The 61,048-nt window shown below is 46.0% G+C and overlaps 2 protein-coding genes and 2 long non-coding RNA genes across 5 annotated transcripts; 2 read left to right on the forward strand and 2 right to left on the reverse strand.

Annotated features, from left to right (window-relative positions):
- Positions 1–6,936: 6,936 nt before the first annotated feature.
- Positions 6,937–31,301, reverse strand: LOC108942126 (protein lin-7 homolog A). Its single transcript, XM_018765260.2, has 6 exons — positions 31,111–31,301; positions 20,079–20,197; positions 15,798–15,869; positions 12,058–12,267; positions 10,830–11,045; positions 6,937–7,486 (listed from the first exon to the last, which is right to left on the reverse strand). The coding sequence occupies exons 1-5, from the start codon at positions 31,145–31,147 to the stop codon at positions 10,830–10,832; spliced, it is 654 nt and encodes a 217-aa protein (XP_018620776.1). The 5' UTR covers positions 31,148–31,301; the 3' UTR covers positions 6,937–7,486.
- Positions 31,302–40,776: 9,475 nt separating this feature from the next.
- On the forward strand, positions 40,777–45,587 carry LOC108942127 (uncharacterized). Its single transcript, XR_001966687.2, has 4 exons — positions 40,777–40,914; positions 41,666–41,786; positions 42,440–42,562; positions 45,200–45,587. It is a non-coding gene; the product is annotated as an uncharacterized LOC108942127 (long non-coding RNA).
- Positions 45,588–48,359: 2,772 nt separating this feature from the next.
- On the forward strand, positions 48,360–51,044 carry LOC108942117 (uncharacterized). The gene is made up of 3 exons (XR_001966685.2): positions 48,360–48,392; positions 49,201–49,325; positions 50,388–51,044. It is a non-coding gene; the product is annotated as an uncharacterized LOC108942117 (long non-coding RNA).
- Positions 51,045–54,107: 3,063 nt separating this feature from the next.
- Positions 54,108–56,118, reverse strand: LOC108942116 (40S ribosomal protein S16-like). Of its 2 annotated transcripts, XM_018765229.1 has the most exons (6): positions 56,053–56,118; positions 55,912–55,963; positions 55,160–55,261; positions 54,821–54,917; positions 54,575–54,622; positions 54,108–54,286 (listed from the first exon to the last, which is right to left on the reverse strand). In XM_018765229.1, the coding sequence occupies exons 2-6, from the start codon at positions 55,957–55,959 to the stop codon at positions 54,141–54,143; spliced, it is 441 nt and encodes a 146-aa protein (XP_018620745.1). In that variant the 5' UTR covers positions 55,960–55,963; positions 56,053–56,118; the 3' UTR covers positions 54,108–54,140. The 2 variants fall into 2 exon arrangements, with proteins under 2 accessions (XP_018620745.1, XP_018620746.1); XM_018765230.2 differs by having other exon boundaries at positions 55,912–56,088.
- Between the last annotated feature and the right edge of the window lie 4,930 nt (positions 56,119–61,048).

Consider the following 61,048-nt stretch of genomic DNA (forward strand, 5'->3'; position numbering starts at 1 on the left):
TTGAGGCCGAAGGCAGTGGCTCTAGCCATGATGCCACCTGCTGTTCCCCAAATGGAATTTGACAAATTTAAATATATTTAACATAATTCAAGATAAGCTCTACAAATAAAGTAGTAAATTACAGTAATATAGTGTTTTTTTCTTTCAGTGCTGATTGTTTTAAAGTATTTTTCTGTGACTTCATTAGATGTCAGCAGGCATGCAGTGATGTTTATGCTGTGCCCTTTCCCATCTCTTTCCCTTGTCGCTCACCGCGGTGTGATGTCTTAGTTCATATTGGTCTCGTTTTCGAACTTGACGACTTCTTCTTGAACTCTAGAGGTTTTTTCAGGAAAATGTAACAAAGAGCCTACAGACTGGCGCTCCACCCAAGATGACCGGTGAGACATTGCAAGGTGTTCAGCATCAGAGAGGGAAGTGAAGTGAAGGAAGTGAATGTTTAACAAGACCCAGCACTCTGTTGAAACAACACAGACAGAATCTCAGTGTAGTTCAAGTTCAAGTTCAGGTTTATCGTCATAGGTACAAGTACCACGTACCGTGTAATCCCCGTTACCGCCTTGTGTCGCTAGCGCCTACCGCAGTGTCATCAGCGTCTTACTGCTGGGGCTTCTCTGTCTCTAAACGCCGCAGTGTGGCGAAGTCATTTTCCGAGGCTGAACCAGAGATGCGATCTATAAATCATTCGCGTGTGTCGTACACGCCACGGAAATCGAGCGCAGAGATCAGACTTGATACGGTACGGGAAAAAAGGTGCTGACGCACTAGGATGTGTTTGTGGTGTTTAAGTAACACTAAGTGAAACATGTTGTCTGGGTGGTAACAAGTGAATACATTTGCTGTAGTGTAGGAGAGGGAACACTTGGTAGTGTAATGCTTAGAGCTGCTGCCTTTAGACCCAAAGGTTGCAGGTTTGAGCCTTACCTCTGGCTTTAGTGCCCTTGAGCAAGGTTCTTACCATAAATTGCTCCAGTAAAATTATCCACCTATATAAATGGGTAAATAATTGTAAATAGCTTAACATTGTAAGTCGCTTTGGAGAAAAGCATCAAATAAATGTAGTGTGTGTATGTATTTTTCTATAAAATATAATTAAGTGTGCCAGGATATACGGTGATGAGCGATGGTTTGTTCTGAAAGAATGAGGAGAACATTCCTTTATAAGGATCTGGTAAAATCTTTCAAATATACACTGAAATCTTGCAAATGACCAACACAATTTATGTTGTGTTTGGTGCCAAGTGCTTCCTTTTTCTTTGTACTCATATTCTTCATATTTTTTCATATTCCCTATGTGTACGGCGCACAACAGCCATCACATTAGAGGCCAGGTGTTTTCTCAGAGGTGGTTAGCACACCCAGGGACTGCCATGACCTTTGAGGGCACTTCCTGAACACCGGGGCAAAATGTTGAAGCTCAGAGTCCCACTTTATTCTGGAAAATGTCGTACAAAAGCTCTACCAATTATTCTTATCACATCACTAAGCCCAAGGAGTATTTGTACTGGGTACATGAGAGGATTAAGCTTGTTTGTCTTGACAATATTCAGACTTTGCTCTAAAAATAGTTTTCAGTAACCTTGAAAATACTGTAGGTGTCTGGTGTATTATTATTATTATTATTATTGTTGTTGTTGTTTACATTTTAATATTTTTCTTTTAATAAATAATAAAATAATACACACACACTGTCTGAAACCACTTGTCCCAAGTGGGGTCGCAGCAGACCGGAGCCTAACCTGGCAACACAGGGCGTAAGGCTGGAGGGGGAGGGGACGCACCCAGGACGGGACGCCAGTCCCTCACAAGGCACGCCAAGCAGGACTCAAGCCCCAGACCTGCTGGAAAGCAGCCACAGGCCACACCCACCCTCCTAATAATAAAAATAATAATAATAATAATAATAATAATACAGGGGTACCGCAGGGTTATTTTTTCATAAGTAACAATGGAAACATTGTTAATTGACACCAAGTATCACAAATTTATCCCAGAACTGCATTTAGTGTTTTTATCAGCCAGAAACCAAAAATAATGTTTAAGAAGCTGTACATTACAGTAGAAGAGTGAGTCAAACACAGTAGCAGTAGGAGGCATCAACAAACCCGTCTTCTAACTTCTATAGTGAACACTGTGAAAGATGTGTACTGGTCTGGTATTTTCTTCAGAAACATATTTTTTTTTTGTCATAAAGGTCAAATAGAAAATATAGAAACATGTTTTTGCTTTCTTTTTCCAATTCAAGTTAGTCTGCATCTGCATCCTTCTACGTGTCCTGCAGTGTATCTGTGGGGTAAAAGTGTTTCGTAGAGATAGCGTAGTGCATGTTTATGGAGCATGTAATAGATCAAGAGAGAAGTGGGTCTGAAACAGATGAGTTTTGCGACTCTTCTTGAATGTTGAGAGGGATTCAGCAGTTCTGAGTGACAGGGGGAGCTCATTCCACCACATGAGAGCCAGAACCAAAAATCTCTGAGATTTTGATTTAGGCCCTGCTGTGCGTGGGACCACCAGGCAGGCAGAGGTGGAGGGGCGAAGCAGTTTGGCTGGGACATAGCAAGCGATCAGGTCTTGTAGGTAATAGTAAAGCCACGCTGATCAGCCACTATGTTGCCGGAGAGCAACTGTGTTCCCTACAGCAGCAGGTGCCCTCTGGCAAAACCTGGACTAGAAAAAGCTATGAAACATCCATAAATCTGTAGCCCTTGGTTTGGCCCAAGTCCAGTAAACCCAAGAACATCTACAGTCCTTTGGATGACCCCCCAGGTTCCCTCTCTTCACCATTTAATTGCACAGCAGAGGCTTTTATAATTGAGAATATTTTTACATGAGCAATTCAAGTTAATGGTCTTTGCTCAAGGGCACCACAGCAAGGCCTCTCCTGGGACTCAAACCAGTCTTGTTCGGGCTGTTAAAGTTCCTTCACCTTTAAGTGACCTGTAACTGTGTCCCCCCAAGGCATCAGTTAGAGCTCTTTCTCAGTCCCAGGGAAGTAGCATCTCACTCTTACCCAGAGGATGTAGCCAGCAGCCTGTCCTTTCAACCACTGTCCCCAGGGTGCATTGCTGAAGGCTCCAATGTGGTCTCCTCAGCTCTGAGCGTGGTCTTCAGCTGTCCATGTGATCAATTTCTTACCATCCCTCATCAACCTTCCCAGGTCATACACTTCACTTGTTGGGGTTATGGTAAGGGGTAGAGTAAGGGACCCACACTTACATATTCTCAGTGCAAACAGGATTTGCAACAGAACTAGTAAGAGCTTCCATAATGAGTGCTTCTCCATGAGATTAATTATTTACATTTATTTAGTAACACTAGGGTTTACTATGTAGCAACACTACATAGTACCCATTGTAAGTCGCTTTAGAGAAAAGCATCTGCTAAGTGAAAAATGTATTTATTTAGCAGACACTTTTCTCCATAGCGACTTCCAATGAACTCTATGTAGTGTTACTAGCCCACACACCTTATTCACCAAGGTGACTTACACTGCTAGTTACACTACTTATAATGGGTCACTCATCCATACATTAGTGGAACACACACACACACTCTTTGTCACTCACACACTATGGGGGAACCTGAACAGCATGTCTTTGTGAGAAAACACACAAACACAGGAAGAATATGCAAACTCCCCACAGACTGAGGTGGGATTGAACCCACATCTTATTGCACCACCCAGGCACTGGGAGACAGCAGCGCTACTCACTGTACCACCATGCTGCCCGTGAGAAGAAAATGATCGGAATTATGAGAGGTCTTGTCCTTCCTGAAAGCAAGCTTTGACACAGAAGGGGCAGTGACCACCCGTGCCATACAGAACATCGAGCGCCTGGAGCACAGTTGCCGTGACAACGAGGAAATCACATCTTCCCACCTTGCTCACATCGGTGCCACTTTGCCAGCAGGCTGTGTAAGTCAGTCAGAGGCTTGTTTGCCCTTTGGATCGCCCCTCCCAGCGAAGGAGGCCGACAGCTCATTGGCACCGCGCTACCAGCAGAACATCAGGTGGTGGCTGAACATCGACCGCGACCCCAAAGTCACCAGCTGCTACTGGGAATCAGTGAGTAACAAAAGGTGCCCGAATAGAACAAGGTTTTTCGTAAAGCATTTGAGCTGCAGTGGAAAATCCATGCTTATTATAGAATTTATCACAGTGTTTATGTACGAATTGTAATTTATATTTGGATTTTGGTGACTGCAAGCTGAAATACAGGTGGTTCTGGGCCTCCGTTCTGCTCCAGCGTCCTCGTCATAAGTCACAAATCCCCTTTTTAGTATATTATTATATCATATTATATATATTATACCATATTATATAAACCAGCAGACTATATAAACAATTAAAATTAATCAGCGCTAGATTGTATAATAGGGCTTTGTCATATTTTTCACTCATTTCACACATTATTCATGTTAAAATAATACATAAAATAATAGAAATTCTGTATGGTATATTTTCATGCCGCACTGTTTTCACTTTCACTTTCATTGCTAAAAACTGTCTTTTGCTTTTTCTTCTCTGCACTAGCAGAACACTAGCAGGGGATCACAGGTGAAAATTTTTGTGAACACGGTTGTCGGGAGACACACTGAGTCAAAGGGACATGTGGTCCCTTACGGCAGGACCATCACTGCAGGTTATCGCACAGCACATGAAGCATTAAGACCAAACGGGACTCTAAAATAGTAGAGTGCGGTTGATGGGATGTCCATCGTGAGCCCAGGTGGTCGCAAGTCACACGAGTCCTAAGTCGAGGAGGGTCTGTACACTGTGCATAGTAGTATGACTGCGTTACACCATTTTACTGCTCACTGAGACTCTCTATGCACATAATGTACTTGATTCACAGAACTGCTTCCAGTTCCAAAGTTTCATACAAAAGGCGGCGACCCGGCAGCCCATCCTTCTCTTTTCGTCAATAATCTCATTCGATGCGAAATGTGGCCGAAAAATAGGCTTCCAAAGAGAATATGACTGAAGGCATGTGGCGCTTAAAGGCATTTCGCTTAATGACTGACCACATATATGACGATGGTTCCATAAGATTATAATGGAGCTGAAAAATTCTTATCAACCAGCGACGTCGTAGCCGTCGTAACATCGTAACGCAGCATGCTACATGTGTGTTCGTGGTGGTGCTGCTGTAAACAAACCTACTGCGTTGCCAGTCGTATAAAAGTATAGTACATACAATTATGTAGAGTACATAATACTTGATAATGAATACCTATGTTACTGGTTTATACATTTCCGATACTGTACTTTGTTATTTTAGAGTGAACGCTTTCTACTTATAAAAAAGTTTACTGTAAAACAGTAAGCTGTGTTACGTCGGCAGCAGCGTCATAAATCATGCGTTGACCACGTCTCTTGACTACATTGAGGCTATACCATCTAGGTTTGTAGAAGTACACTCTGTGATCAAGGCTATACCATCTAGGTGTGTATAAGTACACTCTGTGACCGAGGCTATACCATCTAGGTGTGTATAAGTACACTCTACGATCGAGGCTATACCATCTAGGTGTGTATCAGTACACTCTATGATGTTCGCACAATGACATAGTCGACTAACGACACATTTCTCAGAATGTATCTCCGTCGTTAAGCAACGCATGTTTGTAAATGTCTTCATGCTTTGGAGATCCACCCACTTACTGCGAGTCCTTCTGTTTACCTCACCATTCGTCGGGTGCCACCGCTCAGCTGCACTGTGTCATTCGAGTGTCCGACCTCGTCGATCCTGGCAGACAGCAGGTAGACAGTAGACAAGCTGGGGGTGTAAAGGGCAACTGCAGCGCTCTCGAACCCTGCACCCCGCTGTCATGCCGCAGCTGTCTGTCAGCAGGTGCAGAAATGACACCCTAGCGGCGCTGGACGGGGACGGCGTCGTGCCGGCTCATCGTCCAGGGCTGAAAGGACGCCGGTGGGTGACACCGGTCGAGCCGAACGGAACCGCGGGCCCGTTTCCGATGGCGGCGAGACACAACCGCACGAAAAACAACAGCTGCTGTCATACGCCAACACTCACATTTATTCATACAAATATAATATTTATAACAATTGCATATCACCAGTAGATTCTGTTTCTGTGGTACATGGTACAATGCGGTTCGGTTCACATGGTCAACAAGAACACGGTACGGTCCCTGTACGGGGGGCTGTCAAAATGAGCTATCGAAGCTCTCGAGTATTGAAGACGCCGGTCGTCACGCTGCTTAACATTGTTTGTCTCGCACTCCACCGAAGGTGCGTTTTTAAAAAAGCACACATGTGATGCAGCTCTCCAGGACGGCGTTCCGGTCATGGACAGGTGAGGCCCGCGACTCGCCTACGCCGTCCCTGTTGGCGAGCGCACCGCGAAACTCACGATGGGCCGTCGAGGATTCGCTGGAAACGGGACGACCGTAGCGTTCGAGCCACCGTGAACGTGAACCGTTTACGACACATAGACTAAATACGGTAAATATTCCACTTGACCATCTCATCGTGCTTTATAATAAGTACACCTGAACAGGTCAAGACACGTCTTTCAAACTTTATAAAATATAAATATTCAAAAGTGACAAAATATTACCACAGATTTATCATCCTGTAACAGAGATATACATGATGGTTTTACCCTGAATTCTGCGTTTGCCGTTAAGTGTTCAGTACAGGGTAAAGCTGTGATTTTTATTCGACAGTATCGCTGTTGTCGTCGTTATTATTACTTTACTCAGCTGCGGCGCTTTTCCTTTCGCCGGGACAGCGTTGCACCTCTATCAATAAGTGTAAAAGATACCTGTCAATGTCACACTGCGAAGATGAACTCAACCACTTCAGTCACTGCTGTATTTTTAGCTGTTTTCTTACACGTTCCGGAGCCGCGCGGCCTGTGGTCGTCTTCCCTTCGTGTGGATGTTGCGGGATCCATGCGGAAACTAAACTCGCCCCCGTGTCGTCCGTTGCGTTTTAACAAGGAGACGGTTATTGCTCATTCTTTGTGCTACGATACACTGGCGCGAAAAAAAAAAAAAATGTACGTCGAAATATGGACCGAATGTTCGGAGCCAGAAACCGCCGACCGTTCGCGCAAGACGCGGATTTCGCGGTCGGAATTTTCAGACCTGAGTGAAGGCGAAAAAAAAAAATCCTCTGAAGAACCGAAGAAGACGATCGAGAAACGGAGGAAACCGAAAAAAACGAACGTTGGCCAATGGTGGAATGAAGAGTTGGGATCGACGCGTAGCTCAAATCAGATATTTGTTCAGTGCGGATCTGACTACTGTCTGACCGTGGATGTTGTTCGAGCACCAACGCGTACATTAAAGAACGCACACCATCGGGTTTTTTGTTGGACGACATCGATGATGACAACGGTTCTACACGGGGCCACGTTAGAGAATGGGACTGACTTCTTTCCTGTTTGGTGGTTTCTGCCAAATCGGGGACGGATGTTCGATCAACCACCGGCTCGCGGTCCTCTAGTTTTTCTTCCTGTAAAAGATGAGAGGAGACAGGAGCTGAGGACGACCGCCGGGACGTTTCTCCGGAGAGCTTCCCGCGTGTTCCCCGTGGGCATGGCTTCCACGCTCGAGGCATTTGAGAGGAGCTCTCCGAAAAGCTTCTTGCTACAGCACTTTGTAGCGCTCACAGGTACACTGCTGTGCACGGCGCAGCGAATCCGACTCGGCCCTCTGCGCCACCGCGCTTCCAGCAAAGACCACGCGGGAGACAGAATTAAAACGAACAAGGTTTGGATAACATTTGCATTTATTCATTTGGCTCACACCCCTCTCTATGGTAATTTAGGGTTACGTTTGTTCAGCTGTTCCTTCAAGCACTTTATCATCCCGGTCACACATGGAACGGGAATCTAAATGATCTTCCTAATAGATATTATCTGGATCAGCAGAAATGAAAGCGTAGCTGCGGGTTTGCCTCTTTCATTAACGCGTCGGTTATGTTTCGCTGTTTTGTAACGTGGCTGTAAATTATATGCCCCCTCAGCGCAGCCGCTGCAAACAAACAGCCTTGGCTTGTGCCATTTTGAGGCTCGAACCCACGGCTCCTGTCAATCCCTTCCAAAGGGAGAGCCCCTCCATTGGCAGCTGTCCTGGCATCACCGTCACAGCAGCGACGCCACGGAGCATCTGTGTTGTATTTCGGGATACGGAGCACTGCCCCCCCACCCCCCAGCGGCACGTGTCACTTGGCCCCTGTTGCTGCAGGATGATCCTCATGCAATCCCTGCTAAGAGGCTCCAGCAGAGATACAGCCACAGGAACATGGTCCTCATGCCCCGGACACAAAGGAGGGCTGGTAATTTAGGATATGAATATGAGGACCAGCGAGAACATAAAGTCCTCACTGATGTGCGGTTATTTTAGGCGATTTATGGAGGGGCGAATTAATTTTGCGGTGCTGTTGAGCTATAGCCACTCACGCTGGCGCCTCGCTCTGGGTTCGAATTCGGCTCAGCGTGCGTGGAGTTTGCACGTAGAACCCGGTGCTCACGTGGGTTTCCTCCGGGAGCTCTGGTTTCCTCCCACAGTCCAGAGACGTGTTTCAGGTGAACTGGTGACTCTGAAGTGCCCTTAGTGTGTTTATGATGACATGTATGACACTGACATGTATGAATCCCTACGGGTGTGTCTCGGATAGGACCGCGTTGACCCTGCGCCGGACAAGTGGTTCTGGGCAATAGATGGAATACTGACTTCCACTTTGTTTTTCCACGTTCGGTTGGTGTGGGACAAGGGATACCCTCAGTCCGGTCCTAGTGTATTCAGCTGTTTGCAGTAGAGTTACACCTCCGGTGGAATTTGCTGACCGCCGTGGCCAAGCCTCACGGAGTATAAAAAACGTTCACAAAGGAAATTGAACGGTCGGCTGTATGGAAATGTGTTTGTCCAGAGAGAGAACATACAAACTGTGAACCGCCTCTCGGGCAAGGAAGTGCTGCAGAACAAGTGGGGGAAGCGATTGCTTTCGCCTCCGGTTTTATCACGGCAATTCAGCTCTCGGCTCCGCTATTTGTCCAAACGTAAATAATTCACAGCCCCCTATCATCCGAGCTACTGAAATTACAATGTTTCTCCTAGCGTGAGTGAACCCGTGATCAGAAGTGCAAATTCACCACATTTCCTCACTAAAGCCTGTATTCCTGCAATCTAACTTTTAAAGGAACCTTTTCGGCACATTAACGAATGTAGGAACTTGAATTCTACGGTGACTTTGTACAGTAATTATGGTGCTTACAGTGTCCCCGTGGTTTCGGGTGTCATTCCGAATAGGAATCCTTTCATTAAAGCACTAGTATCAGCCTCCAATTTACAAACCTTTGAGTGGCAAACTTTTCGCTGCTACAAACTTTTTTGAAAACTCTTCACGCTTGCGTACCAGTCAAGTTACGTACCAGTTTTTAGCCATCGGTTAAGGCCACCTTTCCGCCATCCTCCACATCCTCGCACTACCTGCGGCTCACAGGCGCACATCACCTGTGGCCATACGACTTGGTCTTGGTCCACTTGATGTGTTGAGTGAAAAAAAAAAGGGTTGAGGAGCGGCATGTAAGCACCAACACCCTGCTCTAGCTCTGGATCAGGATCCATTATTGGACTTTCTTTTTACAATAAGCTACAGACAGAGTGTGTGTGTGTGTGTGTGTGTGTGTGTGTGTGTGTGTGTTTTAATTACTGCAGCCAAGAAACTCAGAAAGCACCGGCACGTGCACAAGGCATCCCGGCTCACTTGAGGGAGGGGTTGGCTCCCCTTGCCCTCGCAAGCTGCTCAGCAGGAGAGAAACGTGAGGTCCTCCATGTGCTGCTCTGTTCCTGTCCTAAAAACCCTGCCGTTGCCTCCCACCCCACAGAGCTGTCCAATTTGCTATCATTTGCATTTATTGTCACGCGGAACCGAGGGAACCGGGACGGCCGGACCCAAGCGCAGTCGTTCGTCTGGAGTCAAGGGATCGGGCAAGTTCTCTGCGTCGGGGACAGGCGAAGGGTCGGTCGATCGGCAGTCGGAGTCGGAGCGAAGATCCACGGGCGCGGTCAGGGGACGGAGCGAAGGGTCGGTCGAGCAGCGGTCGGCGTCGTAACGAAGATCCGTGGACGTGGTCGGGAAACAAAGCGAAGGGTCGAAAACTGAGAACTAGGGATGCGTCTGAATGGGACGTCACAAAGGAGGGCGGTTGTCTCTCGTGAGATTCCGCAAAGGTATGGGCGCTGAGGAGGGTCTTTTAAAGGGTGAGCAGTTAGTCAGATGCTGGAGTCAGGTGCTGTCGATTGGGTTGCGGGCGTGAACGTGACATTTATTCACTTAGCGGATGCTTTTCTCCAAAGCAACGTGCAACTTAGTGAGCGAAACTGAATTTAGCAAACAGACGGAGAGATGCAGAGACACTGGAAAACCAGCCATGCGGTCCAACGCACCAGTAACTGCTTGGAGGACTGATGCTGAGCCCCTCGCTTGTTCTGCATCACACTTGATTTACTAACTCCTCCGGCGAGAAACCAGCTATCAGCCCCACTGAGGTTCGTAAGTCAGGGACCAGCTGTAATTTCAGCAGTCAGCGTAGTAGCTCCAGCTGCTGCCTTTGGTCCAGGTTCAGAGCCCATCTCCTGCTGTAGCACCACAGAGCCAGTTACTTGCCCCAGTAAAAATTACCCAGGTGTATAAATGGATAAATGTACCTTAACACTGTGAGTCACTTTGGAGAAAAGCTGAAGAACGAATGTAAAGTTTTAAATCGTTCAGCAGAGAACGTAGTCTGTGCGCCCCGAGATGTTTTGATCTGCGGAGACCGGGCCGAGGAGAACGACGGGAAAGGCCTCACCTACGACGTGTGGTTGTGCTGAGCAGCCGGATTCTGCTGCTGCTGCTGCTGCAGGAGCAGCTGCTGTTGCTGGCGGCGGCGTGCCGTGCGCAGCTTCTCAAAGCGGGCCTCCATCTCCTCCAGGACCTTGGGCGTGTAGCGAACCACCAGCTTCACGCTGTCCTTGGCTGCCTTCAGCAGCTCCACCGCTCGCTCGTGGTGCTCGCCCTCGACGCTCTGGAGCAGAACGAGACGCGTCCGTGAACGTCGCGAGCAAACCTGCTCGACGTCCACAGTCGTTGGGAACTTCACAGATGTCATATAGAAGTGTGAGAAAGTATTAAACCCACATTTTAGCCGTTTAGATACCGTGGTACCCTTTCTGCTCATATGCTCCGACCTTGACTTTGGTGTCTAAGTGGACTTTAAGCCATAGATTGCACAGGTCAACAAAAAGCGTTCATGCGTGCGTGAATCCAAACGCGTATTTACGGCAGGTGCATCTGATCGTTTGGACGAACCTCACACTGAATGAAAATGAGCCGTCCTTGTGCTTTTTTTGCTCAGTGCGAGAGTTCCGAAAATGTTACCTTGCTTCCTGGGTCCTCTGTCTGTGGATTTGCTCATGGTTTAACAATGGTGATGAAAGTTTAAGAGTACATCAGACATAACTTCAAAGCTGTATCTTAAGCTCATTAAAAAGTTATGTCTTAATGCCTCAGAGGATGGAACTCAGAAGTGTCTCTCCTGTCTCGGCTCTTACTTCCAGCTTTGTAAGTGTAAATGAGGAGATTGAAATGCATTGCTGGAATGGGCTGTCATTCTGTCTGCTAAGTTAGAGATCTATTTTAATAATGTTTACAGCCATGACTATCGCCCTTCAGGCAGGAGCCATGTTTCCATCTGTTAGAGCCTGTTAAACGCACTTCTTTGCTAAGAAGTCTTTGAATTCTGACAGCTGCACACTGACTGGAGGTGTTGGATGTTCTTTTCCTTCAGCAATCTTACTTTGTTGGGGGAAAATGTTCAATAAAAACAAAACAGTAAAACCTTTTAGATGATCAGTAAGTTGATGCCTTAAAGGTAATCGCCTGGTATTGCTGTCTTCTTTTTTTTCCTCCACCAGATGGATTTAGGATGCCCAAGCAGTGCAGCAGCCATGATGCAATCATGCACGATTTCATCGCTATGAATGATGTCATCGTGATGAAATCGTTACGGTGTACAGTACTTGTTGAGGCCGGCCTACCACGCCGTTGACGGACAGCAGCTGGTCTCCCCGCTTTAAGCCACCGTGCCTCTCAGCAACGCCCCCAGGGATGATGCGAGAGATGTAGATGGGTGAGTTCTGCTCCTTGCCGCCCATGACGTTGAAGCCAAGCCCCTCCTCTGTCTTAGGCAGCTCCACCACCCGGGGGTGTGAGTGACCCTCGCTGGCAGCAAAGGCAGCCACTGTGGCCTGCAGATGGGAGCAGTGTTTCAACAGGCTGTGGAGGGACACAGTACCACTCAGGGTACCTGTATGTGTGAGCATGGCTAAAACCGCTGGAGAAATTAGTTTTCTTGTATTCCAACAAGAAGCATTTAGTTGCGGTCATTGCAGCTAAAGGTGGTTTCACCCCATTACTGACTGTGAACTATTTCTAGACGCCTTCTCTTGATGTAAAGCCCTTTTTCTATTATTCCTGGAGATCACAATGGAGAAAAGAGTCTGCTAAATGAACAAATACAAATGTAGACACATACGCCTGCACATTTAATTATCTTCCACACCAAGAAAAAGACTCAAAAGCAAGAGTGTCGTCACTTTTTCTCTCTTCCGCACTGTTCGTACGCTACTAGAACTAACAGAAATATCAGCTCAAATTTAATATTGACTTCTTCACAGCAGCGTAGATCCCTGCATCCTCCGGGACTGAACACTTCCATCCCCTGCTCACAAATGCATCTAAAGCCACCGACGAAGTTGTGTCTAACAGTGTCGACGCACTTCTCTCAACAAGGCAATTTGTACACAGGTCTGAAACCATGACGACCCCATAAACAAACCGGGCGGTAGAAGTATTCGAGCCTTTCCCTATGATGTGTGAAAGCACTTTTTGACCTTGCTGTTGCTTAGATACATGAATTACTTGGCCAGCAGGTGCAGAATGCAGTGGATCAGTAGATCCACGTTGGGCATCTGTTCATCTCCTCCACCATAATATTGCGGACGGGGTACAGTGCACACTCTGAGCTTACTGTCTTGTCCTGTATTTACGGGCAAAAAGCACTCTAGTGACACCATTGACTTTCAGTGAGGAGCTTTAATTGCCTCTCTGAGATCATCACCGGCGTGAGGTGTCAACACAACCCTGTGGTGTAGAGCTGTTAACGTGTTACGCTGTCATATACGTACATAGGGTAGCACTTCATGTTGGTCAACAGCGTGAAGAGAGCCCTTGCTTCTATTGACCTAACATCAAGAGTGCGCTTTCTCACACAGCAGCACACACTCAAGTCTGTTATATGTCACATGAGGTTCAGTTCATCTAGGACTTCTTCTTATGCCTTCCGCCCCTCCCGGGGTGAAGGCCGCCAACAAGGGCTCTCCAGGTTTTCCTAAGAGCTGAGATGTCATGAAGTTTCCTTGTTGGCGTGAGAATTATTTATGTCCTAATATGTCACCAGTGGTAGATGGTGCACTTTCTTTTTAAAGTCGAGTACCCAAGCGGCTCAAGCAGTAAACCCCCATAACTAACTAGTCCAGATGATGCGCAACACGGGTTCTCCGGCACGGGACGGCTGAGAAGACACGTAGGAGAACGTACAAAGCTTGTGGTATTTGTCACGCTCTCGCTCTTTCCCTCCCTCCCTCCCTAACTCTGATGGCGTTGAGGAGCACTGCATGATTCCACCATATTTGATATGCGGAGTGCTGCCTTCCTAGGATTCCCAGGCGCATTTCCATTTGTGCCAACAGAGAACAGGCGGCACGTGGCGTGTTTGCCTGATAGGTCTCGGGGACTAACTGCAGCATTTACAAGCAGTTCTGGCAAATTTCCCAGCGTTGTAAATGCAGTTAAACACGATTTTCATGATAATTGCCAATATGACAAAACCGCTCTTTTTCCATCCTTTTTCCATCCAATAAAGTCAATAGAATTTCTTCCTAGACCTAATTTTGACTCTACAGCTGTCAAAATAGTTGCGCTTCATTGGACAGTCGTGCTGGATGTGGGCCGTAGGGTTTCAAGGTTTTTCACAGTTTCGGGGGGGCTTCTCAGAGCTGCACTGGTGAATTATATTCAGAGTTTACACAGAATATCATCAAATGGGCTTTGTCAGATGTCAGTAATTTACAGACCGGGCTGCTTTCCAGGCCAGCAAATAAAGGCCAGGGGATGTTGTGTATTGTGTCCAAACTATGAATTGAGGGACTGCAGGTGGTTAGAGGCATCACCTTGCAATTGCGGTATGTGTGTCTGAGTCCCACTGCTGCTGTATTACCCTCGATCAAGGAACTTAACCCAAAACTGACGCAGGAAGAATACCTGCAGAATAACTGGGTAAATCATTGTAAAAAGCAAAAAAAAAAACAACCATTTTAAGGTGCCTTGAATAAAGGCATCGGCAATATAATGGTTAATAATAACGATAACTGGATGACAATACGGCCCTTGACGAACCACCGCTGGTCAACATGATTCCCCAGAAGAGGTGGTGATCAAAGGACATATAGCTGAGTTTGGGAAAACCATACGCACTGCATCTAGCTTTCATTTTCAGGCTTGTTATTCTCCGCTTCTTAATGCTCTTGCTTTTACCAACTCAAGTCTTATAATGAGTTTGCTTTAGTGCCATTTATAAACACAACTTATCTGAGAAAATAATGAGCAGACTCACAACACTCTAATCGCAGGTCCTTTAACAGAGAAGCACGTACAGAAAACAATCAGTTATTGTGTCCATTCCACTCCAGCCCGGTAATGACTCCTGAACGAGCTTCTCTTGCCAGGGTTTAAAAGCATCTCCCCATCTCATCTGACACGACACCGATCTGAATCTACCCTCTGGGCTCCTGAGTCAGACGAGGTTGTTCGGTGCCGTTGCTTTTCTAATCCTTTGCAGTGACATTTCGGGATAATCTGATGAAAATCAACGATGAAAACATCTCCTGGAACACAGCTGAGCTGAACGATTGTCTGCCGCGTTGAATACTTGAAAACATAAAGTCATTATGGGTAATAATGTAATCTCAGATGAACTCAACTGAACCGCTCTTTAGCAATATTTGGATGGATTGCGTCACTGATCGCACAGCCGCCTCGCCTATATAAGACCACGAGCGTTCAGAGAGGATTCCTCTTGAGTTTTCACGCCCCCGCATGTCACCGTGGTTGGATCCCTCCCCAGAGGGTGCAGGGGGGCCTTCCGTCTGTCAAGCTGCCGTCATCCCATCACCCCAGCGGACACATCTGCGGTGAGGAGCGATCACCTGTCGCCCGGCTGAGGTACCCACCCCTGCCCTTTCTCCAAGGGATGCTGAGGGGCTCTCTCTCGTCACGTCTCGTCTCTGTCCCTTCCTCAATAGCGCGCATTAAGTGACATTTCAAAGCACGGCGGCGTTTGTTGACACGGTGTCTGCTGGCGAATCGGACGCTCCGTCTTGACATTCAAACACGGAAAATGTTACGGCTTAAAAAAAATCGGTCCTTCCCCGGCAATGTTGGCGATAATCATATTTATGTAATTACATGTTAATTAGATACGCCTGTACCATCTGGCCAGGCTGCTTGTCATTGCGAGTGCTTGGCAGTGACCTGCGGTTCAGGATACTGGGAGGACACGTTGCATTATGGGTCAGAGGTACCATGTAGGTTGGCTACTGGGGAAACACCCGTTACTGAATACACATGCAGAAAAAACACACACACACACACCATCACACAACTCTGCAGGGGCATTAAGAGTGTACGTACCCCCAGGGGCAGCGGAAGGGGTCCCTACCTTGGCCGTGGCACGTGCCTGGTACTCCGGACAGCCGTTTACCGTAATTGTTTCATGCATGTACTGGTACACCTGAGGGCACATGGAGAGAGGTAGAAAGAGTAAAGAAACGCAAAATACTTACACAAGGCTCTTCCATTAGTCACGGTTACTTTAGCGAAAATGCGACCGGGTTGTACGACTGCACCTGCAGCTCAGTGAACGGTAAGGGATGCTCTCATTGTGTGACGACGAGGCTAAGGGAGCGAGGAGCAGCGCGGCAGCGGGGGAATGGGGTGACTCTTAACCTGCGATGACGGCACACGCTTTCCCCTTATCGGGAGGGACCCTGTCACGAGCCGCACTCGACAAACACGCGAACGGAGCGGCTGCACAATCTCCCGGCTGCAGATGCCCGCTCGCAGATTTGTTGACACGGAGCGAGCCGGGTGACTGCGTGCCCAAATGACAGCTGCGAGAACTCATCCGTGTAGCGGAACAGGCAAGCTTTCGGAAACGGACAATACGCGGGACGTCAACATTGCGAAGACTCATTTGGCCTCAACATGCAGGACTTTGCGTTACAAACTGCCAGCTGATGAATATTTAATATTTGTTTGCGTATGAAGGTTTACTCTGATTTCAGATCCTATTTCTTCACACACTGTTCATATAGTACAAATTAAATGTCCAGAGAATTGCTCATATCCCTAGAGGGCAAGGTGGTACCAAGGTGGTACGTGTCAAAGTAACATGCAGATGAATGCCAGGACCCAAAGATTCCCAGCAGAACAGTGGCCAAAGCATCACACTGCCTCTGCCAGCTTGCCTTCTTCCCATAGCACATCCTGCCGCCGTCTCTTCCCCAGGTAAACGACGCACGCGCACCCGGCCACGCGGATGATCCAAAAGAAAACGCGATTCGCCAGACCGGGCCACCTTCTTTCATCGCTCCACGGTCCAGTTCCGATGCTGACGTACCCATCGTAGGCGCTTTCGGTGGTGGACGGGGTCAGCATGGACACTCTGACCGGTCTGCGGCTGTGATGCGCCGTGTTCTGACACTTATCTATCATGGCCAGCATTAAGGTTTTCAGCTATTTGTGCTACATTAGTAGTGTGTGTTTGTGTGTGTGCACTTTCTTTCTTTAACGACATACAAAACCCTTACTGTAATACTGTGACTTTTTGCAAATATATATATATAGAGTGTCAGATTAATAAAATCATACTTATTAAGCTTGCCGGATGAAAAAAAATCCTTAAAAAAATTAAATAAACACACAAATATTTACATATTATAATTTGGTTGATTAAAACAAACGCGGATAACTTCTCGACATGCACAGTACACCGAAGTGGGCAAAAGTGTAAGCTATGTAAGTATCTTAGAAGAAAAGCATCTGCAAATAACCAGTATCTAAAAAGAAAACCTTAAAATGTCAAACGCGAAGACATTTTGGTGGGTATCCTGAGATCCAACAAGCCTGCACTCATGTAAATAAATATTGATTTGATGCTCTATTATTTTCTGCTTTCGGGTGCTTGGAACGACGCTGCCCTGCTTGTGGAAATCCCTGCGGAGGAATAACGAGATGACGCACACCCCCACAAACGCAATGAGTAGGCAGAAATCCAGGTATTGAGGTAAGCGGAAGAGATGGTGATTATTATTTTTATTATTATTATTATTATTATTATAAAGGACAGAGATGACCAGAGATGAACGGACCGGACATCTGGTCAGCAACAGTGATGCTTCTCAGGAGCTGCTGTCTTGCAGAGAAGTGCAGCACTGAGGATGTGTGCGTGGAGCCACGTTGGCGAGCATTTCTCACACAGCTGCTCACGGGCACCTTTGCCTCGCACCCTCGTGACGCCCCCCCCACCACCACCCCACCCCGCAGGTGTGGTGTAGGTTGGGTTTAATTAATGGAGATCCGCTGCGGTTCCCTGGGCTGTTCTGCGTGCGGCCAGCAGGCCGCGGAGCCGCAGTCAAGAGGAGCTGCGGCAGACGGACACGCTCGACTCGCCGACGCGCCCCCGGCAGTGACGGCGCACAGAGCGGCCGGCTGACATTTCTACAGAAGGTTGTCTATCCGGAACAGGCCTCCTCCTGGCCGACTCATTAAAATACCCTTCCTCTGTGGTAAAAATACCACAGTCCTAAATTTTCACGGGTTACTGAAGATGCCCCGCCAGCACCATACAGAGTCACGGCTTTTTCCGTCACACCTAACAGCTGTCTATTTATTAGTGTCGCCTGTTGGTAAGAATTGCCGTCACAGCCCGGCCCAGGGGAGCGCGTGGGGAGCACCTCTTCCACTCGCGCGACAATACGGCCGTTCAGCTCTCCGCCTCGTTCTCGTCGCCGTCGTCGCTCTTCATTTGCGCCTCCGTTCGAGTAACACCATCTCAAGGTGCCCTTGGAGTGACTGTGGTAACATTACAAGGTTCCCTTGTCCAGATAATCGCAACTCTAAGTCTGTGTAGAATATGTTGTGTTTCTGACCGGCGGATGTTCAGCAGCAGCAGGTGCTCCTCACCCTCGACGTCTCTGTCTTTGTCCTTGAAAGACTTCAGATGCCGTGCATTCCTCCGCTGTGCGATCAAATGTTTGGAGCTTTGCTCATTACAAACAAATATTAAACTTGAACATATGGGATACCGGTCTCTCCAATGCTATAAACCAGGGGCATTTGGAAGAATTAGCTTCGCAAATTTTACTGTCCAAAGCAATTTGCATTGCGCCACTTTTTTTTTTATCATTTTGTCTGTTTTGTACAGCTGAATAATCATTGTAACTATCCAGATGCAGTTTGTGAAGATGATGGCGCTGGATTTTCCTGTTCTGCCCCTTATCTACTCGTCCAAGCGGTGATTACAGGCTCCGTGGTAATGAATACCATTAAAATAAGTCTAATGTCTTTGTAAGAGCACGAACTCGCCCTGTGTGATTTTCGCAGCCCCGGCAGTCTGACACGTGCGATTAGATGTTTGCTGAAATCTTTATTCACTGGTTGAGAACTAAGGAGAAGCGGTGGAAGAAGGACAACCGACCCCCCGCCCGAACACAGCCATAGCTACCGCCACCGAGCTCTTCCCACACGCTAAGTTACTCTCGGCACCTAAATGGCTGCGTATATTGATTGGGCGATAATTGCTATGCTTCCAGTCACCCTGCTGAGGACTCAAACGAATCCTTTGTCTGCTTCGGATGCCCTGTGGCAGTGACACGGAGCTGAGGGAACATTTCTCCGCGTGCCGACCGACGATTGCAGGATGGACGGGGCTTCCGCATGCCGTGCGCAACTAAAGCGACATGTGCTTTGAGCGCCTTCCTCAAATACATTAATAGAACGTGCAAATGGTGCAAAGACAAGATGTTCCGTGTTCCACGTGTCTCCGTGTGTCAGGCTACATGTACGAGCGCTCGCTCGGCTCGAGAAAGAGAGAAGAAGGTCTGACACATGGAGCACAGCTGTGATTTTGGCTTTTCGCTTTGGGCTCCGAACAAATCGTACGAGACTCCGCTGTCTGCCGGCCTCTTCTTCTGACACACTCTGCCATCCAGTTCCCTTCTTCACGTATGTTGGGTGCCACGGTGCTGCGCAGAGAGAGCGAGGTGACAGGTGTATAGGAGGTGTAACGACACAACGGAACAACGGGACGGGCCCACGTGGAACAAGAAGGTCAGCGTATCCAAACTCCTCGCCATAACCGTGGGTGAATTTTCCGACTCTTGATGTTTGCTCATCTTCTCAAAGCTCATCGTCTGACTTGTACTGAGAGAGACGACTCGGAGAGGAAAACCATGAGGCCTTAGACAGATAGGCTGGCAGAGTAATACCTGGGTCATAAATAACACTTGTCTGGCGGTTCACCCCAACGAAGCTTCTGCTTCATCTCGGTTTTCATGGCCGACAAGGTGAGCGTTGCATGAGGGAAAGGCTGCGAAACGGCAAAGAGCCCCATACCTGTGATTAAGAAGCTTATTGGTTTTCCTGAGCCCTGCCTTCCACCCGTGCAAAACTAGTGCAGTCAGGACATCGCCACACAAATGCTTCTTCTGGAATCATTGTCTTTATTAACCACTGTTTGACCCCTTTACCCAATGCGACTCGTCATGTTTGGTTTGAATAGTAATCTACTTAAATCGCGTAATTTTTACTGGGCCATTCCAGGGTAAGGGCACTACAGCGAGAGCAGGGATTGGAACCTGGGTCTTTTGACCGCAAGGCAGTAACTGAAACCACGACACCACCTGCTGCCCCCGGTGGCAAGACTGGGTCCGAAACGTACCTCTCTGATGGCAGTACAGAACTCGCTCTGCAGCACCTTCTTCAAGGACTGCAGCTTCTGCACGGGGACATCGCCGGACTCCTGCAGCTTCTCCAGCAGCTCAATGGCTCTGGCCACATCTGGGGAAGAGAAGGAGAGGGGGCCAAAAATCTTACTTTATACCAACAGGAGAGCTGGAAGAACAAACCACAATGGAATGAACGATTAAAGAGGTTACAGTCATGGAGAAGGATTGCAATTATGACACATTTCCGCCAGGTTGAGAAGCCCACGTGCCCAACACATAGCGTACGATACCGATGTATCGAAAGACTGGGCAGAATGACGGTTTTTTGGGTTATCTGCGGGCAAACTCCTTCCCAGAGTGTGACGGCATGAAACAAAACTGCAGCAGAGTCAGGGGCCACCCTGTCCTGTGTGATGGAACGCAGCCCATGTTTGGATGCTCCTGCCCCTCATTAGTGCCACCTGAACCAAGCTGAAGAGGCTAGAAATGAATGTTCCAGCCCCTCGAGAGAGGAAGGGGAAATTACAGCACAAATGGACCCGGCTGAGGTACGAACCTGATCTTCATCTGATCAGCCGCCTGGAAAAAAGGCAGAAGCTAATTATTCCAGAAGTTAATGGCAGTCTGCATCTCCACTCATGTCAACGGTGGGGATGAAATACACATCACCGAGGGATTTCGGAGGGATTAGACGTAGGCTCATATCTGAAGGTCTCCGTGTGAAGAACAAATTGGTATGTTTACCTTTCGCATTTAGAACAGAGTACATCCACTGCAGAAGTGTGAGTGGGAGGAACAGCTGCCTTAGTGCTGACCACCAGACCTGCTCGGCTCGAGTCCAGCCCGGACACGTTCACCGATGCCAATATGGTGAGCGAAAACTGTTTATATAGACACACGGTCAAAAAGATGGGGACTGAAAAAAGGGAATGGGACCCCCTTTGGAAATTCAATTTGTACGACAAAGGTAGAGGCAAAGGAAGTAGCAACCGATCTCAACCCACAATCCCACATGTAATCAACCAACCAACCAACGTCAACAACCGCTTGTCCCAAGAAGGGTCGCGGCAAGCCAAAGCCTTACCCAGCAACGCAGGGTGCAAGGTTGAAGGAGGTGGGGACATACCTAGGACTAGACGCCAGTCCGTCGCAAGGCACCCCAAGCAGGACTCGAACCCCAGACCCACCATGTAGCGGGCACCAGCCAAACCCGCCGCAACATACGTAGTCAACCTCCCATACGTAGAAGATCTGATGTCATTTTTTTGTGGCTCATCTGTGAGAATCACTAACTGCTGTGGTGTCCAGGTGATTTTTAATGTATTCGCCCAAAGGAAGGAGCATCTGTAAATAACAGACAACCAGTGTGACGGTTCACCTCTCAGACACACTCTGCTCATTAATGTCCATTGTTTCTTCTCTCTGCCCTGGTTTGCATCATGAGCTTTTGTTCCTCACCGTCGGCACCGCACAGCCATTCCAGGAGAGACGAAGAGGTTTTTAATTCACATCAGGGATTCTGCTTCATCGCCTGCTCTTTAAAGGAGCTCTTGGCTGTCTGAAAAGTACCGTTTTTAGCATTTTTACTGTGGAAACGCAATGTTAAAACTGGGATTAGCAATCAAACTGCTGAAGGGGTCTGATTCTTTTTGCAGAAAAAAAACAGAAAAAATGTTCTGTACTCAATATAAGGTGGGCGTGGTGGCGCAGCGGGTTTGGCCAGGTCTGGGGTTTGAGTCCCGCTCGCGTGCCTTGCAATGGACTGGTGTCCCTCCCGTCCTGGGTGTGTCCCCTCCCCCTCCAGCTTTGCGCCCTGTGTTGGCGGGTTAGGCTCCAATTCACCGCAACCTCACTTGGGAAAAGCGGTTTCAGCGAGTGTGTGTGTACTCAACATACTTTCTGTAGAGGTGAGACAGTGTTCTGTATTGGGGTATAAAGTGTACAACTTCTCAGTTTGTAGCGATTAAGAGCCCACTGCGTTCTTACTGTAGAGGCGAAACCATGGGGTCGTTGTTCAGCACACCGCTAAAAAACACGTCCGCACTCTGAAATATTCGTATTCAGGCGAAATGTGACCGATTTGAGAACGCTGCATTTCTTCTGTAAAGTGAAGTTTTGAAAACATTATTCAAACAATGCGCAATGTGTGTTAGACTATCTCTCGCATCCACGCCCGCATCACACTCGACAGCACCTGACACCAATCAGTACACGCACCCTTGAAAGACCCTCCTGAGCTCCCGCTCCCTTGCGGAAACTCGCCGAGTCGACCGTCCCGTCGGCGCCGCGTCCTGTTCTTCCTCGTCCCTCGCTTCCTGTCTCCGTCCCCCGGCTTCCGACCCTTCGCCTCGTCCCCAGACCACGTCCACGGATCCTCGCCCTCACTCTGACCGCCGATCGACCGACTCTTCGCCCGGCCCCGACACCGAGAACTCGCTTGATCCCTTGGTTCCCGACGACCGATCCTGCACTTGGGTCCAACCGCCCCCGCGCCTCCATCTCCGTGTGACAGAATCATTCTTCATTTCTGAAAGCTCGGCATTTATATTAAGTATTCCTTCTGCCGCCTTCTGTGATTAATATCATTTTGTGTTATTGTTTTCTGTCGCCGTGTCTCTCATGCTGACACGTACTGGGAATTTCTGGAAGGCCTGGCCGCTGAAACATGAAATGATGATAAAAGTTCCTCAAACATACTCTAGTTAACTTAGCTAAGGTTATGATGCAAGGCTCACTTGTGCATTTTGCTATAAAATACATACAAACGGTAAAAAGGCTTACAAACACAATTACTTAAGTGATTTCTGAGTACTCAAGGGGTGTATTTGCACCCTATCTTAATCATTAGGGTAAATTTAAAGTACTACAGGGGTAACCGATATGCCTGTTTGTGGGCGGCTGTTAGCGTACCGGTTACAGCCTTCGGACCCAAAGGTTCGAAACCCACCTCCAGCTGTGGGCCCGTGAGCAACGTACTTACCCCAAATTGCTCCAGTAAAATTACCCTGCTGTATAACTGGGTAAATAATTCTATGGAGCTTAACACTGTAAGTCACTTTGGAGAAAAGAGTGTAAATGTAGATTTCTTTTCTGTAATGTATCGAATTTTACTGAAATTAATATATGGTTTATATTTACTGGTTTGGAGTACTTTAAAGCTCCCCGTACCTCCCACATGACATCACCCTGGTATCAGACATAAATAAGTAACGGCGGAGGAGAAATCACATGGGGAGTGGAAACATTTCCTGGCCAAGTGATATTCTACCCAGTCGAGGCGTAACGCTAGACCGTGGTTCAGCTCCTTCCCCGTTGTCTCTTGCACACAGCGCTCCGCTCGCCGTGACCAAGGACCCGGGGAACCTCTCGCTGTCATCAAATCCTCGAGCAGCGAAAAGACAAGCAAACGAATCTTTTCGCAGACCGATCAAATATTGATTCGGGCGTTAAAGCACAGCGCCCGGGGGGCACCCCCTTGCCTGGCTGTACACCTGTTGCGCTTATAATCCTCCCCCCGCGGCCTTAAGTCGTTACGTACAGAGCAGAGGGGCCAGATGTGCGCAACATCTGCTCTCCTCTTCATCCCCCGAGTGGCCGAAACAATCCTTGTATATGTCAGTGCCCCCCCCCCCGAGTCCACTTAAACGTATTTGCTGCACTTGGCAGACAGTGTAACGATATTAAATTTTTCTCTTTTTTTTTTTCACTAATGGGATTCAATCAAATAAATGTGTGCTGAAATTAAATATCAAGTGGGGGAAAAAAAAAAACATCATGTGTCTAGACTGTTAACTCTTTACTGTACTGTGTACAAAAAGAACCGCATCACGTCTTCTATGTTATTAACTCACGCTTCTGACCAAAACGACTTATAATGTTATTTTTGTCAGCTAAGTTATTAATAATTATTTACCCCGTGATACAGCTAGGTCGTTTTTACTGCATCGGTTTCGGGTAAGTACCTTGGTCAGTGGTACTACAGCAGGTGCAGAGATTCAAAGGCGGGTCCTTGGACTGCGAGATGACAGCTCGAACCATTACACCACTTGCTGGCTCACACTTTACGGACTCCATATTTTACAGGGGTAACTGCACCATCAGTGACCAAAAACTCACTGACCGGGAGGTTAATGTGCTCCCTTCCCACTTGGGGTGTAAACGCGTATCCTGTTACACCCAATCTGTGCTTGATGCAAGAATTGGAACTGTTAAAAGTTCAGTAGCTGCACCACCACTGAATCCATCTGACCAATCATTTATAATAAGCACAACAATAACACGTGGAACAAATGTTCCGGAATGTTCTAAAGGAAAAGAGCAGCAGCTGAAGCCGCACGGTCTCTGGTAAAGATTCCATTACTCTGTGGCAAATTTTATTGTGGAGAATATAAAAATATAGATTTCACTGCAACACTTTGTGTTTTGGAACTTCAGTAAGTGTGCAGAACATAAAGTCACTAGAGGTAGCCATGCAGATGAAAGATCTACGCACAAACCCACACACACACAGCAGTGAAGTACTGTGAAGCAGTACTCCTTCATAAAGTTATGGGAGGGTCATCTCGATTCTAAGACCTGAGGATTTCCAGATCTGCTGACGTGTCAACAGCCCAGATTTCCATAAAGGCGTGTGGTCCTGCTTCACTTCATATCTCTAATAGGTGTGGAGCCCACAAGGAACAGTTGTTAATGAGAAAAGAAGGTTCACCTGATTGGCCACGTCATGGTTAGAAATAGGAGCCAATAGCATCATTCCCTTCTGGAGAGGCATCATCTCCTTTGGCCCTGCCTGGGGCATAGGCTGCCGACGAGAGCTCTCCAGGCATCCCGGTCCTGAGCCAGTCTCCAGATGTATCCCATCTCCTTCATGTCTGCTTCTACGTCGCGGCGCAAGCTGTTTTTTGGTCAGCCTCGATTTCTCTTCCCTTGTGGGTTCCAGGTGACGCCTTGCCTTGTGATGCTGTAAGCAGGTTTTCAAAGGGTGTGGCCAATCCATCTCCAGCATTTTTGAAGTATTTTGTCCACCACCGGTTGCTGTTTTGTTTGCTGCCAAAGTTCTTTGTTGCTAATGGTTTCGGGCCAGTGAATTCAGAGAATCCTTCTGAGGCAAGCGTTGATGAATGTCTGGATTCTCCTCATGGTTGTGGCAGTGGTTCTCCAGGTTTTCGCTCCATAAAGTAGGACAGGCTTCACGATTGTGTTGAAGATCCTGGTCATGGTGTTGATGTTCATTCAGTTGATCTCCTTACATTCTTCAGTTGGAGGAAAGCTACCCTCGCCTTACCGATCCGTACTCTAATCTCTAATGTCAGCGTCCGCTCCACCTTTCATATCTACAATGCTGCCAAGATATGTGAAGTTCTCCACCTCTTCTAGCGCTCAAGTACACCGAGACTGAGGGAAACAATTCACAAGTTCTAATCAAAATATTTAATAATTCCAACCCCTCGCAAATATCACTTTCAGTATTAGGTCGTTTTTAGGGCCACAATGTTACTGTGTCTGTTTTCTCCTGAAGAACAAGTGAGCTTCTGCGTGTTTGTTTCTTTTGGACACAAGTTTTGTATATCTGCTTCCTTACACATCCTGAATGCATGTTGCAGCCAAGTGGCCAGGAGGAGTTCGGCCATCTCTGCGTCACTATCGGAAGCAAGGAAGGTTTGCAGATATCAACAGCCAGGGAGGTGTCAACAAAACACAGTGTCGCTGTATGGCCACACCGCGGTAATCCTGCTACAGTGGCTCGGATTGCAGGGACAGAACGTCCCCGGTTAGCTCACCAGGGTCATAAATAAGACGGATTTGTATTAATTTGCACCATAGCAATATTCAAGGAAAGTGACTATAAATTAGTAGTGGTCACACACTTAAGAGTCTGATTGCTAGTCCAGTTCTGAGGAGAACATCTGGAGGCAGTATGACTCATTTAGGTACTTAAGCTCAACACTATTACCACTACTCATTTAGCTAATGCTTATGTACGGAAACTTACCACGTTAGGTTTGTATACCAAGGTACCTGCAGTGACTGACCCATTTTTGCAGCTATATATGCTCAATGGAGCCATTTGGAGTAAGCAGCTTTGGTGCTACAGCAGAAGCACAAATTTAAACCTGTAGTTCTGTCTGATTGCCAGGTAATGTCTCTAACCACTATGCCACCTGGTGTCCCAAAGCTGTATTGATGAGTATTTTACTTTGGATAAAAACACTAGCTAAAAAACTGTGAATAATTCAGAAGTGCATTGTGATTCTTGTAGAAGATGGCATATGGGACATAAGCGCTGTCCTTTCAGATTTCTTGGATAAACTGTTTTTCCCGGCATCCAAAATTCAGCCTTATAGAAACCTGTCTGAAAAGCTCGGCTTTATTTGACTTTCACTGTCTCCTGCTACAGTTACATCCAACATCAATTCTTTTAAAGAAGGAATACATCTGAGAAATGCAATCTCAACTCAACATTAATAAGATTCCATGCAGTATCAGTAATTTATTTCAATTGGAATGAATGAAGCAGGGGGGTGCGGTGGCGCAGTGGGTTGGACCGCAGTCCTGCTCTTCGGTGGGTCTGGGGTTCAAGTCCTGCTTGGGGTGCCTTGCGGCAGACTGGCGTCCTGTCCTGGGTGTGTCCCCTTCCCCCTCCGGCCTTACGCCCTGTGTTGCCGGGTAGGCTCCGGTTCCCCGTGACCCCGTAAGGGACGAGCGGTTCTGAAAATGTGTGTGTGTGTGTGTGTGAATGAAGCAGGGGGTGCGGTGGCGCAGTGGGTTGGACCACAGTCCTGCTCTCCGGTGGGTCTGGGGTTCGAGTCCCGCTTGGGGTGCCTTGCGACGGACTGGCGTCCCGTCCTGGGTGTGTCCCCTCCCCCTCTGGCCTTACGCCCTGTGTTACCGGGTAGGCTCCGGTTCCCCGTGACCCCGTATGGGACAAGCGGTTCTGAAGATGTGTGTGTGTGTGTGTGGAATGAATGAATATTGACATGAATATTGTGTTTTGCTGTTTTAGCACTTTGACAAGCTGTTTAAATGACAGCTGGACACACAGATGTTGTGACATTTGTGTGCGTCACCAGGTGGGATGTCAAACACACTTTCTTCTTACATCTCACATCAGTGTAGCTGAAGAAAGCTGCAAGATCACAACTCTGTGAGCTCTCTGTGTGACTCTGAAGCCTTTCTAGGTACGTATGCATTTATTGTGCCGTCCTAAATCAGCTTTGCTTTACTGCCTCAGGAAAAAAAAACGGGTTCCACGTCTTGGTACACGAAACTTTTCAAATGCTTTAAATAAGAACAAGGCTCTGCCCTAAGGAGTTATAATCAGTCACTCTTCCAGTTATTGGCTGCAGGCAGCAGCCTCTTTCTGTTCCTTTTACACTTGGTAGCACACGAGGATATAATACCGTTCGCATCATTTATTAATCACTGAAACCTGTATTGTGGTTTCGGAATGGTGAGAAAGGGCTGCTAAAAGCAGCGATGCGCTCCTTTCTTAGTGAGGATCTAGAACAATAGCAGGAAATGGAAGACACAACAAAGTGTTTCCACTGCTGATCCTGTCCAGCCCCGGGCCTCGAACGGCGCAGCATGTGAAGCTGTGCTCCCTGGTGCCAAAATCCTGCAGTCGTGTATGGTCTGCGCCTGCGAGTTAAAGCTGAGCAGTCTCCGCATGGTGGGCACCTTCTGAATATCTGACACCTATAGTAAATGCACACCTGGCTTGGCACAACTGAGCTTAGTTCTCAGTCAGGTGTCCGATCTGTTGGACAGTCCATATGGAGACATATGATCAGCACTGCAGTTGCAATCTGTAGGGACTTTTTCCAGTGGGATGGTGAGCTTTCAGCTGAGTGAATCGAAAGATGCAGGAATGCTACAACCAGCTGATCCGAACAACGGACTCGCCAGGTTTCACTCTGCGTTGCTGACACACACACACACACACACACACACACACACACAAATATACTCATACACATGCACAGGAGTTGTCTACAGTCAAAATTCATTCTGTAGCCAGGTCCCTGAATTTAGGGGAGCGGGAAACGGCCCCTCGTGAAACAGTAGAGTTGAAAATGAACCGTTAGTGGTCAGTTAACAATCGCGCGCTAACAGCGTGCCGTCAGGCTTTCGTACTTTGAGGATGTGTTTCCCAGTCGGCGACTAAATTAAAGACTCCAGGCGACAGAGAATAGAGAATGGAAAAGTAGAATAAAGAATGCAAAAGTAGCACTGAGAAAAACAGGATTAAAAAGATAAAAGCATCAGATGAAGATGCGCTGAAGTGCTCCAAAATATTTGACATATTCACAGTTAAAGATGCGTGGGACAGAAAGTGAGCACAGTAGAATATTAAGGCAACTTGCATTCACTTCAATAGTTGTGCTTTTGAAAGTTATGGTAGCGCCATCTATGCAACATGCTAGTTTACTGGGTTTGTGGAAAAAACTCATCTTTTATTTTCATGTTAATAAATAGCAGCATGGTGACGCAGCGGGCAACACTGGGGCCTTACAGCTCCTTGGCTTGTTCGGGCATTGGGTTTGAATCCAGATCAGGGTGTGTGGAGTTTCAATGGTTGCAATTTAAGACAAGACCAACAAGGTAGCAGAGAGCAGTGCCTTTCAGAGGAAACGGCTTATGTTTTAATAGGGAACTGTCTGTTTTATGCAAAAATTGCCCAGACAAAATTGTAATGCGAGGTAGTACTCCACATGTAATTTCAGGTTATTATCTTCAGAAATTAAAATGGTTTATAAGTGATTTTTCATTTGTGGTAATTGTTTCCTTTCTATGCATCATTGCTTAATATTCCACATGGAATAGCCAATTTGGTTGGTGTTTGGTGGACAAATACACGTGTTGCAGTGTTTCACCGCTCAGCTGTCAGTACTACTAACGGTCGGACTGCAGCATCTAACTCCCACGTTGAAAGTGAGTCCCACTCCAGCCCTGCGCGTCTGTGTAAATGACAGATCATGTTATTACAGCTTGCCTTTAACCTTAATCCCGTGCACGTATCCAAACCTACACACAAATCACGTAAACCACATAAGTCTGCCTGGAAACAAGTGTTTTTCCAAGAAGAAATCTAGGATAAGGTCACTAATGCTTTCATAACCATGTTATCAAGGGGTGTCTTCCTGTATTCCTCTTCACAAGACAGGATGGAGAAAACATCAAGAGTGGCTCCGTGTTACGTACCATGAAGTAAGTATCGTTGACATATTTATAGATGTTGTTGTATGCATTTATATTGTTTATATTCATGCAGCCTGCTCATATCATAAAACGGCTGTTTCTGTTTTGGAATCTTGCACAATGGTGAGGAAAAGGTGATGACGCTGTCTGCTTGGATGAATTAATGTGTCCCTGTAAATGCAGACTCACTGTACACGGGAAGCACTGATGAATTATTTAGGCACTTAACCTGCACTCATCAAGGCCACTGTACACCTGATGACAATCTCAACAGGCACTGAGGATCCAAGATGGACACCTGCAGCTGGGGTCACGTCACCTGTTTCCACCACTACGTTGTACCGGCATAGGACTGGGATCCACAGGACTGATGAAACTGCTGCTCTGATTCATCTCAAGAGCTTCACTTCCACAGTTTCCTGTCCGCACTTCCACTCGGCCTCCCACAGCTTCACTTTGGCAGCTCCTGCCTCGGCAGCATCAGAGCTCCAACACTATTACACGGACATGCTTCTCCAACCCACTTCAACAGCTTCACATGAACATATTCAAGATTCGCCTTTAACGCAATCCCGTCAACACGTTAACTCCAAAAGCTTCTGGTTCAAGTCCCACGTAAGCAGCTTCACTTAAACAAGTTCGGCCGCGTCGCATCCAAAGCACCGCTTCAGTTTATTCCGCTTAACGTGTTTCCTTTCAACAGCTTCACATTAACAGCTTGTGCCTCGACGCTGTCACAAGTTGGGCAGCTTCATCTCCATAGCTCCATTTCTAAAGTTTCTGCTTTAGCAGCTTTCCCTCCAAAAGTTTGTTTCATCATCCTCAACAGCTTCTGCTCCAAGAGCTTCTCCCTCAGCAGCTTCACATCGCCAGCTTTTGCATGAACAGCTTCACTTCAGCATCTGCTTCACACCCTCTTGGTCGTGAAATCAAACTCAAAGCTGGCGCGCGCGCGCGCGCGCGCTTCAAATAAGAGAGATCATGTCTGCGCTATCACCTTTCCCTATTTATAACACGTCCGCCGCTCCTTCTCGCCTTTATTTATAACTCACTGTCCTGCTATAATTATCCAAACATTTCGTAAAGATATTTACACACATTTTTCGACGCGAAACGACGCCGGCAGGGCTTAGCGGAGGGCAAACACACGTTTAGACATTTATTCAGCGGAGCTGTAGGCGAACATGATGGACACGGCGACACGGACGGACACGGCTCGGCGTGCGGCGTGTGTGTCCCTAAGAGTGGAAACGCAGGGAGAAACAGCTCAAGACACCTAACAGGAGTTGCTGTCGAGCGGTCAAACGAGTGATGTTTTCACGAGCGCTGTGTGTGTGTGTTACTGCGTGTCCTGTCGTCAAAAGTTCCGAATGTCGAGGAAACGCGACTTTAACCGTTTTGGGCACAACAGGCAGCCGCTCTCGTCTCGTCAAAGAAAGTCCGGGCGCACGAATGTGGAGAAACTAAGGCGCGAACGCGTTACATAACTGAGGGGGAAAGGAGGCGGAAAGACGAGCTGCCTCAGAAGTAGTGAAAAAAGCGGGATAGCTCGCTCTTTTTTTCTCGAATTTCTCTCATTTCGTCGCGGCGGGAAGCGCGAGCGGGCGGCTTCGCGCGCTGCGCCCGCTACGGTCCGTTCGCTCCGATCCGACAGCGCGGCAACAACTGCTGCTGCTGGACGCAAACACCGTAGCGGGCTTCGTCCGAACGCGAACCGACACCGTCCGGCCCCGCTCGAGCTCTTTATGTCCCGTTCATTTCACTACGTATTTTACCTCGACGATCACGACGAATACAGTCAGCAACAGTCCGGGTTCGCCGCCCTACCTCGATCCAGGGTGAGCGGCTGGACCACGGTCGCCATGGCTGCTGCTCGCGCTGCTCCTCTGTGTGACGGAGAGATGGAGGGGAGATGATGATGATGATGGTGATGAGGAGGAGGAGGTGGTGGTGGTGGTGGAGGAAGATTATGGAGAGATGAGGTGGAGGGTCCAGCCCTGGAATCCGGCGAGAGCCTCTCAATGGGAGTGGCTTACAGGGACCGGGCACTACTTGGTTGTTATTATTATTATTATTATTATTGTTATTAGTATTATTGTTGTTGTTGTTGTTGTTGTTGTTGTTTTATCTGACACCTTCAGTCTGCAAGCTGTCAGCAGATTATGTAAGCAACTTTAAAATGATTTACTAATACAGCAGGGTGTTCTTGCTGTGTATTTATTTTAGGTACCTTGATCTATTTGAACCAGGAATCTTCAGTCTGCAACATTACAGCTCTGACTAGAACTCAACTTACTGGCCAAAAGGTAAATCTCACATCCAGGAGACACTTGGGTTTGATGACTTAAGTAGAGCAGAGCTGAGATGCAGGAAGGAAGCTCATGGGGGGAGGGAGGGGGGCCTGATGTGGCTAACGCACTTTGTGTATCATTAATTCTTTCTTAGCCAGCGCCTTTGCTGGCGACAAATATTTTGAAAAACAGACTTGATTTACTTGGGGAAGTGGAAGGAGAACGGTAAATACAACACTACCAGCTTCTCCACCATGGCCTGCTGGAAACAGACATGGAGATGCCAGCGTAGATGGTGTGTGGTGTTTTTGTTGGGAACTTTGCAATTATCATGTGTATAAATACTTTCAGTCGAAAGTTTTCTTTCCACACCTGATTCAAAGATTTAAGTATGAAGAGGTTTGAGCTCTGACACAAAATCACACCTTGTTAATGGCTTAGAGATAAAGCCATTCATCCATCGTCCATCAGTCCATCCATCCATTTTCACCTACTGCTCAGCACATTGTCCAACAAAATTTACCTCTCAAAGAAAAGGCTGTAAAACCTGTGTTCTATCACAGTGTTATTGTGTGATGATGGCAGGACAAAGAGTGTCAAGAGCTGGGTTCAGTGGATCAAAGTCCTTCCACCCTGGCTGTGCCGTAGAGGGAAAAACAGCTGCCTTGAAAGCACGGAAAATTCTCAAATATGACCCTGTCTCTTATCGCCAGCATGTCATCTGGTGCACTTTGTGCAGTATTTGCCCAGTTTAAAAAAAAAAAACCTTTGTAGTCTGCGAAAAATGGTTACCAAGACATTTTAAATCTGATTTATTCTGGCCATTTCAAGACAAATGAGTTCTTAATAATCCATCTCCATGCACTTGAACACTTCCTCACAGAAATCAACAGATTAGATTTATTGAACGTAGCCTCTCATTACAAGGGGTCTAAATGGTTTTATGTAGTTTCACACATAGATGCAGTGTGGTATTATTGGAAATTGACTGGACCAAGAGTTCTGCAGGAGTATATCTCTGGGGATGTAATTTTACCTATGAGTGAGATGCTTAATTAGAGGTTTTCTGGTACAATATCCATCAGTGTAAATGGCTGGAGCGTAAAATCGTACGCCATATTAGTTGTCGTGAATGAAGTAATAAATAATGGCAAGGCAGCACAAGGGTTTTCTCTAATGTCATTGTGAGGATTTTACAAACTCGCCATGAAGAGGCATTTTCCACTGCTCTTCAATGGTTCTGAAATGACAGAAGGTGCCAGAACAATTCTCAAACCCATTATATGCATTAAAAAAAACTGAATTTAACTCCATTAAACATTATGCGGAAGTCTTCCATTTGTAGACTGCTGCACAAAATCCAGTGTCTTGACTGAAAACGGCACTGTAGCTATGGTTATAACACGCGTGTGGTGCTCTTAATTCTTCTATTTTTAAACCAAGATACGTTGTGGCTGTATGATGCCAGTTCAGTCAAAAGGATTTCTTTGTGCTGTCCTCTCATCCATTTTTTTCCCTGCATCTTTTGATAGTATGATTTCAGTTTCACACAATTAAGTCTGTGTTTAGTCAGTGTCAAAGATATGATCACACACTGATGGACTGGATCTATATTGGATCTCCTGCATCCAGCATCTGACTGATGTGAGAACTTATCTGAGTGCAAAGAGGGGAATGAAGACTCAGGGGTCCTGTGTTGAGGCCCTGCTGCAATGTTCCACAAACCTTTAGTAAACACAGACAAATTATCAATCTATGGTGCCCAGATGGCCTTTATGTCAATAAATTTGTGTCCGAAAAGATTGATTTTTGAGTCTGCAGCGGGAGGATATTTATGGCTCAAAGAGAGACACTATCCAGGTTTTTGCAGGGTCCTCAAAAGGTGTGAGCTTTTGCATTCCTTTCTGACAGGTAATAGAGCCACCCCATCATGTTTTCTGTGGCTTTAGAGCAGCTCGGGGAGTTGAGTGATGAGCTGTGTTTGCACTTGGCTGCAAGTCATTGTTTGTGACTCATGTTGAAGCTGTCAGCAGACGAGTTGAATCTACAGTGTAAATGATGAGGCCACTCATTCATTTTCATAGTCACATTCGTATGGTTTTGTTTTAAAAACTCCAGTTTCTTCAGTGAAGATGACTTTTTTTTTTGTTGACTTTGTTCCCCGTTTTTTACTTGCTTCCCAACACCTGCAACAGCACTGTTTTCATCATCATGAATCATAAAATTTGAGTAGCTTCTGTATTAATGGCATATAGTAGAAAGTTTGCTTGGCACTAAACTGCTTTTGCTGACATCAATAGAACACCGAGCAGCAGCTACGGCAGAGCAGCCCCATACACATGATTTTATGTGTGTTTCTGTCCAGGGAAATGCATGTAGAGATATTTCAAAGCTCCTAAGATGTTATGGGAGCAGGAAACAGCTCGATGCCTGTAAGCCATATGATTAATATGCTCAGGGGTGCTTGATATTTTGATGCCGTTCGCGAAGGCACAGGTGAGCCAGCGCCTGTCTCATGTACATCCAATGGTCCTCACAAGCAGGTGAGACCAAATAAAAATGAAAAATTGCCAGTGAAACCAGGCCTTTAATATCACTTGGAGAATTATTGCCACGTAGCCCGACATTGCAATTTATGGCTCCTCTCGTGTTTTCATACAAATTAAAGTTACAAATGAAAGTTGCAAAGCAGGTCATGAGCTGGAGGTTTTTACCCCTGTTAGAAATCAGATTTTTTTCGGTAAAAAGTGTGCTTTATTTTGCAATGGCACAAGGCAATAATTTGTGGGAATGGATGCACACAGGCTGAGGGACAGGCACAGTCACTGGTGGTCAACAGAGATGCCTACATGCATTCTAATTCCACAAGCATTCTGGGAGCAGAGGGACTCAAGGCAATGTGGGCAGAATATGGCCTCGCAGGTAAAGGCAAAGTAAGGAGCAGAGTGAAGGATGCTGCCTTTTCCCAGGAAGAAAGTGCTCTGAAGTATTTGTGCTAATAAGGTCCAATTGATTTTTGCTTCCACCTCCAGCATTTAAGTAACTTCTGTTTATTGAATCTCTGGCCTTTTAGAAGGAGACACAGGTTACACACACACACACACACATTTTCAGAACCGCTCGTCCCATACGGGGTCACGGGGAACCGGAGCCTACCCGGCAACACAGGGCGTAAGGCTGGAGGGGGAGGGGACACACCCAGGACGGGACGCCAGTCCACCGCAAGGCACCCCAAGCGGGACTCGAACCCCAGACCCACCGGAGAGCAGGACTGCGGTCCAACCCACTGCGCCACCGCGCCCCCCCCACACAGGTTACAATCATAGACAAACACTTTATTATTATTATTATTATTATTATTATTATTATTATTATTATTAGAATAGAATAGAATAGAATAGAACTTTATTTGCCACTTGTACATGTACACATGGTCCAGGCACATAGGAATTCTTGTGCGATATTATTATTATTATTATTATTATTATTATTATTATTATTATTATTACTGTTTACCACACAGACACATGACTAGCATGTAAAAACTACTTCTGCCACTTCAACTTTTAGTTGCAAAAGACAGCAGGGCTGCAAATGGCTTTATAGTAAAAAAGAACTCCATTATTCTTTATATACTTGCATTCTTCCATTTAGCTCTTTTACTCCAAAGCATCTTACAATACTAAGGTACCTACAGTTGCTTTACATTTATTTACATTTATTCATTTATCTGATGCTTTTCTCCGAAGTGACTTACAACGTTAAGCTACTTACAATTATTTATACATTTATACAGCTGGGTAATTTTACTGGAGCAATTTAGGGTAAGTACCTTTCTCAAGGAGGGGTGTGGTGGCACAGCAGGTTTGGCTTGATCCTGCTTTGTGGTGAGTCTGGAGTTCAAGTCCTGCTTGGGGTGGCTTCTGACAGACTGGTGCCCTGTCCTGGGTCTGTCACCTTGCCCTGTGTTGCTGGGTTAGTCTACAGCTTGCCGTGACCCCACTTGGGTCAAGCAGTTTCAGACAGACCTTTCTCAGGGGTCCTACAGCTAATGGTGGGATTTAAACCTGCAACCTTTACAGAAATCCATTATATTTTGCATGCTGAGTCCTAATAAATTTTAAAGGGAACCCATCTCCCAGGGATGGAATGACAATGGCTATTTTATTGAAGCTTTTTATGTTGACAGCCTACAGAAAAGGCATTAAAATAGGGCAGCTGGTACTGTAGTGGTTTGAGTTGCTGTCTTTGGACCCAAAGGTTTTAGGTTCAATCGTCACTTCCAGTTATAGTACCCTTGAGCAAGATACTTACCCTAAATTGCTCTGCTAAAATTACCCAGCTGTATAAATGGGTAAATATCTGTAAGCCTTAACATTGTTAAGTCACTTTGGAGAAAAGTGTAAATGTGAAATGCAATGGATCAGATAGGTGGGGAAACTGGTCAATTACTTCTAAGTTGAAGTGCTGGTCATGCTTCTTCTTCCTGCCTTGCAAGTGAGCCGTGTGTTCTGAAAGCCGGGTACAGGGGGTCAATGACAACCCCTCGTTTCAGCGACACTGATAGAGTGTGGAACATGCTTGCAGCAGGGGATAGTCTCCTATTAGTGTCCTGTTATTTAGGTGCAAAGGCGTTGGTGAATTCATCCTGTACCACAGGTCAGAAACCCATCTATCATTAGACTATTGACTTGACTTGTCCCCTGTGTTTTATGCTGCATAAATAGAGGGAGAGGATGATGGTAATTTGTTTTCTGGCAAGACAGAGGAAACTTCAGACCCAGAGTTCGCAGGATTAGGCTTCACTAAATGCACTTTCAGGCTGGTCCTTGTAAACATGTCAGTTGGAGATGTTTTCTTGGCCGTAACTATGTGGTTTTATAAAAATACACACGCATCCAGCTTCCCCCTTTCAGCTTGATTAATTCAAACCTTTCGAGGTAATTCGAGGTCATTATGAGAAAGAAGCCTGAAGCATTGCTCTCCAATACATCATAATGAAGTGAATTTTCTTAGAACTGTGGGCTTGTCCCAATTAGCCATAACACAAAGTGAATAATACAATTTTTCTGTCACAGGGACATAAGAGGACTTCAAAAAGCCATCGAGTTGCTGGCTTTTATGTTTTCGAAAGCCAAAAAAATGAAAATTTTTTTCATCCATTCCCATTTTATTACCCCTGAAACAGCCACTACTTTTTTAGCGTTAAGTGATTACAAATACGCTTTTTCTCTCTTTTATTCAGAACTGCACCTTTAGAGTTACTACATTGGTTACACATTGACTTGTGTGTTTGTGCTCATTTACACTGATGTTCTTTCAAATTTGAATGGAACACACATTCCCATAATTTTCTTACCTTCCAAAGGTCAAATATTTCCAAAGAATTGTGCATTAATTAGTAGTTTTTTATTACATTCTAACTAAATGCTTTTTGGGGGGGTGCAGTGGGTTGGACCGGGTCCTGCTCTCCAGTGGGCCTGGGGTTCGAATCCTGCTTGGGGTGCCTTGCAACAGACTGGTGTCCTGTCCTGGGTGCGTCCCCTCCCCCTCCAGCCCTACGCCCTGTGTTGCTGGGTTAGGCTACGGCTCCCCGTGACCCCGAATAGGACAAGTGGTTCAGACAATATGTGTGAATGCTTTTCATGTGCAAGTTTAGTGAATAATTATATCACACACACACATTTTCTGAACCGCTTGTCCCATACAGGGTCGCGGGGAACCAGAGCCTAACCCGGCAACTCAGGGCATAAGGCTGGAGGGGGAGAGGACACACCCAGGACGGGACACCAGTCCGTCGCAAGGCACCCCAAGCGGGACTCGAACCCCAGACCCACTGGAGAGCAGGACCCGGTCCAACCCACTGCGCCAAGAATTATATCCTTATTTAAAATAATCAGCCTTTCTTTTGTAAGAAGAAAAATTATTGTGGGGTGGCACAGCGAGTAGCAATGCTGTCTCACAGCGCCTGGGTGGCGTGAAAGGACATGGATTCGATCCCCATTCAGTCTGTGTCGAATTTACATGCTCCCCCTGTGTCTGTGTAGGTTTCCTCTAGGTGCTCTGGTTTCCTCCCACAGTCCAAAGACATGCTGTTCAGGTTCCCCATAGTGTGGGAGTGACAGAGAGAGTGTGTTCCACTGATGTATGGATGAGTGACCCAGTGTAAGTAGTGTATCTAGCGGTGTAAGTCACCTTGGTGAATAAGGTGTGTGGGCTCATAACACTACACAGAGTTCACTGGAAGTCGCTTTGGAGAAAAGTGTCTTCTAAATATGCTAATGTGAATACTGCAGACTTTATCAATACTTTCCCACTGTACAGGTTTTCCATGTGCTCTCTTTCTCTTGAACAGATTTTACTGTTGAACAAAATCCAAGCTGTGTTACACTTGCAGACCCAATAAATAAATACAATAAAAAAGTCATTACCGAAGTTTGGATATTTCTCTGGGTTTGGCTTTTTCCCAGCACATTGGGTATGGCGCATAATGATCAGAGAAGTGTCGTAATTTATCAGTGTCTGATCGCATCTGCTGCCTGAACGAAAGCTCCTGTGCAGTCAGCACAGCCATCAGAGGGACGCTCTTCCTGCTGTTCTGCTCAAGCACACAGTCCCAATGCAGAGCAATTGTGGCAAGTGGGAAAGTGAGACATTTCCTTCACAGAAGAGGGTCTGGCTTGCACCTGGGACACCAGCCAGGGCTGTTCCTCTCTTCTGCTCCTGTCACCCCTCGCCTCCTGTGAGGCCCAAGAAAGCAATTTGTTTCAGGGTTCGTTTGCTTTCCATTCATCTTGGCCGCCACATCCAGCCTTTTAAAGAATGCTCAGAGTCTGATCGCTCTTTTTTGTTTACCTTTAAATTTGCTCGAGCGCAGAGGCTCGTTCTGTCGTTCAGCTGGGATGGCTCTTCCAGGGGATGCGAGTTGTCCTTTGGCGAATTCTGCCCCGGGCCTTCAACAGAGTCAGGCCATGAAAGTGAGCGGGGGATCGAGAATGGTTCGTTGACTGCCTTTGTGCGCTGGAGGGGCCACCTGATGGGGGGGGTTCCTGGAACCAGTCCGTCTCACTGGTGTATAACACAGTACTACCCCCACGACACACACAACCCAGAGAGTAAACAGCTGTACGTTCCACAGTCACCCAGGACACACAGCTGTAGTAAGTCTAAGAAATGGGACTAGTGACAGAAACCATTACAGCCAAATTGAAAAAAGGTAAGAGCCTTATGGCATGCGAAGGCATGCCAGGTTCGAGGAGCGATGGTAGATGCATTTTCAAAAAATTTAAAAAAATTTCCCGCCACAGTAATCAAATACAAATGAAAGTGCAGCAACACAAATTTAATACAACTGAACACAGAAAAGCAAAGTCTAGAGTTGACTGAAGGTCCACATTTATACAGGGTCTTTCATTGGCTTTGACAGATTTCTGAATTTGCCCTTGGACGTTTCAGCAAAACACTAGAACCTCTGTAGTGTAAGTCATTCTAACGACTGCTACTAATTTCTAAGGGGTTAATGGCTTACAGTTTAAACACATGATGTCATAGAGTCCAAAATCCCCCTCGCTGTTGGCATTTCTGGCGGCAAAACACCACGGACCCTTTCGCGGCAGGCGGCCCACCCTGCTGCTTGTTTGCTGTGATTCAGCCGTTATAAAGGCTGATTGCGGTCTTCACCGATTCTCCGCCGCACAGAATCGCGCCCAACAGCGACAGGGGATCCCCATTAGATGATCCCTCATCACTGGCCGCTCCACAAGCTGGCTGATGGCTCACTTCCCGAAGCCTCTTCCTTTGCCAACAAGGGAGTGCGTAAGTGGCAGGTGTACATTGCTCAGTCAGAGCAGCACTGTCAGAGGACCTCATCAAGTTTATTCAAGTTCAAACTCCTGCCGGAATCCTTTGGCTGTGTACGAATGGCTCTTCTGCGCTGCATAAAACGCCCATCAGGACGGTGAATGATTTTTGGGACTGTCTGGTTATCACTGTGATGCTGTAAATCTGTGTTATATACCTGACACCTGTGACAGAGGCGTTCTGATAAAAGAGGAGAGCTTCTTACCAGATGGGTGCAGCTTTCAAAGAGAACTGAACTGCGAATAATAAAATCGCCCTGTGCCTGGAAGGGTGCAAAATCGGCTTTGTCAATCATATTTAGAGACCTGATGAGGTGAACAGACCATGTGCACCGAGAGGCCGGTCTGTGATGGGATCATAGTGAGAATACAAGGTGGGGAGTGTGACTACTCTGGCTGCTTGGGAACTCGCTTCTGGAAACCACGCTGGGGTCCCCTGGAGCTATGGCAGAAGGGCAGAGAAGACACGGACTCTCCATCAGTTCGGCGCTTGGGAGCCTGAAGTCACCAGGAACACACTATGCTGTGTGCACAGAGCTATCTACCTAAAACATAGGAAAACAGGAAACCATGCATGGGTGTTACTCCTGAGCTGCATTTCATTTATATTAATATTTATATTTACCTGGGGGTGCGGTAGCGCAGCCGGTTTGGTCACGTCCTGCTATCTGGTGGGCCTGGGGTTCAAGTCCTGCTTGGGGTGCCTTGCGATGGACTGGCGTCCCATCCTCGGTGTGTCCCTGCGCCCTGTGTTGCTGGGTTAAGCTCCGGCTCGCCGCGACCCTCTTTGGGACAAATGGTTTCAGACCGTGTGTGTATTCATATTTATTGATTTTTATTAGTGGCAGCTTTAGCACACTTGAAAAAAGTTTGTTATTTAAAACATGGTTTCCATAGGTTTCCTGGCTGCTGATGAGCATACAGTAATTACAGTCCATTTAAAATCAAATCATTTTTCATTGTTTCCATTGTTTTGCAAGAGAGGAAAGGGCGAAAAGAGATACTTCCTGCGTTGTTATGGAAACCGTCAGCAACAGGCTCAGTTCTTTTGTGTTTCTTCTGCATTAGTTAGACTTTCATCTCTGCATGCTTTCAACTCTGGAGTTCTCTTAATACACAATAATGAGGGAAAAATTTATATATGTTTATAGATACATATATCACGAAACCATAAGAACTTTAACCGGCATAAAAGCATGGAAAGCATAAAAATTATCATGTGAAAATACGTTTCTTGTGCACGAAACAAGATTGCAGTCGATAGTAATATGATGCAGTACAGTACATTTCCCTGTCTTGCCTCAGAATAACATATATTTTCATTTCAGGTAGCAGCACATGCTCAGAAGCAGTGTGACCCAGCTGGACCCCTGCGGAGAGCAGATGGTGGACTGCGTTTCTCATCCTTCTGACTGCTCTGATTAAACCTGCAGGAATCCATATGGACTCCTACTTACAGACAGAGGGAAGAACTAAGAAAAGTAAGAAAACATGACCTTGGCAACTGTGTCATGCTGTTGATTTAGTTATTACACTGTTTTATTTTATTTTTTTGTGCTTTCAGGATTAGATGCTGAGAATAATGAACTTCGACGTACTTACATTTACATTTTCAGCAGATGCTTTTCTCCAAAGCGACTTCCAAAGAAGTCTATGTAGTGTTATGAGCCCACACCCCTTATTAACCAAGGTGACTCACACTGCTAGATACACTACTTACACTGGGTCACTCATCCATACATCAGTGGAACACGCTCTCTGTCACTCACACACTATGGGTGAACCTGAACAGCATGTCTTTGGAGTGTGGGAGGAAACCAGAGCACCCAGAGGAGACTCACGCAGACACAGAGAGAACGCACAAACTCCACACAGCCTGTGCAGGGAACGAACCCACATCCTCTCGCACCACCCAGCTGCTGCGAGACAGCGGCGCTACTTGCTGTACAACCCCCGTTAAAGCCTTAATTGCAGTTGTAACTACTGTCTGTACTGATAAGCTGTATGAACAGATAAACATTTCAAACAAGCTGTTTTGCATAAAGTCTGCTGTGCAGTTTTAAATACTGTAATTAACTGAACCTGGTGGTTCAGCATCTGCAACAATGCACAGTATCCTTGAAGGACGTGAATCCCATTGAGGGGGAACTGTTAAATGTTTAACTCATTTATATAATTCAACGTGTATAAATGAGAAAATTACAGTTGTGCTCTGTATTTTTCTTTATTCAGAGTGTTCGGTTGTTGAACATCATCTGCTGCCGGGGATGGTGGAATTCTTCGGACCGAGCCTGAGTGAAGGGTGACTTGTTTTCCCTCTCGTCGCCATGGCATCGCCTCCCCGATCCGCCTGGTAAGCTTATCTCCCATTGCACATTGTGTGCCGCAGCACCGGGACCCTCAGGGCTGGACGACAGAGAGGACCAATCCTGCAGTTGCGCCAGCAGTCTACGCCTAGGCTCGGTTACTGGCCTTGTCCTTGAAACAGATATATATGCAAAAATCCCTCCGTTACAAACTTTTTCTCTGAAATTTTCTTTTAATGGCTCCTTTCTTTTGGCTCCCAAATTTTACGTCCCGAACAAAAAAACAGTACAGCAAAATGTATCCGAAGTGTTTCCAAAAAAACGTGTTAGTCGCCCGTTACCCAAGTGAAGCGGAAGTGCTAAAGCGTACTGTAGTTGACGCTAGTGTTCCATCAGCTGTTTGCTGTTGGTCTCCTGTCTTGTGTTTGCTTTGTTTCCACATTTTTCTGCAGCATCAGTGCAAGAATGACTGCCGAGCCTTCTCCGTCCTCCACCCACCGCAACTCAAAATCAGATGTTCTTCGGTCAAATCAATCAATGCCTTCCACCCATCCTGGGGCATAGGCCGCCAACAAGGGTTCTCCCGGCATCTCTTCAAGAGCTGAGATGTCTTGAGTTTCCTTGTTGGCGTTTCTGTAGCTGGCAAGGTTTTTATGATGGGGGGTAGCTAGCCCTACGCCCAACCCTCCTCCTTTTTCAGATGTTCTTCACTTCAGTAAATATTGCCTCCTGCTGGGGAAAGAGAGTTCACCGGGCCGAGCTTGAGCGAAAGGTGACTTGTTTTGCCTCGCCTCACCATGGCATCGACTTTGTGATCTGCTTGGTAAGTTTATCTCCCATTGCACATTTTGTGCCGCAGCTCTGGGATACTCACAGCTGGAGAACAGAGAGGTCTAATCCTGCGGTCGCGCCGGTAGTTTGCCTCTGCTCGGTTATTACCCCGTCCGTGAAATAGGTGCTGCAGGTGTCACGAACGGTGAGAGTACAGAGGCCATGACAAATGGCTCCTAGGGACAAAGGTTCATCTATTTAATTTCTGTAGAAGAAGAACCCCGATATACATCGTCTGAACTCTTCCATGACCTTTGCTGTTGAAAATTCAATTTGAACCTCCAGAAAATGTGGTCTGCCTTTGGGAAAATACTGAATACTCAGAGAAATGTATTACCTTTGTGAGAGCAACTGTTGGCCAATCTAAGGAATGGAGTTAAAATGTGCTGTGTTAGAGTTTCCCTCTAAGACGAATTGCCTTTGGTGGGTAACAATCCCATTCGATGCCTGGTCACTCGGAGGGCCGAACGGAAGGGCTGGCCAGCAGGGTGTTTGGTTTATCATCGCTTCTGAATCAACAGTGTTGAATCTTGGAGAGTGTTTGGCCCGCGTTCGCACTCTCTAGGTGATCTAATGTGCCTGGCCGTCCTCTTTCACAAACGGCCAGGACCCTGGGTGCGTACAGTGCTCATTTGCGGATAAAATCGGGATCGCTCTTCTCCGGATCGTTTTCACCACTCAGTTTTGCTCATCAGCCTCTCCTTACTATCACACACACCACCTGACTTTTGCTTCATATTCTTCAGTTATTTGCATCCTTTTCTGTCTCGTTTTTCGTTGACCTTTGGTGTTCTGTTGTGTTTTAAGCACCATGAATGTTAATCATTTGGAAAGTTAGGGCCATGGAAAGTTTCCGTTTAGCTGTTGGGACAAATTCTTGGAGCCAGATAGTGGCTTTGCTGTACCGGTTCTGTCATGGTAACACAAGTGCAGCTGCATCCCGTTGGTGTCCTGAGGACCACTTCCTTGAGACGTTTATAAACTGAAAGCATTACATATACTGTAGGTGTCCCTTGATTTACAAACCGAAATTTCCATATAATGGCTCTTAACTTTTCGCTACCCAATTGCTGATTTCCATGACCAAATGACCCCACCGCTAACCATTCCGAAGGTGTCGAATTCTTTCCTCGTGTTAAACTTTCTCCGAAATCATGCTGACCGCACCGTTAAAAGGGAAATGCTGCAGATGCATCTTAAAACGTTCTGATGTCTGGATGCTTTCATGCAAATTTGGTGAAAACGTTCGAGCGCTCTAAAATTTCGGTTTCAATTTTAAATTACAACTTCTTTCTCTTATAATTATTCATGACTTAAAATATACGCAGTACATGGCTAAACTGTTAACCATTTCGCCTGAAGGCAGTAACCGTTAATGGCACTTTAAAAAATATTCCAAAGCATTTCATTAATGCTCAAGAATTTGTAATAGCCTACAGACTTGCTCAAGTAAATTCTCATACATTGATTATTTAGCTGAAAATGTGATGTTGACTTTGTCTGGATGAAAAAAATGGCTTTAAAAAATAATTTTCTTTATGGAACTCATTAGCATATATGACTGACTGCTGGCCCTGTGGGGGACAGAACGCAGAGATTGCTGGAAAGAGAAACCACTGCGGCAAACTGTACTATCATGTATCAGTAATTACACCACAGGACACTTGTTACCATGTGTCTGATAAGCAATCATAATATGGCTGTTAAACTCTCAAAGCCCTGAACAGTTTTTACTTGCAGAAAAGCTAATTCCATCGTTTTACAGTGTGCTAAAATAAATCTGATAAGTGAATGATGATCTGTACCACAGTACAAGGTATTTTGTGTTAAACCTCTGACTCTCGCAGTATCAGCTTTCACCAATACATTGTAATTAATGCCTATTTAACTTTTTTTGTGCTTGTTTTCCTCCTTGCAAAGGATTTCACACCCTGGGCTTGCAGTGTAGTCCACATCATGGGAAATATTACACACATCTTCTCAGTTCAGTGCGAGACACACTGTGTCAGTCTGCAGTGATTAAGGAGTGACTAATCACAGGGTCCCAGTCACTTCATCACCTCTTCGGCTGCTCTCCTTACGTTCATTTTAAAACTAATAAAGTGTTACTCATCTGCTGCAACCCTGCTGAATCTCACTGAGAAGTGAGATCTGTCACACACACACACACACACACACACACACACACACACAGCCAGCTACTGAATGTTATGGAAATGATGACCCCCATCCTGCTGGTTCTTTCACCTGGAACCCACTGATCTAAAATGCAGCGGTTCTTACTTTTCTACGTATGTGCTGCAGGGAGCACGATGGAGAAGTGGGTAGCATAGCGCTGGTGCCTCACAGCTCCCGGGCTGTGGGTTCCAGACATGAGTTCGATTCCAGATCAGCCTCTGTGGAGTCAGCATGTTCTCTCTGTGTTTGCGTGGGTTTCCTCCAGCTTCCTCCCATAGTCCAAAGATGGGTTTAAGTGAATTGGTCACTCTGATAGTGTTTCTGCAGTGTATGTGTGGATCGACCGAGTATGTGTTTGCCCTGCAGTGGACAGGAGTCCCATCAAGGATGTACCCTGACCTCATGCCCCGAGAGCCATTCCTTGATGGATTTTGGGCCTGTTCTCGTGCAGGAGCTGAGAAGATGCAAGGAGGACGGCTCGGCTGCACTACGTACCCGGGTGTGAGTGAGAAGCTGAGTTGCACAGCGAGTGGGAATCAAAGGCCTCTGGTGCATCTCAGAGCTCATCTTGTGCAGCGCTCTGACGCCCAGACGTGGACATCCAGCCTTCAAAGCATACTCATCATAAAGATGCTGAGGCTTCTTCACGCCACTGATGTCTCTTTCAAACTACACAAGGTTCTCAGTTCACTGATGTTTCGGACAAACCAGTGATTTTTTTTTTTTTTAAGAGGAATTGGACTGAACGAGTGTAACGGAATTCCAAGGTAAAGTTCAGAATGATCTTACGATCACTGCATTTCCCCTCCAACTTGATACGGAGACAAAAAAGGAAATCGTAGGTTTTTTTAGCAGGACTGATTATGCCCTTCAGAAATTTTTGACATCAGGTGAGGATCTGGTGCAGGGTTGATAACATCTTCATCATTTCAAAACCGAATTAACCTGAGTGTATCCAGTTATGACTCCTCTGTACCATGTTTCTCATCCAGACACTGATTCATCCTGTTATATTAATTAGAACCCTCTTCTGTCTTGCGCTCTGATTAATTTTGAAATGAAATTCGATATTTTCCTCTTGAAACTCAAACATGTCCTAATGAGGTGCTGCTAACACTGACAGGCGAGCAATAATTAGGAAGTGAAACACTGACAGCCCACATGTTTCGGTGTGCCAAGATCAGATAGGGCTCTGCCTTTACCGGGGTATCTAAGGCCCCACTGTCAGATTCCTCAGGGTCTCCTCCATAGCAGGGAGGACCTAGACGGAACGGTGTAGGTGCTTTTTCATCACAAATACGTCCTGTGCAGATTGATTCCTCTCAAATTGCCCAGTCGACAGTGTGCTGTTTCTATATTCCTGAAGGATGATCAGGTCAAGTGGAATCTTACCATGAATACAGAGCACTTTCTATGCAAAGGGACGCAGAAGTGAGAAACACATTTTTTTATTCTGTTGTGTTTATTGTATTTACTATAATGTGTTTTTTTTTTTTTTTTACTATTGCCGACAGAATTTGATTTTCGATACAACTGAGGGACGTAATAACTCTTTCGCCTGCTTTTTTCAGGGTTTTTTCCCAGTTTGTTTACATTTACATTAATATAAACATTTATTCTTTTAGCAGACGCTTTTCTCCAAAGCAACATACATCTCAACACGAAGAACAACACAAAGAGTGCATCACACCAACAGAATGAGAGATTTGGATGCAGACACATGATTCTAGAGTGCAGTCAATTTGTCGCATACCACGGTATAAACCAGAGTACATCACACCAGTAGCTGCATAAAGGGTTATCCATTTTTCAACAAGTTCTTATTAAAAATGATTAAACACATGTTTATCATGCACTTCTGAGATCAGTGTTTATTAGGGTGGATCTCTTTTATCTGTTTGCCTTAAGAAAGAAACTGTGTTTTCATAATAACTGGCTAGAAATTGTGCTTTGATTGCAATATAGTGACGATGGAATCAGGCTCACACATGACACCATTTATGGCATTAGGCTTTGGAGTAAATATTTAAATGGATGTTCTTGGTTTCAAGTGTAAAGTGTTTTGGTCGATCAAGGTACTTTCGTGGAATCGATAAAGTAAGGGGAAAAAATTTTTTGAGTAGCTCAAAAACGAACGTGTTATTGCAAGCCTCCGGCTAAATACAGTAATTAATAATGATCCGTGGGTGGTATGTTGTCAGATGATTTGATTCGGGTCGCGTTTCACTGTCCAGAGGTCTTTCTGTACATTTCAGGCCAGAGTTACAGCTGAGAAGCTACAGCCCAGGATGAGGGACATACATCACCTTCCTTGCTGAAGACCAAGAGAAGGGTCTTGATGGAAGAGCTTGTGAAGAAGGTCATTCTTCTTGACTACAGCTGTGTGGGTCCCCGCTGTCCTTCTGGTGGCTTTTTGGACCCTTTTTATGTTGCACGCACAGTTTTACTTTCAATCGTTCCTTGTCTCAGCCAGTGCTGTGACCTGGTGCAGTTTCCTGTTACAGCATTTTACCGGTAGGGAGGACTGTTAATGGCTCATTGCCTTTCCCCCGGAGTCAATAAGAAATCAGACGTCCAGGCTGTGGGCTGATGTTATAACTGGTCGCACAGGAGGACCTGCTGGGGCTCGATGTGCTGCGTAAACCAACAGGTCCCCCGGGACTCCATGCTGCTTTTCTAGCGTGCTCCTTCAAGCATTTCCACTGACGCTCAAAATCTATTTTCTTCTACCAGCACGTCGCTATTTTAAACCCGCATCTGTCGGCATCCCACACATCAGCTCACGTGTCTGGGACCACTGGTGCAAGTTATCATTTACCAGTTTCGGTGCGTCGTCACGCTGGGAAACGATAAGCCGGCAGCCAGTCAGGTGTAGTTAAATTTTGGGTTTGGGCAGTAAACGTGCGAAACCCCCCAGGTGCTGGCGTGGGCACCGAAAAGGTTTCCGAAATCACATCTACAGTGACTTCTGTCCTAGGGCTGAGTCATTTTATAGGCATTTTCGGTGTGATAGAAAGTGCTGCTCATCGAGCTCATGTGCCGCATCGCTGTGTAATAACAGTAAACAAGGGAAGAAGACAAAGCGGAGCACAAAATCACTGGAGCAAAACAAAAAGCGGCTTTTTTTGATTTTAGTGATTTTGCTACAAAACTATGGAGACCTTTTCGGAATAAGAGCGGTGTTCCACTAAAAGTCACGTATTGTATTCTCCCTCTTTCTTGAGCTGCACTTTCCCAGGTTGGGGGAGGATTTTATACCGTCCGGACGAGACCAGTTATCCACAGCCTGACCATGAAAACACACAAACGTTTACAGTCCTTCCTCAGCGGCTCACAGCGCCTCCACCTCTGTCCTCTGCGTTCGATGTCCTGATGTCGGCGACAGTGGCCTCATCCAGATGGCCATGATGTGTGGTGCGAAGCGAAATCCCCAGAATTGTCTCATGAGTTGCCAAAGCTGGTACCAAAGACTCTGCATTGACTTCCTATAGCTGCCTGGATCAAATTTAAAACCTTGGTTATTGCCTACAAATGCATCAGTAGAACTGCTCCCAGATATCTGCAAGACCTGATCATCTGCTACACCCCAACCAGACTGCTACGCTCTTCCACATCTGCCCACTTGGTGGTCCCACGCATGAAAGGTAAAGCACGGAGGTTCTCGGTTCTGACTCCCTCGTGGTGGAACGACCTCCCCCTCTCACTCAGAACTGCTGAATCCCTTTCCACATTTAAAAAGGGTCTGAAAACTCACCTCTTCCAGACTCACTTCACCCATGATATCTTAAATTCATATAAGGTGTAAATGTTCATGCTCTATATAATTTAAAGATCATGCCGGGATTAACTCTTACACAGCTACTCCTGTAATGTAATGCAAATGTTTATATATCTCAAAAAAGATTATTAGTAGGAAGGTGATTTGGAATTGTCGATATTCTGACAGTTTTATGCAACTTCTCGTGTGATAAACATTGTTTCATATGGTGGAAAGAAATTAACTGCATTTTAGAATTCCGCATCTGCATCTAAGTTTCTCTTCCTGCTAATGTAATGAACACATTGTATTTTCTATGAGATGTATGTCGTTCTGGAGAAAAAGCACCTGCTAAATGAATACATGTAAAGACGTTTGTTAGTTTTCATCAGTAACTCAGGAGTTTTGAACTTTGGAGCCTTATATTGTGGGAAAGATCTGAGCTCACAGCGAAGCCAGGTGTTCTTCACCTTGAACCGAGAGTGATCGCAGATGAGCCTGAGATGTTTCTTAGCAACAGGTGCATCTCCGAGGAGACAGCGCTCAAGCACACGATCGCGCATGCACACCACACCTGACACCTCGAACCCGTGGTTGTTCAAGGGTCTAGACGTGTTCCGAGGATTAGGGAGGCTTCCCACCTGCACCCCCCCCCCCCCCACCCCGCTGAGTGGAAACCTGTGGCGTTTTTCCAGCAAACCCGTCAGCGTCACGACTCCTCGAGGCCCGAGGAAGAACAGATGGACTTGTTTGTGCGTTGACACTGGTCCTCAGAAGAAGCGTGTCCAAGCCACCGTGCGCCGCACCGACAGCTCGACAGGTTGGACTTCTTCGTCTTTTTCAGCAGAACACAGTAACTTTGTGGCACAACTTTATTAGTGCTGCTCAGACACACGGCATTTTTTATTTTACACATTTTTCTGTGCAACGAAAATTTATTCTCGTTTGTAGTTTATAAAAATTTATGATGAGAATTATGAGAATAAAATTTACACACCTCCCCCAGGAGGTGGCTGGTAGTGTAGCAATTAGAGCTGCTGCCTTTGGATTTGAAGGGTATTGGTTCAAATCCCACCTCCGGCTGTAGTACCGTTGAGCAAGGTGTATGAATTAGTAAATAACTGTAAATCAACTAAATGTACTAATGATTTCTTATCTCTGAAGACACGTGGACATTCTGAGCATTCCACCCTTTATCGCGTCCCTCATGTGAGGTGTCAGCTCACGAGTGAATTTTAAAAGATCATATCTGTACTGTAAAAGTAATCTTATTCTTTGAGTCTGACTGATAGCTGGACAAAGAGGAGTTAAATACAGGATCATCTGGGGAAATACACTTTCTTTAGTTAATGGGATGTCTCTTCACTGGTCCCCTTTAGTTTTATCTGGATTACTTATTTTTTCCTTCTATGTCTGCTTTTTGATTAAAAAACAGTTCACTGATTTCCAGAGGGCAAAGAAAGGCGGCTCATATTTTTCTTGCATATATTTTCTCTTTTTTTTTTAAAAAAAAAAAAAAAAAAAAAACTTTTTAAATCGTTCTTTGTTAATCATTTGATAAATATTTTCCTTGCTTTTGGACTAAAACAAACGCAGTGCCCATGTCATCATTTTAATGAGGGTGTCTGAAGCACAGGGGCTTATTACTCCATGTTTTATTAATCTGCTCTCTAGGCTGTTGCAGTCCCGGAGCTGGCCTAGATTCTCCTCAGCCACGCATGAGTCACGGGAGCTGTGTTGTCTTTGTGTCGTCCCCATCCTCGTCCCCTTCCTCGTCCTCGTCCTCGTTATTTTCGCAATACATCTAACTGCAGTTCTTGAAACCCTTAATTACATTCACAAAATAATTATGGAATATGACTGTACTGAAATGTTTTCGCAGCGATGTACCCCACCATCCTGTCAGAGGTGAACCCTGGAACCCTGCCTAACCGTGCACCTGTGCTTCCGGGATAGGCTCCGGACCTCCGGCACCCCGACCCGAGCAAGCGGTGATTGACACTTAGCGAGCGGGTCAATGTTTACCCACATAGTTGAACACCCTGCGCAGTAACCGTTCGACATCCAGTCTCCCAGTGTTACAGGACGGGTCATATAATATCCTCTCATAATATAGCTGCCTTTATTAATACAGCTCATGTAGACCTCCCTCCATCCCTGCTCAGGTTTTACCTTGGATCAAGGTCAAGACAGCTCGTTCAGTGTCTTCTTCTCTGACGAAGCCTTCGGTAGAACCTGAGCTCCGGTGAGCCAGGTCATTTGCTTCCTGGTCGCGCACACAGGTGGACTCAGAAGGCAAAGAGAGTTTAATCATTAATCACGAAGAGAGATTAAAAAGATGGGCCATTTCCTCTGGGGTCCTGGACCAATTTAAACCCTGCTGGCTGATTCCATAAGTGCTGTACACTGAAATGTGGGTGCCCTGATGAAATATTTCTAAATTGGAGAATGCAGGACAGGTACGGATTGCTGGAGAAGGGCAATTTGTCCCCTGGCGCAGCCGTTGGGATGGCAAAGAGGGGTTTATTGTGGATGGAAAAATCAGCATAATAACGTGGCATCGTTAGGGTGCCGACAACCGAGAGGAGATCTGCGGTCGTATTTTAGCTGACGTTCCATGACGAGCCCAACGGTTGTTTGGTCTCGTGCAGCTTCGATGGTTCTTGTGACAGCCAGGGCTTTAGACGGAGTTCAGTATTAAACCGCTGCCAAGTGCACCTTTTGTCATTATGGCGAGAAAAATGGCGAGAAAAGCAGTCGGCTGTAACTCAACGTGGATTTCTTTGACAGAGGTGCTTCACTGCGAGCGCTATATTTAGTTTTATTTAGGTATTATTCTCCCAGAATGTCAACCCAAAAGGTTGTTGTATTATGGTGTATTACAGTTGGCATGAGTATAAACCTGTTCACTGTCAATTATATACAGCCTCGAGAAAGTCTGTCAATCATTTGGAGGTATCTGGGTTTCAGCGTGAATGGCTTTTAAAATCACGTGATTGTGATATGATCTTCATTTTAGTCATAGCAGTAGATAAAGATGGATTAAATAAGCGGAGCACGGAATGGTGCATTGTTACATCTTTAGTGTGTGTGTAGGGAACGTATTGTAACGACCCGCGTTACTGTTTAAATGTAGATAGTTGCATTATGGGAAATAATGTTAAATGGTGTGTAACCGCTGGGGCCACTTCGGGGGGAAATGGTGGCTTGCCTGTGTCTGCCACTGTGTTGGGAGAGCTTAGGGGTGTTAAGGCAGGCTGGCTGTAAGTGCAGGTCCTAGAGGAAAAGGGGTCTTTGGACCGAGAGCATTATTCCCTTTGTGCTGGTGTTCAAATAAACCCTTCGTTATGAATGTTGCTTCCGCGTCCTTCTTCGCCCCATCCAAACCCACGGCGCTGCGTGCCACAGTATTTCTTAAATATTCAACATAAAGGATGGAAAAAGATGCTTTTACTGAAGGGTTGAGCCTCTTTTAGAAATAATATTCTCAGACATCTGTGGTCTACAGACTTGCTAGGCTGCATGGACCCCATTGCTGTTTCTGGGTTCTGGCCCATGTCATCAAGAAGGCACCATGTGGACATTTAGGGCAAAGTCCACAGCACACAGTTTGGAATGCGAGTGTGGTTTGGGGTACTAGAACCAGCCCATTCCTAGCCTCCTGTGGACCCTCCCAAGTAATGGCTTACAGCAATACCACCTCACAATGTGATCACTCACGTCCTCCCATGTTTTACTTTTTTCTTGGCCATAGCCTTTCTTTAAATCATCTGAGTAGTAAGTACAACATTTTTCTGATTAATTATTACTTTAATTTCCAACTTCTCCCAGGAGGAAAATTCCACAAAGGTTTTAGCAAGGTGAAATACCTTAACGGCTGTAACCGAAAGAGGTGAGCACATGCCTCGATGGCTCTGCAACACCCTAGAGCTGTGAATGTGCCTGGGACATCCAGTGTGTAAAGAGAGCTCACAGAGAACTAAATTAACCCTTTTCTGTATTCAGAAAGGGCACACAGATGCATAAAAACTGGTCCCATGAATTACTGTTTATTACCAGAGTCAGCACTTACACAGCATGCTTCACCAGGGTTCCAAAACATTACTATAATGATTTTCTGCCTCTGAATTAGAGAAGCAGCTGGTCACCAAACAGTTCTGCAATAAGAACAATATGTAACTGTCCATTTGATATTCATAAGCTTCACCGAGGCGCATTTCAGATGTAATGAACTCTTCCAGGATCCGTCACCCTGTGGGCTGGAAGCGCCACAAGGAGCTCAAACATCAGCTTGATGTGTGGAGACCACCGCTGTTCATGATCCGAGATGTCACCACCACCAAGTGGAGACACCTTCTTGTTGCAGTCAGAAAAATTCCAAACTGCATCATCTACTCAACTTACGGAAATAACTGGGTCAGTAAGTATGTAAGTCAATTTGTTTGTGATTCAAAGCCTCTTTTGCCCTTAAATCACAATCAAAAGCTTCATAATACAGATGTCCAGATCTGTATTATAGACCATTGTATTTTCAAGCTAAATTCTGTTAAAAAAAAAAAAAATACTCAGATGAAGCTATAATACACAATACTCTCTAAGGCTATTTCCAACCATCCATGATCAATAAGCACTTGTTCAAAACAGCAGTGCAGGGGTCTGGAGCCTATTCTGAATACACAGGATGCGAGAGTGGGCACACCCTTGATGGATAGGAATTATTTTTAATTAACTTCAAACAACATTTAAAACTGTTGCCATTAATAAACTGTAAAGATTAAATAATAATGAAGTAAAATAAAGTATACTCCATCCAGGTGTACCATTCACCTACCCTACTAGAAAGTGGAAAATGTGGTATTTTGCTGCCCTCTACTGACCACTGTTCACTATGAAAAATCTGCATGAGATATTTCATCCCACAGCACCTTACATAAGAGACATTCAGGCTTTACATTAATTTGTCCAGCTACCTTGGTCCAGCATTTGATACTACAGCATTTTATCATGCAAGTCTTCTCTACTAAGCAGAATTCATTTCTCTTGTGTATCTGACACAGATACAAGAAACCACTGGAGTTTTCTTCTGTTCTCGGTCCTAGTTTTCCCTGTAATATCATCTAGTGACCACTATCCAAAGGACATACCTAAGATTTTGGTAGATTACTTTGTGTGTGAAGTTCAACCTTGTTTTTAACATCACATCCACCGTTTCAACACTGAATCCTTACACTGTTTGGGTGGGGCCATTGTTCCCTTCTTTCCAGCAGAAACGGCCAAAACAGACCCACAAAGATGTCAAAGGCAAAAGCCAAAGGGAATACACAAGAAATACAAATGTGCGTTGGAGTTGACAGAACTCTATAAATTGATCCGTTAACTTAGAAGTGAATTCCATAAGAGAGCCACGGGTACAAAAATACACTGGGAGTCAGTGTTATAGAAGCAGTCCACAGTGAGCAAGTGGAACCACATCTTCATATCACTGCAGGTCATATCATAATAAGGACAGGCTGAAGCACGGGCACAGAACTTCACACCAGGACAGCCGTTACCATGAAGACCACATTCACCACCCTGAGACACCAAAAAAGCAGACAGGAAGTCATTTCACACATTTATTACAGGAAAATGCACACTAACGGTAAGACTTCTGATAGCGTGCACGGGCTCCAGGTCCACCGAACTTCTTGGCCTCGCAGCGGCGCGGGTCGGCCACCAGCAGGGTCCTGTCATACTGGATCAGGATGTCCTTGATCTCTTTCTTGGAAGCTTCGTCCACATCTGGAGAGAGAGTGGCTTAGTTTGCTGGAGCTTGCGCAAAGAGCAGCTCCAGCACTAATGTGTCTGAAAAGTCTAAAATGCCAACAGAATGCAGTGTGTTTCACTGATGTATGGATGAGTGACCCATTGTAAGTAGTGTATCTAGCAGTGTAAATCACCTTGGTCAATAAGGTGTGTGGGCTAGTAACAGTACATAGTATCCACTGTAAGTCACTTTGGAGAAAAGCATCTAGTAAGTGAATAAAAATGTGAAAAATGCAAATGTACAACGAATGCGGGACCACTTACATTTCTGGTAGTATGCCACAAGGGATTTGGAGATTGCCTGACGAATAGCTGGACACAAAGCAGGGGAAATCATCTACAGCTCGACAATAAAAGATTTACACAGAGACTGAAACCCAACATGAAAGTATTTTAGATGATTATTAGTGGTATTTCACACTGTGCAAAAACCAAACCGATTAGAGTAGAGCACCAGTGTGAATTAAGGGCCATCTGATGGTCCACTTTCGATGCTGAAAGGTCACTCACCGTAGATCTGTGCTACATGTCCACCACCCTTGACACGCACCCTGATGTCAACTCCTGCAAAGCGCTCTTTGCCAAGCAACAGGACAGGCTCCAGCAGCTGTGGATTAAGGTATTGAACAATTCTATTCTTGTTGCCTTTGGACTGGGAAGTTGCAGGTTTCAATCCTACCTCCCATTGTAGTAACATTTGTGAAGGGTAGCTACCTCGAATTGCTGCGGTTAAAAATCACCTAGTTGTATAAATGGACAAATAATTGTAGATGGCTTAACAGTGCAAGTTAGAGGAAAATGTCAGCTAAGTGAGTAAATGTTGTGAGCCATCTATTCAAGCAGCCTCACCTTGTACTGCAGAGTGGCCGGTTCAATCATCTCCAGAGGCCGACCGTTCACCTTGATGAGGCCATTGCCGCGCTTGCAGTGGGCAACGGCCGTGGCTGTTTTCTGGGATAAGATCACTGAGCTCATTAATGTGCATTTAATGCAGCAACCACACACACTTCAAAGTTCAATATGAACCAATCATTCTGCCAGTGGTCAACCGGGGGGGGGGGGGGGGGTTTATAGTGTTTAGGGCTGTCGCCTTGAAACCAAAAAGGGTTTCCAAGTTGAATCCCTCTCCTGCTGCAATGCCACGTTGCACAACTTACCCTGAATTCATACAGTAACAATACTATACCCGGGTGTATAAAGAGGTGATCATCTAACATCATAAGTATGGCCTTGGACAGATAAACAAGCCTTGGTGTGAGATAAACACAGGTCAACAATAAATAGGCTGAATAGAAAAGTCTAGTGTGCGAAGTGCAGAGAGGAGGAACAACCTGGGGAACCTAAACAGCATGTCTTTGGACTGTGTGGGAGGAAACCGGAGCACCCAGGGCCGGAGGAAACCCACGCCGGGGAGAACATAGAAACTAATTAGTCAGATAACATAAGGCCGCAACTATGAACTCCAACAAAAAAAGGAAAAGTTTCCTTAGAAACAGGAAAATGTCAGCTAAGTGAGTAAATGTTGTGAGGCGTCTACCCCACCGCGCGTGTCCTGTGCTAAGCTAACTACCCCGTGACATTTCTTCAAGGTTTATACTCACTTTACGTCCGAAAACCTGGACGGACTGTAAAGGACCTTTAGCCGGCATCTTTCTAGAACACAAAAAGCGGAACTCTTGTCGTTACGAATGAAAAAACAGTCAGAAATGAGGCGTTTGGCGCTGGAAAACCAGCTAACATACCAAGCGCTGACGGAGAGTCGGAAGAAAGGAGCGCGAGCCACTCACGGCGTGGTGATCGGGGTCGTTGTTGCGACAGTTTTCCACGCGGTACGGCAGGCGAAGGGTCATTGTTTTTACGACACTTTTCCTCAATCGACGGTAACGAGTTTGGCTCGTAATTCAAAATGATTTATAGTGGAGTGTGAATTGGCGCGGAACTGACGAGTGTAGGACAAAAGGGAGGGGGGGTGTCTGGACCCCTCTTCTTATATGTCCTTCCCTAATTCCCACAAAAGGAGAAAAAAAAAATCGGAAAAATATTTCTGTAAAACCGAGAAAGCCTTTAACTGAAAAGGACGTAGATGTTTGTGCTGTAGCGTAAATAAGTTACCTCAGTGTCAGTGACTCGTCGCGTGTAAAACACAGTACATGATTAAAAGAGTGAAATATTCTACTGAAGACGACCCAAGAATGCATTTCCTTCATCTTTATTATTATTCACACGATCAAAAACAAACAAAAAGAAGAATTCCAGGGAGATTAATGTTTAAAAAAGGTGCGAATAAAAGCCCAATTCCACCATTTTGGGCCTTTTCAGTCACTGGGGGGGATAGTTGTGGCCGCCTGCAAGTACAGCTTCCTGGGCTCACTGTTCTTCTCATACAGAGAAAGTAACGCTCCTGTACATTGTCTGCTGCGTCTTTATTTTCTGGGATACCAGGCTGCGTATGCTCAGTAGGTCTCTTCCTGCAGGTATCCCTGAAAATACTGGTCTGTTTCCTTTATTATGCCATCTTTTACATGTTTCTCTCCTGTAATGGGAAAACGTTTGTTTCCATGCATTGCACTAATTCTTTTTGGAAAAATCCGGTAATCGAGATATTTCTTGTAACAAACTCTATTTTGGTTTCTTCGCATCCAGGACATGGTGCCGTATCTGGGCCTCTGCAGCAGAACGACTGGAAATCCAGGTCACTTCTCTACTGATGGGTCAAAAATAGCGTCTCCCAGAGCAGGTAGGCTGTCAGAAGAGCTTCTCGGAGGTCAAATGCTTCGTGAAGGCCAATGTCCACTCCACTGTCCACACCAGTGTAATTTACTGTCTCCATGCCGGTCTCCTACCAGTGTCCACTCCAATCGTACTAGTGCCCACACTGCTCTCCATGCCGGTGTTGAGGACAGCTGGTAGAGTACTGGTTAGAGCTGCTGCCTTTGAATCTCAACTCCAGCTATAGTACCCTTGAGCAAGGTACGTACCCTAAATTCTCCAGTAAAATTACCCAGCTATATAAATGAGCGAATAATTGTCAACAACCGCTTGCCCTAAGTGGGGTTGCGGCAAGCCAGAGCCTTACCCAGCATCACAGGGCACAAGGCCGAATGGGGAGGGGACACACTCTGGGCGGGATGCCAGTGCATCGCAAGCCACCCCAAGCAGGGCTCGAACCCCAGACCCGCCATACAGCGGGCACTGGTCGAACCCACCGCACCACCACACCCCCTGTAAATAATTGTAAGTAGCCTAATGTTGTAAGTTGTTTTGGAGAAGACATCAGCTAAATTAATAAACGTAAACATATCCATTCCAGTCCCACTACCAGTCTCCATAGCAGTTCCCATTCCAGTGCCCATTTTAGTCCCAATAGCAGTTCTCATTCCAGTGCCCGTAGCAGTGCCCATGCTGCGCTCCACACCAGTCTGTCTCCTATTGGTGGTACCCTGCAGCCCCTCTTCCTCCCCACTGGCAGTGTACCACTGGTGGACACTAGGGGGCGTATGAAGATCTTTTTGTTTCATTGACCAGTTCATTTCCAAAATGTGCTCTCATGCCCTCTTCACATTAAAACCTGGTCTTGCAAGAGCCTTGTGTCATCACATAACTTCCCTCAGGGCTGACAGAACTCTGTACATCACTCTGAGCCAATACAGTTCAAGACAATTCCACAGGGAAGCTTAGATGTTCACTGAGATCACTTGGAAAAAAGTGACAAGTTCCCAGGAAACAAAACTCTGGGGCTTTGATGCTCAAGGCTTCATACCCCTGGGTGAAAGAAAAGAGTGGGAGGGAAATAGTTTGTGTAGTTTAATTTTGGAATTCAACCAGCACAGAAGAGAAGAGTGCTGTAAATCTGAAAAGTACTCTGGCGAGCCTGAAACAGCATCCTTAACTGTCTCTTTGACCTAATAATCACATTGAAAAGTTACTCTTAAAAGCATATTGTGTACAGTTAAAAGCATATTATCTACTGCAGTTTTGGGGAAAATCATTTCACTTCACATTTCTATAAAGTTATTAATTGCAACTCCCCAAAATCCTACTTAACTAGGGATTAAAAGTGAATAAAGTGGGGGCACAAGTGAGCTTTGCTCAGGCAGTAGCAAAGAAAAAGCACTTGAACCTTTTGTTATTGCAGTCCTTAAGTAGATTGTTCAAGTTCTGTAAACTCGTTCTTGACGCTGGAGGCACGGCCGTTTGATATCAGCTTGCAGGGCTTTGGCACAGAACCCGACATGGCTCAGGGAGTCGTTAGCGGCGAAGACGGGTAGCGGTTTTGCATCTTCGAACACTTCAATGTCCACAGCAGTTCTGGTGAACAAGAACAGTTCCGAGAAAGGAAACGATCTCCATAAAACTGCTGATTAGTGTCTGCGCCGTTGCACAACGGCAGCAGTGGTTTTGCCTTTCCTTTAAAGGTGAATATTATTTACTCCGCCCTCTTTTATACTATGTAAGGCAACAGGTGGATGCGTATGACAACAATCTTGCAATAAAACGGATCTGACTTGCTAAAATCCATCATGCACTCTTTTATGAGGTCTGAGTGTCCCGTTCCATCTGTGTTCCATCTTTCCGTTCCGCTGTACAGTGAGTACCTCAAAGTTTTCCATGGGCAGTGGAAGGCCAGGTGATCCCACTGAGTCAGTAACACACACTAAATTGAGATGTTTGGCTACAGTTGGGTCTTTCCACACTCGGTTGGTCCATCTTAGTGCCGCTACATGAAGATGCTGCCAGGGGCTGTGAAGTTGGAGAACCTTTAGAGATGGAGATACTTTTCCCTATTTCAGTTGTTTGTTTCCCATCATGACATAGGGAATCACTCCCGTGACCGAGAGTCTCAGTGCTCCCCTTTGCTCCCCACTGTGTGTGTGTTAACTCACACTTTTATGGCATTTATCTTCAGTGGCGAACATCCCATTTACTGGGATCATTGATGAGATGCTGGGCACAAAATACCTACCGTGGTGAGCATCAGACACAAAAGTACTCTTTGTTGCCTGACATCATGTCGTTGACCTTAACCACGGAGAAGGGCAGCCCGTGGGAAAAGGAGGTAATCGATAACAAGCGAGTCCACAGTCGGGTCAGCAGGAGGTAAGGAAGCATCACCTGGCATTGAGATGTGCTGTTATGACATTGATATGGCTGAGAGTGTGAGTGTGTGTGTGAGAGTGCGTGTAGTTCTTTATGCACCGACAGGCAGCTAAATGGTGAAGGGCTTTCCATTTTCCAAAGGTAAAGGTTGGTGGGCATGGCTCTTCTTTAAAGGTGGATCTTATTTACTCTGCCCTCTTCCACTTTTAGTATCTCTTTTCCGCTCATATCCAGCATGGTGGTGCAGTGGGTAGTGCTGGGGCCTCACAGCATCTGAGCTGTGTGATCACATGTCAGTTCCATCCCAGCTATGGGCACTTTATGTGAATGTGCCTGTGTGGAGTTTACATGTTCTCCCTGTGTCTGCATGGGTTTCCTCCAGGTGCTCCAGTTTCCTCCCACAGTCCAAAGACATGCTGTTCAGGTTCATCCATAGTGTGTGAGTGACAGAGAGAGTCACCTTAGTGAATAAGGTGTGTGGGCTGATAACACTATATAGAGATCATTGGAAGTCGCTTTGGAGAAAACCATCTGCTAAGTGAAGTCACTTGTTTGCGTGGGGTAACTCCAAAGGTCCAAGGACGTGCATTTCACATGAATTTGTGCCTCTCGATTCCCTGCAGTGTGTGAACAGGTGACAGTGTGCGTGTTACACTGTTCAGCAACGTGAGTCGCCTTAGTGTCGACTAATCTTTGGTGATGATGGTATGACAATCACATACCAGTTTGGGGAAAAGTATCTGCTAGGCGAATGAACGCACACGGCCACGTGTGTGTAAAGACAAGCAAATGTGTATAAAGTGGAACTAGATCAGCGGTAACTCAAAAACCAGTAGGGGATGTTGTTTCTATCTGTACTCCAAGGTTTGGCAGAAGGAGGAGCTAGATGCACCGGTGCATTATCTTCACTACTGGAAACAAAAAGGAATATTATTTTAAGTTCAAGTTTATGTTAAGATTTCTGTTAATAACTGTCTAATTTCTTGAAGTTATAAATTACTAACAATTTCTTCTTTTTGAACATTTTCCCTACAATGAGACCTGAGGAGGCTGGCCGGCTGTTATGTACGCACACCATGCTGATTGAAGATGATGACCAACTGCCATGATGTATAAGACATACTTTGGTGAACTGGGAAATCAAGTCAACATACGTCAACAATGCCGTTGTTGCCTGTAAACTGACTTGGAAATCCTGTTTAATCTAGAATGCCCAGGAGGGGTAGGCAGCCACTGGCACTTGGACCCCCTGAGGTTTTTTTTTTTTCCTTGACTTTCAGTTGAGAGTTTTTTTGTTTCTTTTTTGTGGCATCTTTGTCCCTCACATCGGCGCTGCCAGTGGAACGGCGGTGTGTCCCCAGAGAGTGTCCATGTGGTCATGGCGTTCACGCGGTGCCCTGGGCTCTCCAACACCCCTCCCACGAGTAATGTGACAGAAAGAAACAGTGAGAGGCAGGGTCCTCTCGTTGCCGTAAAGGAGAGAAGTAGGTACACATAACAGGGGATACTATGGTATACTGTATGCAGTCCCATGAGTCACTGTAATACCTGCCTGTTTATGCCTGATGTTTATTCTGTCGGGTCCTTGCAGCAGTAATCCCAAAAAGTGGCCAGTGCTGCAGTGGTTAGAGCGGTACCCTC

This window comes from Scleropages formosus, chromosome 5 (genome assembly GCF_900964775.1).
Source record: "Scleropages formosus chromosome 5, fSclFor1.1, whole genome shotgun sequence".
Taxonomy (NCBI): domain Eukaryota; kingdom Metazoa; phylum Chordata; class Actinopteri; order Osteoglossiformes; family Osteoglossidae; genus Scleropages; species Scleropages formosus.

Bases quoted from the DNA above. Each gene is read 5' to 3' on its own strand.
- LOC108942126 (XM_018765260.2), bottom strand. From the start codon at position 31,147: ATGGCGACCGTGGTCCAGCCGCTCACCCTGGATCGAG. The intron at 20,198-31,110 runs GTAGGGCGGCGA...TCTCTTCCCCAG, and splicing joins GCCGCTCACCCTGGATCGAG to ATGTGGCCAGAGCCATTGAG. The intron at 15,870-20,078 runs GTACGTTTCGGA...ATGTGCCCTCAG, and splicing joins TCTGTACTGCCATCAGAGAG to GTGTACCAGTACATGCATGA.
- LOC108942116 (XM_018765229.1), bottom strand. From the start codon at position 55,959: ATGCCGGCTAAAGGTCCTTTACAGTCCGTCCAGGTTTTCGGACGTAAA. The intron at 54,918-55,159 runs GTGAGGCTGCTT...CTTAATCCACAG, and splicing joins CGGCCACTCTGCAGTACAAG to CTGCTGGAGCCTGTCCTGTT. The intron at 54,623-54,820 runs GTGAGTGACCTT...CTTTGTGTCCAG, and splicing joins ACATGTAGCACAGATCTACG to CTATTCGTCAGGCAATCTCC.